The sequence below is a fragment of the Mya arenaria genome, chromosome 3 (assembly GCF_026914265.1).
Source record: "Mya arenaria isolate MELC-2E11 chromosome 3, ASM2691426v1".
Taxonomy (NCBI): Eukaryota; Metazoa; Mollusca; class Bivalvia; order Myida; family Myidae; genus Mya; species Mya arenaria.
Window position 1 is genome coordinate 59,501,333 of NC_069124.1, and position 72,089 is coordinate 59,573,421.

The 72,089-nt window shown below is 34.1% G+C and overlaps 1 protein-coding gene and 1 pseudogene across 1 annotated transcript in view; one reads left to right on the forward strand and one right to left on the reverse strand.

Annotated features, from left to right (window-relative positions):
• Nucleotides 1-8,162, forward strand: part of LOC128226155 (gonadotropin-releasing hormone receptor-like) — a 10,108-nt gene extending 1,946 nt beyond the window's left edge. Inside the window, exons 2-4 of the mRNA XM_052936052.1 lie at nt 5,403-5,607; nt 6,060-6,351; nt 7,886-8,162. Of these exons, the coding sequence (XP_052792012.1) occupies nt 5,403-5,607; nt 6,060-6,351; nt 7,886-8,162 (774 nt within the window). The remainder of the gene's footprint in view (nt 1-5,402; nt 5,608-6,059; nt 6,352-7,885) is intronic.
• Nucleotides 8,163-50,235: 42,073 nt separating this feature from the next.
• LOC128226156 (uncharacterized) lies at nt 50,236-52,984 on the reverse strand (annotated as a pseudogene).
• Nucleotides 52,985-72,089: the final 19,105 nt, after the last annotated feature.

A 72,089-nucleotide genomic window follows, 5' to 3' on the forward strand; every position in this document is an offset into this window, starting at 1 on the left:
ACAGATTAAGTCAAAAAGGTAACTTCTTAAATGGGTTTCTATATACGCTTAAAATGAAGTTGACTCATACGTATTAAAGACGTTTATGATTGCTTGCTGTTCGCCACTATGCGATAATCGCCCTCGAACTCATTATGTCCTTCGGGCCTACGGCCCTCAGGCCATTATGGACATCTTCGGGCGATTATCGCTTAGTCGCGAGCAGCAAGCAATCATTAACCTCTTATTCATGAACAACATGTCGGTTAAACATAAAAAAGCTTTTGACATAATAGCATGCATGTTAGACATAATATACTGTCAATTAGACATAATAGCTGGAGCGGTCACAACGTAAAACAGTTGTGGCGTTCCATAATGGCGTATTAGGATCGGAATCGAAAAACCAGGAGTCCTATTTGAATATAATATATATCATATTCTAGTTTTATATCAGATGCAGTCCAAATTATATCATTTACCAAACAATATCACAGTGTTACGAAACAAGCGGCAGATTTCGGACAGTGTAAGCGTTTATCCTGTCAAAGCCGCGCATCCATAATTACATTTTCTTTGAAAAAAAATGATACCAGTTTTTGCCCTTAGGGCATGAATAATTAATACTCCTAATTTATGTTTAATCTTACCGTCCTTAATCAAGTTGGGTCGTGTTATTGTCTTTGAAGGGAGAAGAAGAGACTCAATAAAAAATAAAGCGCAGGTTTTATTCCAATATGTCCTCTCTAAATATATAGGGTGAACGATCGGATTGTACGGCTGGTTATAGCGATAGAGAATTACATTTCACCATTAAGAAATAAGTATATAGTTGATAAGTCCTTTAAACTACACACTGTGTCATGGCTATTTGTCTTAAAGAAATCATCCATCTTTAACTATTTAAGGTTAAATAATATTCCTGCTAGATTTTTGAAGGCAGCTGCCTTATTAAAATACAAGTCATATTTTCAATCAAAGCCACAAAGTGCAAACCGCTTTTGAAGAAAAATCGTAGATCATAAGTTTCGAATTGTAAGCATTTTATTCAGTTGACCAAAATCTTTTGGTGATTTATATACGCTAAGCTGGAAATATTCTTATAAAAATGGTATGTGGAGTCATTGGGGGTGGTTTCGCTCATACTTAACCGACATGAACCAGTCTGTTCGTGCGTATTATACCAAATCGGATTTTAATCAAATTGTGTGCATCTTGTTTGTATGCTGCATTAATGACATGAATTAAATCATCCGCTCTAAATGCAAATTGATACTTTATGCTGATGACAGCGCGATTTAAATTTCATATAAAATCCCTAATACCATTATACAAATTTTGGAACAAGAATTGCAAAACTACAGCAAGTGGTTAACTGATAACAAATTATCCCTTTATCTAGAATAGACGGAATGCATTCTCATTTTCAGTTCCAAACCTAAACATGAAAAAGTAGGTGTTTTAACATAAATTGCAATGACCATGTAATCAAGTCTCAAGAATCAGTTAAAGGATGTTTTAACAAAATCTCTTTGTAATTTCATAATACGATGCCATCTGGATTATGCTGTGGTCGCACCATGAAGTTAAAAAATAGACTCCATGTGGCACAAAAGTCTTTCATTTGATTTATTAAAAACGTTGATTGTAGAGCCTGGCTCTCAGTGGCAAGCTTTGCCGATCTTAGTTTTTTTAAATAGACATAAGATATAACTTTAAATGTCGTGCAGAGATGTAAACAACTTAGGCTAAATCGTGTTTACATATGTTAATGACTTATGTCAATTTCATGTCGAAGATTAAAAGAGTTTTAAGAATCTAGTGGAAACTTATACTTAAAGGAGGAGAATACTGTCTTTGTGTATTTTTAAAGTTTAGATATTTGTTAAGTATAAGTGTGCTTTTTAAGAACATACCCATATGTTAAATAATTTGTATGAGATGAGCATACGAACAAGGTGATCCGCTATCAATTTTAAATGCGTTCAAGTGTTCAAAAACAGTAATCTAATCGAGGTATATGTTTGTGACGTATATTCCAATTTCCGTATATGATCATGCAATACCTACTATGCATTGGTTTTACACGCAACATCAACAATAAAATCAGGATGTTTATGAAGATATAGGTGTAGTGTATTGCTTTTAAATGAAAATAATATCCACGATGTTAACATAGATTATTGAAATGCAGCTTTATGCTTATTTCATGGTATGAAAAAGCAACAAAAAATAAAGAATAAAGAATTGCTGACTTTTTAGCCAAAAGAGTAACTGATCTCGGTATGTTTGAAACGTTAATCTGCAACCATATTGCTGTTAGAAAATAGTTCAACGTTAAACATTCAAAATGTACCAATCGATGATCAAATTGAACCGATTCATGATGACATCTTCGCTTAGGGCATTGGCTTATCTGGGACAGTCACAAACACTTTAATTGATACCAGAAAACGCTCAAATAATTTGACATGGGTCATATTAAAGACAGAACACACACATAACACTAAACATTTTATAAATAATGAGATATTGTAAATTGCAAGAAATCGTCTATCGACGATTAGTGGGGCTACCAACCCCCACCTATGTAAAATCAGTGGAAAAAACAGAGTTTAAACGAAACAGATCATGAATTTTACCTTTATGATGCTGGCGTATATGTAGTAAATGTCCTACAATAAATATGAGCACCAATTAAGGAATGAATTGTGGGGTTGATGTCATTATCGGGGATATGAACGCAATTGGGTAGGTTAAAGTACGCGTGGAGTTTTTTTTACCTGATGTTTAGATGAATGAATCAGTTGTCTTCATGAGTTAATGGAGTGTGCGGTATACCTTAACAATTTCAAATCAAGTATCAATATTCTGACTTGTTCTTTATGTTCGAATAGACAGAAACATTATCCATCGGCACCAAATACATGATATCAAACTGTGCAACATACTTCTATCAGCATATGCCTTATACATCAATAATCAATTAGCGATCTATAACTTAATAATTTAAATTTATTTTAGGGAGTAGAATGATTTGCAAGAAGATACTACTTTAATATTTAAGGTGTTATTGAATTCAACTTTTTAACATCGAATGTATACAATGCTTTGCATCATTATTTATTCTTCTGTTCATTTCCTTTAAATTATTTACTATTTTCAGTGCTCATTTTGTTTAAAAAGACGCCTACTTATGTGTTATGTTCATACTACTTTAAAGTAGATCATTCAAACAGCGATTGGATTGGGAAAAGTATCATTACATAATCAAAAACGTTTCGATTATGATTTAGTTTAACACAGGATGCAAATGTAAAATAAAGAATCTCTTTCGTCCTTATTGTTGTCTTTATGTAAAGATAAACCCAATCAATAGTCTACAAGACTTCTGTTATTAAGTTCATCGCAGAAAGATCTATAGAAAGAAAAGAAATAATATAAATTGATGGCGATAAATACTCTGTAAATGCAATTAAAACGCCCTTAAACAGTGTTAATTATTTTCTGAGCTTCGATTTTTCCTCTTTGGACATGCGAACGAAAACACATTAGCAAAAATGCGTGTAAAATAACCACAATTTTCATTTTAAAATCAAATACCACCGTTTAAAGTCGGAATACCAGTTAGGATAAAACAATTACAGAAATAAATAAAAGTGAGTATCTAACTATGATAGATTCTCATATAATGTCTGATAAATTTCAAAGGTCCACACGATGCTTTATTAAGAGAAATGTATGAAAAATACCAACGAAATTAAAAACTGGTCCACTGACTTACTATATGCTAATGAGGCAGAAAAGCGGGCGGAGTCTAGCACCAATGTTGTTTAGCGAAAAATCGCAGATATATATAGGTTTGTTTTTTAAAAGCCACTTGTTGTGTTAAATGCCAAATCAAGTGTAGTAAATCATTGGAATGTTAAAACTAAGATACTAAAAGCTTGAACCCTACAGCAAATGTTGATATTTGCCCAAATAACGTCTTTGAAGACAACACTTTCCATGCTGTGTTGTTGCGTGATTGGATAATTTACATTATCACGTTGTCTATTGTGAGGTGTTGGTGTATCTGTTGTTTATAGCCCTTCTAGCAGTCTAGTTTCGCACTTGAATAAAACCTAAATATTTTCAATATCATATTACCTAATAATGATCACATAAGAGTTATTATTATATTACTGGTAAACTGTTTAAACCAAAAGCTTCTTAAGAATGCTAATAATGAGTTTTTTATGCTACGGGTGTTTAGAAAACGACGTAATGAACAAGTTTTGTCATGACGTTGTGCGCGCCAAATTTCAATTTTACTTGGACGATACTTTCGGTTTTGCTGCATTTTGAAGTTGCATTTTTATCATTCTAGGGCTTTAAGGTGTTGAGATACCATTTGGATATACATACAAAAAATAAGTTTACATCACCAAAGCATAGTGGGACTTTAAATAATACATATTATTATTTCAAAAATACTTTCTCTTGAGAAAATTCATGACAGAAATATTTAAGCCACCCCACAGGGACATGTCCTCGTAAAATAAGCCGGGATTGACTCACTTGTATGTTACATCTACACAATCTTCTTTACATCTGCTTCAAATTCTTAACGCTTAATAATTTAAAATGTCGAAAAAATGTGTTTTCTATAGCAGGAAAACATGATAGGCGATTAGTAATTCATTTTCGTTTCTCAGGTGGATACTGGCACCCTGTCACTTAAGATGAAGTGGTTAGAAGCTAACATTTAAGGTCACTTAAAATCTAAAAAGTGTTATTTTTTAAATAAACATTGTAGTTATAAAAGTTTACCATTAAAAACACATGTGCACGTCTGAATTCCTAGCAAAACATAGTATATAGGGAATATAATAATATTTCCCTTCATAAAGCGGAAGGCAAATAAGCATTTTAAACAAGATTGCTTATAAATCAAATGCCATGGTGTATGTGTAAGTAACTAACAATAAAGACAATTTAATTTACAGAGATAAATACTATTTCTGTGTACGGTTCGACTTTGATTTTACATCGATTTGTATGTATGTGTTTAAGGAGAAAATCAATACTTTGCTTGCCCCCAGAACATGTTCCGAATTCTTTGTTGATATTTTTTACTATAATAGGACTTTTTCTCTTTAAATTGTATATTTTTTTACCACGCTTTTCGGAATGCTTCGAAAAGTAAACGGTATCATAAATCTGCGACACCTTCTAAAAACGTCACATGAGTGACGAATTCTCAAACCCGTCACAAAATTGAATTATTCGAATTTGTTTGTTATTTTCTGAAAGTTACATGTATGTTACTTCAGACGACCACTATAGTGATGCTGTTCTTTGAGATGTTGCTGCTTTCCTATTTTCTTTAATACGTGTACTGAATAGAAAATAAACCAAAATGATCGTTTTTACATTTCCAGATATTCATATTCCAAACAGCGAAGGGTCCATTTCGCGAACACTTTGTCCAATGCATAGATATGGGATATCACGACGTTGCTTGGGGGAAACGAGTATACAGTATTGTATCGTTACTTCTTAGTTTCATCGTGCCGCTGCTCATCATGGGGATTGCGTATGGCTTAATATCAGGCACAATTACGAGGAAATCAAAGGATTTTAGAGGTGATATCCATTTCCTAATGCAGTTTTATAATCTACCTTTCTCTGATCAAAACGCAATATCAAGACTACCATCTGGTTAATGATCAAATGAGTTCGTGTGAGGCGTATATTTATATGTTGTGTCTAGCGTCAGTTCTTGAAATTGTTTTATGTCCTGAAGTTCTATTGCACAATTCTCCTCAAATGAAAACTCGTAATTAGAAAACTGATTACGATTTAAACAAAGACTGAATCACGATTTTAATACGGAATGCAGTCGTCTGGAATCCTTAAGAGAGATTTACTGGTAGAGGGTCATTTTGAACAAGCGCTGTCATGATTAAAATACATGTCCATTGAGAAGCTTTATGCGACCTACACATTTTCTGAATTGGCTATCTGAATTTAAATCATCATAGATAATCTAAAAGAAATATAATTTCATCATAAAGAAAGTATTGCTTTTGTTTCAGAACCTGAAGAGAGTTCGATATCATCCGAGTATGGTCAGGGTCGCGGTCAGGTTCGCAATCATCTGTTCCGGAAGGCCAAACGGAAGGCCCTTCGAATGTCCATAGTCATAGTAGCAGCCTTCATATTCTGTTGGACGCCATATTATGTCGTGTTTATGTACTTCACATTCCTCGATTTGAGTGCAATGCCTAGGAAAACCATGTTGCCACTGTTGTTCATCGGCCATTCCAACGCGCTTATCAATCCAATGATATACGGAGCCTTCCAACTTTGTAAGGTGCATAAACCAAGGTCAGTTGACCGCAGCTTTTTTAATTATTCACGCTGCATGCGTCTTTACTGCACATCAAGCGCCAGGCATTTTGATGTATGACAGCTCAAGGTTTGAAAAGATGTATGTTTATAATGCTCATACTCACCAGTACCGAAATATAAAACTTGTTCATATATTCAAGATATTATATTTAAAGAGCATTGCCATGAAAACAGAAACTACATGACCAAATCCATTAAACTAACATCTTGTTTGAAAAGCACAAGGATAAAGACCATTTTCGGAAACAACACGTACAGCGTATAACCAAGCTGAAAATAGCCAAATACTTGGCAGTCTGAGCTGTTTATTAACTTTGTACAGAAATGGAAATGCGTGATTGATACTCTTTGTATATTGATATATTACAGTATGCACTCCAAGAATATTATTAGTGATAATTACAAATTAAAATGCAAACTGACGGATAGGGCATTTTCCAATATATTATTATTATTCTAAAGCACCCGCATAAATACTTTGTGCGTGATACTATTATTCATTTTTTTGTACTGCAGTTGTAGGTCGCAAGAATATTATCATATGCATGTATACATGAATGTTGATGTTAGCTAAAAGATTCGTTCACTTAAACAAGACAGTTGTTTTGGGTGCAAAGAAGTACTTTCTCAGTTGTAGGTGTCGAAGAAGTAATCTATTACTTGCGTGGTACAGTCCATCCAGATACAAAATAACATCTATTACACAAAGTACTCGCTATTCTCATTTCATTGACAATAGTGATAGATTAAAGAAAATATTTCAATGCAATTTATTGTCCCCTGTAGTCGTAGTCCAAATAAGACACGGCATGCTTAAAATATAATTTGGAGCTTCTTAAGCATGTGCGATGTATTTGAAAGAAACACATTGATTAAAAACGATTTTCTGTCAAAAGGTACTAACACAAGTTATATTTTACCTAGCTTTTCGGCGATATTGATTTCATGCTTTTTGTTTATTTATTAACGGGACGATGCATTATATCCTGATAAATGAACCGTTAAAACCAAAGTTTATCGAAACAAAATTTCACTGTTACTGATAGTTTACCGATTTTCACTTTAAAAATGAACATAAACATTGACAAAAAATCAATGATGCCATTTCCGAATTGATGTCATTTTGCAAAACAATCCAACGATTTGCCAATGCGATGCAAATTAAATTTAAATGATTAATACGTGTTGTAGCAATGAATCAACCATAAAAGGAATTGTTTGTTTCAGTTGTTTGTTTTAGTGTAAGAATGCTGAATTTCATCTAGCAAACGCCGAAATCAATTGTAGGAGAGCGGTGAAATCTACACTAAAACAACCAATTATTCTCCATAGAAACAGAGATATCAACTGTATTCCATTGGTTAATTGTTCCATGTTCTTTGATTAATTTATTTTTGCTCAAAAATGTATATTTCTGTCATAAGTTGTTGCAAAAATCACAACTCAGCTTTTCGGTATTTGCTAAGACAAAAATGAAACATAGATAACAACTGACACTTATATTTTTCAGGTTTTGGAGAAGAAACGAATGGCAGAGTTACTCAATGCGCACGAAGCGAACCGTTCCCCACGTGCTAGACCCAAACCGCTACGTGGTTGTCAAGCACAACAACCTTGTCGTTCTATGTCACAACGAGGTCGCTCTCAGCCCTGGTATGAACGACGTGAAGGACAAGTCAAAACAACCGTGCGTCATAGTGTTATATAAAGTCAACAACAGCCAAGACAACGTTAACATCCTTGAGTCAACGTCGAGTGAAATAAATAGTTCCTATCGTGACAATTAGGCGATATTTGTCTTTGGACAAGCGGTGGTTGTATGTGACAGAGTCGTTTCATATTGAAATCGAAAACTAATGTAAAGTATAAAATTGAAAGTATTTTTTAGTATATTTTATGAAGATGAAGGCATCGTAAAGTTTAACCTAAAATTGAATCGTTATAAGAGTGTGCTTTAACAATAAAGTTATAAGCGTCTTAATTTTGAAATTGATGAATTACTACACAGGCTGTTCACAATTATGTCTAATGAGAAACTTATTGAACTCGTGTTTGTAGAACTATTGAATGTTCTAATATTTCGTTTGCGAACAAGTTCAAAAGTCATAGTCATCAATATATTCTTCATGCATGCCTGAATGGGGTTATGTGTACACTAAGGTAACGTTCATCACATTAAGATGTGAAAGAGATGTAAATTGAAACATGAAGGAGGACAAGCCAATTTTATTCCTTGAAAATGAGTATTTAATCTTTTAATTTAATCGTTTTGAATATTAAAGTTATCTGCTTAATGCCTCTTATTGATATCAAACTAGAACAAGTATTAGGTATATCCTTTACCAGTGTTTACGATACCTACAAATGAACAATAAGCGTAAGGGGCTACATTTCTATTATTATGATATTTCTAATGTATCTCGGTCTACTCTCTACCATTAAATACTGGACGAAGATAAATTTAGCAATACTTTTTTCACATGTTGAATTATAATGATAAAACTGCCAAATGTACTTGAAATGATCAAAACCTGATTGAAATTGACATGAGAGCCGTTATTTTTGTCATAAGTATATTTCGGGAACGAAATGATTGTTGCAGTCCACCATTTTGTATACATGCTGATATTAGTCGAATAAATTTGTTTCCATTCGTCAATGATTTACATCCTCGAACGCGCACTCCCAATTACCATTTCTTAGTTAAGTTTGGAGCTGATTATGCCTTTGAGTAGGGCAATGTCTGTGTCCAGAATAAGTGTGGTCCATTAGTCTGTTTTATAATGTTTAACTGGGGAATTAATTAATTTCACCATTAATATCATCACCATCACCATCATGCAGCAGCAGCATGGAAATATAACGAGCTACTAGAAAACCTTAAATGACATGACTCTATTTCACTTTAGCGAATCTATATACAAATTAAGTATAACAGACGTTTTAGAAGTAATTATATGGCTTTAAATCATATCATATAAAAATGTATGCTACTACATGTTAAATGGTTCACGCAGTATACATAGACACAACAATTAACTTCGGACAAAAAAATAAGCAAGGTGTGATTTTATGGTGACTGTCTTTAGACTAAGTATTCTAAATTTCGTGAGTTTATCTAAAGCCATTGAAGTGTTATCAGGTTTTGTTATGAGTCATTATTTTGCATTTAAACAAATTGGAATAATAATAATTTGCATAATTTCACTGTAGTTATATCTCGATAATTGTTTTTTTATGTTACTATGAGTTTGGCATGATGAATAGAACATAATGCCAATCTTATTTAAGAGATGTTTTGTTTTCATGTATCAAAATTTGTTTATTACAAATAACATTTTAACATCTATTAAACTATTGACTAGACTTATAAGCCTTTATGTTAAACTCACCCAAATATGACAGTTGGGACTGAAAATTAACAAAGTAATCAAGTGGAAATGCAAAATCTTTTAACATGACATATAAGACTGATCACTTGATATCTGCATGCAACAGGCATGTATACATTAATTTTGTATCACGTCTTAATCATGAACTTTCTACATGTTTCATGTTCTCCACAATTAAATTTAAATTTTCTTCCCCGCTCAGCAATCAATTCAGGCGTTGTAAAAGTCTCCGGATTTTCTCTTTACTTCCCAGCTGATGTCATCAATGTTCGGCCAAATAAAGAGTCCTAAGTCTGCCAGTAACCGAACGTATACCTCAGTATCATCAATTTCTTATATCTGACAATAACCATTAGCCAGTAAGAGAGGTACACTGCATAAAGGAGAGTGGATATGACAGTAAAATGTTGTATATTTCAGCAGTTAATTATCAATAACATTTTATTTCTTAAATTTCTTAATATTTAAAACCAATGATTGTTCACAAAAAGTTTACACTTAATTCATTTCTGGTGCTAAGCTTAATTAAGTCTTACCAATCATTCGAGGCTTCTTCGCTAAAGGTTCATCATCAACCTGTCCAGTTTGCATGCTGGTTTCAACTTCTGACTGAATCAGATTGTTTTGCACTGGTCTCCACTTGATTCGACTCGACAGTGTCTTGATCACAAGCCCTGTAACATGTACAAAATATTAATGTTAGAATATAGCAATATGTGAGTATGTTAATTTGTTAAAATTATTTTGCATCAATGTAAAATAAGAACAATTTACCATGTATTATTAAAGATTGAAAATCCAGTATTAATAAAATTGAAATTCTGAGCATCAGATGTTGAAATAATTGAAAATTTGGGCAGGGGTTCCCCTGCGAAAAAGCTGGGAGAGTTAGCATTGCTGGGTATCAAACAGCTTTAAGGTTTACATAGATGAAAATCCACTTAACCTGTATCAGTCAGATGTCAGATAAACTAGCTTAAAGCAGTCATTCATTGTAACAAAACGTTGGTATTTCAGAAAAATATCAACACAGTCGAAAATGATCGTATCCGAAATATGTATAGTTCTTGCAATCACATTTTTAAAGTCATAATGTACCAGTCAATTTTTACCACGGCACCCCCCAGGCCCGGGAGTATACCGGGCATAGCCGGGGAAATGGACCGTGTTTTTACCTTTTAGGTGGCCCCGCAATGCCGGGTGAATGCGGTGGTTTTATCTTCGCTTTAAATACAGCGGGGAATGGGCCTTACCTAGGGTCCCTGGGAGGCGGGGGCATTTGGCGGGGATTTTACCACCTGCTCGTCCCCGCAGGCCGAGATTTTAACCGGGGTTGGCTGGACCGAAAGTCAAAGTCCCCGCTATTCCCCGGACCTGGGGGGCCGTGGTTACAGTTGACTGGTGCATAATTGCGCCGTTATTGAGTCGCCATTAATGCAACTGGCATAACATTCATATACCTACTTTAATAGAGACAAAAAAAAAACGATTCAAGTTTTCTTTGTTTACCATTGTCATTTCAGTCTTTTTTGCTTCATGACATTGTTGCATTTTAAATAAGCGTCTTTCGGATTCAGAGCACTCCAATGTTGTATATGCATTATAAGTTCAAATACAGGCGCTGAATACCACGATGCAAATCGGCAATCAAACGTATTATAAAATCAAATAAATTGTACTTTTTCGTTTCAGTTCAAACCTTATTGAACGTTTAGACATTGTATTATTTTTATGTATGACAGGGACATCTTACTAATTTAGAAGGTAGCTGTTTACCTGAGAATAGCAGGGCCATACGGCCATAGTTGCGGAGGTTATCTTATTGAAAGCCCTGATTTTACTAAAACAAAGAAAGCACTACAAATAAACATATTTTTGCTCAAATCTTCTTCCAAATGATAACCCTTAGTAAAATTTTAAAGAACGACACGTCACACGCTGAAACATTCCTAGCGAGCCAAAAACGGCAATCGGAACTCCTCGGCTAGTATCAAGATATGGCCTCGGATATAATACGGGTCGTAAGAAAATAGTCCGTCATGGCCGACCAAGAAGATGTTCAAACAACCAAGAGATATGTTAGTCCAAAGACAGAATGAGGAGCGAACTTTTACCATTAATTTGTGTGTAAGTGTTATTTTTATACTTATTGTATTTTAATAAAATATAAAAATAGTTTTAAAAGAGCCCAAATGAGAAACTAATTGGAAATGTCATTAATTCTTAGTGGGTGGGGTAAAGTCTTCTTTCATTTGACAGATTTTAATATAGTAAATAACAATTTTGAAGCTCCAGTGATCAGTGGCAAAAATTAAGAAAACAAATACTCTATTTGATGTTTTTTTAATAACAAATAAGTCTGAATCTGACTTTACTTAAATCGATTATAGGTTAGACTTTCTTTCTCAGTGTATTTATCTCATACATTTCATATCATTAACTTTATTTTTTATAATTAAAATTTACATTCTTTTAACCATGGATGTATGGTTTATATGTCCGTGAGTGTTGGTAGCGAACAACTTAATGTAATGGCACAATTGAATGCCTCGGCCCTCTTCACTTATATAGTTCTCTAAATAAATTCGATCTTCATTCTATTGGTTTAACAAAATGAGTTTGAACGCATAAACCAGCACACATTTCTTTCAAGACTAAATTCTATGATATCCACCAGTGGTGGTGATGCAGATACATTGAAATATGCTGACATTTTTACTGTGCCAATGAAATGCAGACATTTAAATTTTAATCTTATTGTCATTTTCAGAGGAGAGTATGGTATCAGGGGTGCAGCTGACTCTGATTCCCGGCTTGTTCAAATGAAAAAAAGGCAGATGAGGTAATGGTTGTGCTATTTTCGAAATTCGGACAATAATTTAACAGTCAAGTATCCTATTGGTTTAAGCCCAAAAGTACCTGCATGTTTGTACAATCAACCAACAAGGATTGACAGTATTAAAATATCAACATTGTAGATGAATTTAAACATGATAACAATTTCATTTCACATATTGACAGTTCTTCTTGGTCATTCTTCATAAGCCCAAAGGAGTAATTAAATTAAAGTTACACATATAATTAATTATATGGCTTAAAGCAATAGCAAAATATTTTTTCCAAACAATTGAAATCTGTTTGATATGTGTGACCTTATATGACTAGTTGGAGGAATTTTTACCAAATTTTCAAACTTGTATATGAAAGACTGTGATCTGATATTATGTCAGCAGTCTAATATCACTGGTTTTCATACATTTGCACAATAGTTGCCAATTGGCTTATTTAAAGACAAAAATAAAAAAAAGGTGTCAGAACAGTAAAACTGTGAGGATGCAGCTTTATATTGGTGTTGCACTTCATGTTTTGTGAATACTTTTCTGTTGTTTTACAGGCTTTTAAAATAATTGATCTGAAAATATAATTCCTATTATTGTTGTATTTTCTGTTTTCTATTTCATGCACTGGAATCCGAATGTAATCAAAAATGCCATTGTATGAGGATTGACCTGCAATGCATGGAAATCATCTAACACAACTGCAACGCCTACCTTGGAAATATGAGTGCAAGATGGAAACAAAGCGTTTAGTGGAACATCTTGTTATCTCAAATATTTGATGACTTACATACTGATGTGAAGTTGAAGATAAAAGTCATCTGTTGGTCCGTGATTATTAAATAATCCGAACGTATATTTTAAAAGGGTAATATGGTAAAGGATTTATCTACGCTTAAAGTGGTTTTCCTATATTATGGAGGGAAGATAACTACAAAAACAGAAACAGATGGCATCGGCAGACCAAATAAAGGAGAACTATTTTGTTCAGTTCAATTTTTAAGACTTCAGAAAATCCGTTAATAGGGAACATCCTTGCAAATGCCATATTGTAAACTGGGCTCTTTAAAATGTGAAAAGGTGAAAGTGGTCTAGAGGATGAGCCCCAAATTCAAGGTTGTGAGTTTAAGACATCCAAGATACTTTCTCTTGACCTCAGGAAAAGGATGTCCATACTTCTTTCTACTTAGGCAACAGACTTAAGAGTGATTTTGTTAGCTTCCAGCTTGCATAGCAATCTGATAAGGCATAAAATAAGATACTAGCTGACTTGCAAACAGTTTTTCCATTTGTGTTGATTTATTTTTCAGTCTGTTGGAATGTTTATTAGAAGTGATGCGCATTGCTTACTGCAACCAATATTTATTTTCTTTATTAAGTTGAATTTAACGAACACATAACATGACTTGTGATTTTACAGATGCATGTTTATTTCGTTGATTGTATGAGTTTATTTTCTCAAATGATTTAATAAAAGTTATTCTGAATGATTGTCCTTTTTCGTTTGAAGAAAATGTGTTGAGGTTTTGGCATAGCATAGTGTCAAAACAATGTATTAAAAACCAAACTGTCAAGCCAAGTACTCAAAGAGGCACAAGGATATTGCTAAAGAGACCGGTAATACATTGTGACAAATAAAATGCAAAGAAAGATCTATAATTCTGACACATGGTAATGCTTTAAATAGTCCTCTCATTGTGTGTTTATGGTTAAAGTGGAGACATACAGTATTTTTTGTAATGAAGAGTTAAATTTGTATGGCAACTTAAAGCCATATATGGGGATTAAAAGCCAGAAATATTGTGAAGTCTCCCAAAAGACTCAATGCACTTAAAAGGGCTTGGCACATAAATGAAAGTAAAAATGGGAGCAAAACCTAATTTATCATTAATTTTACATTGGATTGCATACAGATGGCTCTGTTATTACTTGACTAATATTAAAAATAAAATTAAGAGATATGTTGATCCAAACTGTAATTATTCTTGTTTGCATTTTATGGAGTTGGACATAAAAGAATCATTTGGTGAAGAGTGATCTAAAGGCTAATTATTCAAAATAGATTAAGTATTATTGAAAAAAGTCTGGTATACATTGCTGAAAAGCTTATTAACCTGGCTAAATATTTGTTTAAGGCTTTTATTTACAACAAAATAAACCAGTTGAGTATCTTATCAGTTACTCTTTTGGTGTGGTTGTTTTTAATAAAAAATGACAATTTACTCAAAGATATTGAGACTAATAATTATAGATTAAGACAAGTATAATGTGTAAGGAAACTTCTAATGAGTGGGTTTTATCCACAGCAAGGAGGTAAAGTGAAGCATGATCCGCCTTGAACAAATACAATTTTAAGACAAGATCTGTCAACTTAGTGCACCAGTCAATTGTAACCCCCCCCCCAGGTCCGGGGGAATACTGGGGTTAACCAGGGAAAATGGGCCGTGTTTTTACCTACCAGGTGGCACTGCAGTGCTGGGTGAATGCGGTGGTTTTATCTTCGCTTAAAATATAGAGGGGAATGGACCTTACCTAGAGTCCCTGGGGTGTGGGAGATTTGGCAGCGATTTTGCCATTGGATCGTCCGCGCAGGGTGGGGATTTTAGCTGGGGTTGGCTGTACTGAAAGTCAAAGTCCCAACTATTGCCCAGACCTGGGGGGGGGGGCGTGGTTACAATTGTCTGGTGCATATCCACCTGAACGTTGTACTGGTACTCTAACAAATGAGCTTACTGCGTGGATAGTCACCGCCCAACCCCAACCCCACAGAACTGTTTACCCCAAAAAAATCTGCAGCCCAAACCCAATAATGCTGAAGTAAAGGCATGCATAGATTTCAGCTGGTAAAGCTGACTGGGTGCCAAGCTCACACCCATCCTACCACAACCCACAAAACTCTACACAATGCAATCAATGATTTTACAGAATAGTAATGTTGTTTTAATGACAAGGCATGGTGTGAAAAATAACACGGCAAAGTATGACTTAAAACTTGCATTTCATAGGGTATTCCTATAACTGTTGAGAAAATGTTGACATTTAGTCCATGCATGCATATAATCCGATATAATGATTCATGCATGCCATGAACCGTATGATCATTTCAAATGACTGTCAAGTAAATTTTCTGTGTTCTCACGATTTTTCTAGAGGAAATAGAGTGCTTCAATTATAAGAAAACATCTAAATATTCATACAACGAACATTCTTTGAGGTTACAATAAATATTTTCTCTTAAACAAGCACATTTAAATTAACACAATCCATTTCCTTGTTGTTACAATGGGCCTTCTTTACGCGGATTTAAAACGGGGTTAATCGCCGGCAGCCGCATCGCACTTTCGTAGATCCTTACTACTATTTACGAGGTCTATCTCGAAACTTGCCGGAGATGGCCGAGTTGTTACGATTGCAAAAACGGTTTTAAAGATAACACGAATCTGCCAAATTTTAATAAAATTCAAAGGACTGGAAGCTTAGTTATGTAAGGACGCCATGTTAAAATTTATATTACTAATACTAATGAGGAATTCATCATCAAAAATCAGAAGGCAAGTGTTTTTCAAAGTATTGCGCAATATCCACGGTTAAAATGACGTTTTTTATCCCCCTGCCGAATCGAAGATTTCGGGAGGGGGATATTGTTTTGGCGTTGTCCGTCCGTCATTCCGTCCGTCCTTCCGTCCGTCCGTCCGGTACCATATCTTGGTAGGCATTGATCAGAAAATGTTCAAACTTGGTCAGAATGTTCCCCTTTATCATATCTCGACCTATTTTAAAAGTGGGTCACATAGGGTCAAAAACTAGGTCACTAGGTCAAATCTTAGAAAAATGATTTGAACATACTAGTGGCATTATACATGGTCAAATCTTCATGAAACTTAATCAGAATGTTTTCCTTGTTGAACTCTTGGTCGTAAATAAAATTGGGTCACATATGATCGAAAATAAGGTCACTAGGTCAAATCTTAGAAAAGTCTTGTCCAGAACGATATCATGGTAATAATTGGTCAAGTTATGTTCAAAATTAGTCATGATGTACCCCTTGAAGTAATATGGATCATTTAAAAAAGTTGGTCACATGGGGTCAAAAATTAGGTCACTAGGTAAAATCTTAGAACAATCTTTGAAACACATAAGAGGCAATATGTATGGTCTTATTTTTATTAAACTTGATCATAATGTTTTCCTTGATGAACTCTTCGACATATTTTAAACTGGGTCACATGTGATAAGAAATTAGGTCACTAGGCCAAATCTTTCAAAAATCTTGTCCGAAACTATTTTATGGTGGTGATTGGTCTGATTAAGTTCACACATGGTTAGAATGTTTTCTTGGGTTACATTTCGACTGCGTTTTAAAAGTGAGTCATATGGGTAAAACTAGGTCACTAGGTCATACCTAACAAAAATCTAGGGAACACTCTAGAGGCAATACATCTGCCCTAATTTCCATGAAACTTAATCAAAATGCCTCAAAGAAATCTTATAGTTTGAAAATAGTAGGTCATGTGGGGTCAAAAATAAGGTCACTGAGTCAAATCTTAAAAAAAAAACTTGTGGACACTCTAGAGGCTATATTATTTGCAATATATCTGGACCAATCGACATGAAACTTGATCAGAATGTTTGCCTTGATGAAATCTTAGATTAGTTTGGAACTGGGTAACATGGATGCATAAACTAGGTGTCTTGGTCATTTCTAAATGTTACATTATATACAATATTTTTTTTTATTTCAAACAGTTGCAATCAAACTCAAACTCATATATATATTTCATCAACAATTGATTTCCATTCCTTGACTTAGCCCAATCAGGCGGGGGGATATCAATTCAACGAATTTTCTTTTTTTTCTTAATCAATGCTGTCACATTCTTTTCAGTTTGATTTTGTCTATATATTCTGTTGTGTTGCTGCCCTACTGTCTGTGATTTGGTCTGCTTAGCCCTACATCTCATTTGTCTTCCTACAGCCGTCTTGCTTTTAGGTTTACCCTTAGTTTTAGTTCTGCATGTTTATTTCTTGTGCAAGTCTGAAAATTATTTTTCACCTGTAGTTTTTCCATGTTTATACACCAGTCATTGAAGTGGCAAAAGTATCCCAGTAGTCCAACTTTAACAGTTTTACACATTATAAACATTTAGTAACAACTGGTTCGATCCGGATTTCATTCTATTCCTAGAAATTACACGTTAGTTTCTAATTCGTCGAATTGTCTCATGTTTTTGAAAACTAACTTTATTTAAAGTAACTTTGTTAGTAATAGAACATTGTTTTAATATAAGTCATTGTGAAATATAAAATAGTAAATGGGTTGCAACTAAACCGGGTTTATGTTGAAACTTTTTGCTACTGAGCATGTTTCTGTAGCTTTTCGCATATAGATTAAAAACACAATTTGGATTTGAAAAAATGTTTAGAAATAACTATTTGCAGATAGTGTACGTTGCTGTGACTGCTGGGAAAACCTGTGACAGTACGGACTTAAAATCAAGATTATTTTTAAAAATTAACAAACATCACAAAACCTTATATAAATATATTTGAGCAAGGGAAAATGAAGAAGATAAGGCAGATAAGTGGTGAAAATCTAATGTAAGCTGCATGCAGTAAGGGAACGAAAAGGATATCTTTCAAAGCGTGACAATTGGGACAAATTAGGTTTACATCAGGGTACAGGTCACTGATTGGCATGCGGTTTTAAGAAACAGTTCTTTTAAACTGCTGTCTGTTAGCTACTTAAAATGTTTATTTTAGATTTAAATAAGTAATAATACCGTTTATAATTTGCAAATCTGTGATAATGATGAAAACAGGGAGTTTGGCTTCACATGACCATTTTATAAATAAAAAATCGATGTCAAATTTAAATACTCTGTTAAATTGAATGAATTTATAAGATTAACTGATGATTCTTTAAAAAAAATATAAAACGTTAAAAAATTCCCTTGCAAAAGTTATGTTTGTTCTGCAGGTACTTATAAAAATAATTAATGAATTGCATGTCAGATTTAAATGGCCAATTTTAGTGAGTATCTTGAACTTGAAGATGCCGTATCTTCAGAACCACTGTAGCGATTTACATTAAATTTTAAACACCTTGTTATTGAAATGTTTTAGGAAATATTATGCATTGAAAACAGCACAGTTCCCTACACTATCATACCTTGGCTTAATCAAAAACGTTCTTATTTACTTTATGCCTTATAAGATAATTTACAAGACTTTTTGCACCGACATAGTGATGTGTTGCCGGACTTAAGAGTGTCTGCAACTTTGTTTATACCTAAAACTCGGAAGTTAAACCATCTCTCATTATGGCATTGATCGCCTCGCACTCGGTCATCGGAGAATCGGCATTGTCCACATCCAGCATTTAAGAGGCATGTTCTCATTTGAAATGAAATGCACATCTTTTTAAGTCATGAATTAAAAAAAATATGTTGCTATTTTTGAATTGTTTCAAAAATATGATATGGACAGGGTGCGGTCCTAATAACGGTTACATATGCTTATATCGATGCTTTTCAATAGATCTACCAACGTAAAACTATATTTTGCCTAATAACCTATATGCAACATTGGTATTATGATTATCATATAAAATTTATTATTTCTGCTCAAGATTACGTGCTCATATTTAAACTCATATTGATGACTGAAAATCAACAGAGCTTTGTATACATGAAAACAACTTTATGTCTAACTTTATTGCTTGCATATACAGTAGACATTCGAGCAAGTTCTGGCTCCATCTACAATTTGTGTCAGATTCCAAAGTGTCTCCCATCGCATCTGATACTCACTGGACGTCCCCTTGACTTATTTCAACCTCTTCATTGAGCTCATCGATTTGAAGCTCGACGAAGGCTCATGCTGTCATTATTCCCCAGTAACGAATCAGGACTTCTATAGTAGATTTATGCAAAATGTAATTACAATATTGCTATTTCGCCATGATGATGATGGCGAAAAGAAATCCATTTACTTCGGCACTTCCTATTCTAAAAAGGGTAACAATAAGCTGCATCAGTAGCAGTCTTTCGTGGGACTCGTGTGCAGATGTTTCCAGACCTTCGAGAACCAAAAGAGGAATGCCATCTATCATGTATGGCGCCGGAACTTTGTGCATTGACATGACTCTCTTATGACAATCCGTCCCCCAGCAAACAAATTTGTGAACATTGGTTCCAACGGTTGGAACAAAATCCTGTAATTTTTCCACGATGTTGACCATGCCTTGTATGGAAGGATTTTCATCCAGAATGCCGATGTAAAACTAAAATAAAAACCAAAAATATCAGTGTACGCACTGTTTTTTTGGTTTCATAAATACAAATTTATTAATTGATACTTGCACATATAAGCTGTTGTAAATCGCTTAATTTTTCGTCATAACCCTTTGTGGTTAAGTGAGTATAGCTTTACACAGCTATACTTTTGGCAAGCTTACTATTTTGCTCTCATTTACTTTCTGCATACAAGTGGTGCCAAACGGGTTCTTCTATGTTTTTTTGGCCGAGGATATGCAGTTTTTGACAATCCGAACCATGACAACTATTTCTTTCCTGGATTTGCCGATGTTTAACACTGTTAAGGAGGTAAACATCGCTTACTATATTCTCTGCTCTTACTATAGCCTTGTCATCATGATTGGTCGTACATTTACATACTTTACTGCATATACCAGGGCCCATGTCTGATATTTATTGCCATGATTATGGGTCTGTTGCCTAGCTTTCACTGGTCTCCCCATATTGTCTCTGCAGAGAGTGTAACTTGAAATGAATTGAATTGTGGTTGAGGTAAAACATTTTAATCTTTGACAATAATAAACCAATGAATCCCATAATCAGGTGCGGTTCAGGATTCGACACTGTAGATGCCAGTATGTAAGTTTATCGGTGTCTTGTTGTCAAACTCATGCAATTATGTCTTGGTTTTAGGTAAATTCAGTATACAAAAACATTAAAATCTATCATAGTGAAGACTTATCTCACTATTATTACAGGTCAAATCTGATGGTATTAAGACTCTGGTAACGCTACTTAGAAGCCTCCTGTTTGTGTAAATGAACACCACTTCATCGAAAACCAAAACAAATGACCGGATATTGGCGGGAATTTCGAGTCCGGAGAGTGTTACCCTAATTCTGATATCTACAGTGGCGTTTAGTATGGGTGTAAACATTAACAACTTCAAGTTCATCTGATATTGGGGTCCTCCGCCGATATTTCTATCGTACTTGCAAAAGAGGTTGGGCGAGCAGTCGCTGTCATGTTTCCATACATCACTCGTCTCTGATTGCCTATGTCTGCGATAAGGCTTTTCCCGCTTTATTTCAGTCAATCAGTGCATAAGGAAAAATACTTTATCAGCACTAATTACCTTCAATATGAAATAGGATATTCCACCACAAGTGCATCATTTGCGAATGTGAATAGTGTAATCGTTGTTCATTTGTTTCATCAGATGCTTTTGTTCGTGCAATTTGATTGAAGCAATTTATAGAAAGCAGGGGGTCCAAAGTGTTTTGTGTTTGCCGAATTTCAAATGAGAGAATCGTGTGAAGCGGAATAAAATGGCCGTGTTCGGAGATATTTTCGTGTTTTGGGAGGATATTTTCACCTGGTAAGTAAGTGTTACCACTTTTCTCGTAATATAAATACGCCTTCCCGGAGGCCACACGTGTAAGCTTCTCAGTTTTTAGCTCACCTGAGCACAAAGTGCTCAAGGATAGCTTTTGTGATCGGTCTATGTCCGGCGTCTGTCGTCAACAATTGGTTAAAATCATCTTCTTCTCCTAAACCGCTCGGACAGTTTTGATGAAACTTCATAGAAATTATCCTTGGTTGGTGCTGTTTCAAAATTGATTAAAGAAATGAATTCCATGCAGGACTCTGGTTGCCATGGCAACCTAAAGGAAAATTTCAACAATTGGTTATAATTATCTTCTTCTCCTAAACCGCTTGAACAATTTAAATGAAACTTCATAGGAATGATCCTTGGTTGGTTCTCTTATAAAATTGTTCAAAGAAATGAATTCCATGCAGAACTCTGGTTGCCATGGCAACCTCAAGGAAAATGTCAACAATTGGTTATAATCATCATCTCCTCCTAAAGCCCATGGACAATTTTAATGAAACTTCATAGAAATGATCCTTGCTTTGTGCTTTTTCAAAATTGTTCAAAAGAATGAATTTTATGCGGAACTCTGGTTGCCATGGCAACCTAAAGGAAAAACGTCAATAATTGGTTATAATCATCATCTTCTCCGAAACCCCTTGGACAATTTTAATTAAACTTCATAGGAATAATCCTTTATCGGTGCTTTTTCAAAATTATTCAAAGAAATGAATTCCATGCCGAACTCTGGTTGCAATGGCAACCTAAAGAAAAAAAAAAAAACTTTTTTTGGCAAATACTAAGAAGCCTAGTGCTTAAATATTTGGTGTGTTACATTGTCGATTGGTTATCTACCATGTTTATTCAAATTATGCCTCGGGAGAAAAATGTGCCTCAGCCCGTGGGCTACAAGTTCATTAATAATACATTTTGTTAAAATCTTGTTCTTTGTTTAGATTCATAGATTCAAATCATTATTATACACTATATTATATAGAAGAAATTTCATTTTTACTTATAAATAATAATATATTTAATAATCAGACTTTTCCATTGAACTTCATGTAGATTATAGTTCATGCAGATGCTACAATCATATCTTCTGTGTGGATAGTGTTATTCACTTATAACCAAAATAAAGATTTTTTTTGTATTATTAACATTAGAAGGAATGTGATGATGTCCTAGATGGGTAAATGTGATAATATTAGTTGAAGGTGTTGAATGTGAATGAATATTTGATTTTCAGAGCTCAAGGCAGTTTATTTATTTTATTTGAAGGTGCAATGTTTGTTGTTTGTGTATCTTTACTAAAAGTTCTTTCAGTGTGCAAGCAATTGGACAAAGTCCTGTCAGTGTGCAGGCAACTGAAAAAAGTCCTGTCAGTGTGCAGGTATCTGTACCAAGTGTTGTCAGTGTGCTGGAGTGCACAGGCAACTGAACAAAGCCCTGTCAGTGTGCAGGTGAGAATCAAATTATGTCAGTGTGCAGTCAATCATCAAGTCTTGTCAGTGTGCAGGCAACTGAACAAAATCCTGTCAGTGTGCAGTCTATCACCAAGTCCTGTCAGTGTGCAGAAAACTGTGTCAAGTCCTGTCAGTGTGCAGGCAACTGTGACAAGTCCTGCCAGTGATTATCCAGGCAACATGTTTGACCAGTATGTTTTTATGCCCCCGAAGGTGGACATATTAAAATTGCACCGTCCGTGTGTCCGTCCGTCCGTATGTATGTCCGTCCGTCCATCTGTCCGTGTGTCTGGCTCAATAACTCGTGTCCATGCTGTAACTTTCTCTTGTATGGACAGATATTAATATAACTTGACACATGTGTTCGACATACCAAGACGACATGTCATGTGCAAGACACGTGTACTTACCTCTAAGGTCAAGGTCACGTTTAGTGTTTATTCATAATGGAATGCTGCATTTAAGTACATAGAGTATAAGTTGTCATGTCCGGGCTGTAACTTTTTCTTGTATGGACATATTTTAAAATAACTTGCCACGTGTGTTTGACATACTAAGACGACGTGTCGCGTGCAAGACCTGTGTCCCTCCCTCTAAGGTCAAGGTCACACTTAGGTGTTTATTCACAATGGAATGCTGCATATATAAGGATATAGAGTATGGGTTGTCGTGTCTGGGCTGTAACTTTCTCTTGTATGGACATAATTTAAAATGACTTGCCACATGTGTTTTACATATCAAGACGACGTGTCGCTTACAAGACCCGTGTCCCTACCTCTAAGGTCAAGGTCACACTAAGTGTTATTCACAATGGAATGCTGCATATATAAGGACATAGAGTATAGGTTGTCGCGTCCGGGCTATAACTTTCTCTTGTATGCACAGATGTTTAAATGACTTGCCACATGTGTTTTTTTTCAACATACCAAGACGACGTGTCATGTGCAAGACCCGTGTCCTAACCTCTAAGTTGAAGGTCACACTTGGTGTTTATTCACAATGGAATGCTGCATATAAGGACATGGAGTATAGGCTGTCGTGTCTGGGCTGAAACTTTCTCTTGTATGGCCAGATTTTAAAATGACTTGCCACATGTATTCGACATACCAATACGACGTAACGTGTGCAAGACCCATGTCCCTACCTCTAAGAGTTCAATCACAATGAAATGCTGAATATGAGGACATAAGAGTGTAGGCTGTCAAGTATTGGTGGTATCTTTTTTATGTTCAGAGGCAATTTAAATTAACTTGCCATTCTTTAGAACACCGTTTCTAGGAACAAATTTGTACATATATTGTATAAAATAAAGTTTATATGGAACTCACTGAAACACATGATCATAAATCATCTATAAAAACATACTCTAGTGGAAAACGATTTGGCTGCCAAAGCCATCAATTTCTATCATGTTCGTTGTTTTATGCCGGTCGGGACGAGCTTAGTGCGGCTGTCGAGAGTATGTCAAATAGGAGGTCGCGGGAGTTGTCGATTCGTTGAGGAGATTGTTCCCGAAAATGGGAGCTTCACTGACTGAGCTGAATAATGAAGATGAAGTTTATTTGAAAATCAAGTCCTTTTTTTATTTTGAAAGCAAACACACACACACATATATATATATATATATATATATATATATATATATATATATATATATATATATATATATATATATATATATATATATATATATATATATATATATATATATATCAATAAACACAAAGTACAAATAGATGTTACAAATACTTAAACTAATTTGGGGAAATTAGCATACAACTCGCTTTTAAAAATGCATGTGAAAGGTTAACTGGTTGACAACATTTCATATTACAATTAGTTTAATTTAATAATTGTTTGTTTAATAACTTTAATAAAATGAACTTTATAAATACTTGCAAACAGAAATAACATCTGTACATTTCTCAGTGAGTTCATATTTTAAGACAAATAATTGAATAACATAATTTCCACATAATTCAAACTTGTTATTATATGAATATAACTTCTAAATGTTTTAACAATAAATTCACAAAATATTAAAACTATTATATTTAAAAGTACTTTGATAAAATAAATTGAGTTAAACACAAAAAAGTAATATATAAAAATAATGACAACATACCTGAATAATGAAGATGAAGTTTATTTGAAAATCAAGTCCTTTATGATTTTCAGGACACAGGCTTCATCTTAAATACTAAGTTTTTAACAATATGATACAGATCTCAGATTTGATAAGCATCATTAAATCATTAACTTGTCAGTACAAAAATTCTAAAATTGAAGCTGAGTATCCTGAGGGATTGTGCTACTGTTTTGAAGAAAAATATATGATAGGTTGACATCAATTAAGGTAATTAAAGGAAACCACTTAGCCTAAGGTGGCCAAATTATTAAACTTAAAAACAAGTTAAGAATCTAAAAAGATATTTATTAACTGCCAAAAATATTATACAGGCTGCAGGCATTAATATGTTTACATGATGTATAGACATGCAAAGTTCGAAAAGGAGTTTTAGTCATAATAGTTATTCTTAAACTATATCTAAATAAGTAATTCTGAGTTAAACAAAATACACATATTATCCAAATAAAAACAAATATTTGTAATTACAATTATCATTTTTACATAAATTTATATTTAATTTATGTAGCAAAAATGTGGGGCATAATATTCCCCCCTACTACGGAGACTTTGGTCCCCAAAGTTTGAAAAGGGTTGAATATTTAGGTTATAATATTAAACATAAACATAGTCACGCAAAAACAAATCAAATCACCTTAAACAAGTATGCAGTGACATATATGTAGAGAAGCAAAATAATACAAAGTTATGTATATTTCGATGACTATGGCATGTTGTCTTTTTGGTATTATATCATGTCATGAAAATGTCCAACTTTCTTTTATACATTTGTTATAGGCATCATAAAAGTTGAAGAAAACAGGGTATATTGTAGTGTGACCTCAACAATGAGGACATATTGATGTCTGCATTTGATTTCTAAACACAGTTTTGAAATATGTTGGAATCTAAATACCTATTAATATATAATTACTGAAGTGAAGAAATAACAATAGCACAAGAAAAACAATAATGTCAACATGAGAACTGGTAAGGTCCATTTGACACCTGGTATCCCTGAAAGTTAGAAAGGGGTTTTAAACACCAGCAACGATTCTGAGAAAGAAGAGAGGTGTAGAGCACTTATTTATTTCAACAAGCTTGTCAAAAGCACCTATATATAGCAATAGGTTTGTCAAATCAGAATCATTACTGAGTTAAGATAGAAAAAGATAAGACAGAAAAGTGGCCATAAAAAATAAAGGGGTACCTAGTCATTTGAAAACTTACAGAACATCACGGTATATTGAAATCTTAATGCACCATTGTTTTTCTTCTGAGCTTTCCATTCTTATGATACGTTTGAAGAAATTCTTGCTCGTACTTCATCTTCTCTTCAGCCCATTCAGTGCACCACACTTGCCAGTCTTCTGCCCTGTTCCTTGGGTTTCCAGAAAACTTTGGCAATGTTATTGCTCCCATTTCGGTTTCCTCTTCCCTAATAACCTCAAAGACAAGAGTCTCTTCGACGGCCGAGTCACTAATATCACTTAGGTTAAGTGAATCCTCGTAGGCAGTTCCTGTCACAGCGTCTGGTGGCTGTTACTCACTGACTGTACTGCGCAGGTAATACTGTCGATTTGCTGGCGTTGTCATTAATCGCCGGTTTCCCCACCAAATCTTTTATGCCGGTCGGGACGAGCTTAGTGCGGCTGTCGAGAGTATGTCAAATAGGAGGTCGCGGGAGTTGTCGATTCGTTGAGGAGATTGTTCCCGAAAATGGGAGCTTCACTGACTGAGCTGAATAATGAAGATGAAGTTTATTTGAAAATCAAGTCCTTTTTTTATTTTGAAAGCAAACACACACACACACACACACATATATATATATATATATATATATATATATATATATATATATATATATATATATATATATATATATATATATATATATATCAATAAACACAAAGTACAAATAGATGTTACAAATACTTAAACTAATTTGGGGAAATTAGCATACAACTCGCTTTTAAAAATGCATGTGAAAGGTTAACTGGTTGACAACATTTCATATTACAATTAGTTTAATTTAATAATTGTTTGTTTAATAACTTTAATAAAATGAACTTTATAAATACTTGCAAACAGAAATAACATCTGTACATTTCTCAGTGAGTTCATATTTTAAGACAAATAATTGAATAACATAATTTCCACATAATTCAAACTTGTTATTATATGAATATAACTTCTAAATGTTTTAACAATAAATTCACAAAATATTAAAACTATTATATTTAAAAGTACTTTGATAAAATAAATTGAGTTAAACACAAAAAAGTAATATATAAAAATAATGACAACATACCTGAATAATGAAGATGAAGTTTATTTGAAAATCAAGTCCTTTATGATTTTCAGGACACAGGCTTCATCTTAAATACTAAGTTTTTAACAATATGATACAGATCTCAGATTTGATAAGCATCATTAAATCATTAACTTGTCAGTACAAAAATTCTAAAATTGAAGCTGAGTATCCTGAGGGATTGTGCTACTGTTTTGAAGAAAAATATATGATAGGTTGACATCAATTAAGGTAATTAAAGGAAACCACTTAGCCTAAGGTGGCCAAATTATTAAACTTAAAAACAAGCTAAGAATCTAAAAAGATATTTATTAACTGCCAAAAATATTATACAGGCTGCAGGCATTAATATGTTTACATGATGTATAGACATGCAAAGTTCGAAAAGGAGTTTTAGTCATAATAGTTATTCTTAAACTATATCTAAATAAGTAATTCTGAGTTAAACAAAATACACATATTATCCAAATAAAAACAAATATTTGTAATTACAATTATCATTTTTACATAAATTTATATTTAATTTATGTAGCAAAAATGTGGGGCATAATAGTTGCGCTAAACATAGTAATTTCTTCATTTTTGTCAACGTGTAATACATGGTTAAAATACTCATCAGTTGCATTAACTTTTCAGAGTTAAACATGATTACAACAGATATAAACAGTGAAAAGTAAAAAAAAATACATATAAAGAAAACAATCATAACCACGGACAAGTTAAACACAGTCGAATTCTTAAACGGAATTCCTATCCGTATATGTATGTAGCGGTATTCGGTTCAAAAATGAAATTGGCAATTTGTTAACATATGTATATTTTATTAATAATCTCTTACAATACATTATGTTCATGTATTGTTTAAATCGTTGTAATAAAGTGTTAAATCGTAAATTACATTTTGTTTTTCCATCTTTCTTGAATAGGCATTGTCTTACCTGTTAAGCTAATTTCTAGATGTTCCAAACCGCGATGTGACTTACGCCAAACCGCAATACGCTTAACTGGATTTCGATTACGAAACTTCATATATTGCAAATCGGAATGTGTCTATTGCGTAAGTTCAAACCGCGATACGATAAAACTAGAATTTGAGAACGAAACTGAACATGAGCTTGTCAATGCTAGCTCCAACTAATGCCGGTAAAGTTACTTACCCTTACTTTGTAACTGCCATTTGTACTAAGGTGGAAATCACAGGCACATGAATCATTGTGTTAAATCGCATGAATATTTCTGTATGTAGTGTTGTTTACACGGGATCACATTGAAAATTGGAATTTCCTGAACAGTTTCCGACTACGGAAAAAGACTTGAATGGGATGATTGAATTTGGCTTGTTTGTCTAAAGACAATATAGCTATACCAACATATCGCATACCATTTTAAAGCTGCACTCTCACATATTGGACGTTCTGACAACTTTTTTATTGTTTGCCTTGGAACGAGCCAATTTTTGCGAATATCCATGGAAACCAGTTATATAAGACTGCTGACAAAAATCAGATCGCAGAATTTTATATTTAAGTTCAAAAATTAATGTTTTATGCATTTTTCTTAAACCGTTTTTCTTAAATCTACTATCTGTTTTTTTTGTCAGCAGTCTTATATCACTGGTTTGCAGATATTTACGAAAAAATTTGCTCTTTCCAAGACAAAAAATAACAAAGTTGTAAAAATGGTAAATCTGTGAGAGTGCAGCTTTTAAGGGTATTGACTACTCTTTTCATGTCACCTTTGAAAAATGAATATTTCTATGTTGATAAAGCAATTTGAAGAAAACTGGACTCTACCGCGAAATCTGGTAAGTTTGAGTTACATACCTTGTTTCTTTCTTGTATATCAAAGACATTAAATATCTTCAGATGTGTTGTTTATTTCATTATATGTACCCACAATGCTATTAATCAACATTTTAGACACAAACAATTGAGCCAGATGCCTTTGGTGGAAATGAGATTTGGACAACGGGTCGAACTCACGATTAGCTATAACTGGCCAAATGAGCGTATAAGAATAAGAAACTCTAGGATCTGATTTTTGTCAGTAAACTTTATCATTGGTTTGCATATATTTATGCACAAATTTGCTCTTTCCAAGATAAAAAATAAAAAAAAAGTTGTAAAAGTGGTCTATCTGTGAGAGTGCAGCTTTAAGCACTAAGGTCAAGTATTGTTACTATCTTAATGTTGGTAAACAATATAAACTAAATAATGTCCATATAAAGGTTCCACATATAAACAGCCGCTTCAGTCATTTGACGTTGTTTTTTGCTTCCTTATGTTAAGGTGGAACGTGACGCTACCGAATTTTCGAATTAATGTCTTTAAATTTTACATTTTCAATATTCGAAACAGTTTGGAAGCAAGTTTTCTTCAAAATATATATATTACGTCAACATTTAGAAATCTGCATTGTTTAAAAACACAAACAGATCCAGGCGCCCCCCCCCAAAAAAAAAAACAAAAAAAAAAAACAAAAAAAAAAACAAACAAACAAAAAACAAAAGCAACAAACAAACTCAAAGTAAAAAACAATCATCCAAGTTTCCTTTTTCATGTTAGTATTAGAGAAAAGGTTTTAACGTTAATTGATCCGTCATTCGATAAACAGAACAAATGACTCCTGGGGTCAATTTTCAATAGGGTCGAACTCGAATGTTACACCAGCGTTAACACAAAACACACTAAAATATTAAGCATTGCGTATTCTGTTTCATATTATTTTTCTGTTGACGTTTCAACAGCATGATTCAATCAGAATTGCACTGATTGTAAATGAGCACATTGAATCGGTTCTATAATCTCATCTTGTTACGGGTTGTTATAGCTCACACACACGCACACACATGCACGCACGTATACGCCCTCATACTTGTGCGTTTGCCCACACATATGCACACACACGCACACTAAGATAAAATATGTATTAAATGGTTACAATGATAAACTTAAAGGGGTTGCGCGTGCGTGCATGCCTGCCTTTTTTATGTGTTGCTTTATAAACAGTGCAATTCTGATTGAAGCATGTGTACTATTCGGACTTCACCAAAATAAAATATTGTTGAATATTAATTTAATAAAATATAGCTATAACATACAATGCATCAGTGTTTTATACAAAACTTAACTATCTCAAGTTTCTAACGTGAATTAAGACAATGAAATATTTCGATTAACGTCATATTTTAACGTTGTACTAGAATAAGTCTTAAATAAAAAAACTGGTAAAGCGGTTAGATTATTTGATATTGCACACAAATGAAGTCCGTAAGGTTCTCCTGTCTTGATGTCAGATATTTTTGCAATACAATTTTGAATAAATATATTTAAAAAATAATGAGTTAACAGTTTTTTAGGTACGCGCACTTTTTCAGCGAAACACGACGCCATCTTTCCCTCGAAAATTGATATTATATACGCATTTAAAATAAAATACGTAAAATAAGAGAATGAAAAACACATGTCCATGAATGAATAAAAAAACTGGTAAAGCGGTTAGATTATTTGATATTGCACACAAATGAAGTCAGTAAGGTTCTCCTGTCTTGATGTCAGGTTATTTGCAATACAATTTTGAATAAATATATTTAAAAAATAATGAGTTAACAGTTTTTTTCCAAAATTAAAGGTACGCGCACTTTTTCAGCGAAACACGACGCCATCTTTCTCTCGAAAATTGATATTTTATACGCATTTAAAATAAAATACGTAAAAGAAGAGAAAGAAAAACACATGTCCATGAATGTTTTCATAGGACAAATTTGAGGATGATATTTAATAGCGCTACAATCAAGTATGCAAATATCGGTTATTGAAGTTGAAACGCAAACATAAATAAAAGATTACCAAATATTGACGTCAATGGTATATTTTAAAGACTCGTAGCTTCAAAACTGTTTCGAATATTGAAAATGTAGAACAGTCCCTAATTTGACTTATTAAATACTGTTTTGATTGAATACCAATTTTAAGACATTTACTCGAAAATTCGCTCAGGGTCGCGTACAACCTTAACATAAGCAAGCAACAACAACGTCGATTGACTCTGACGCGGTAGTCATTCTAAAATGCCGTCCGAGCTTTTTTAATGATGTTTAGCCTGGACATAAACATCATTAAAAAAGCCTAAACGTCATTTTAGAAAAACTACTGGCGCGGCTGTTTATATGCGGACCCTTTATATGGACTATATAACTATCGTTTGCCAACATTACTTATAGAAACAATACTTGACCTTGGTACGTCAAATATCACTCACATTTGTAAAAAGGTTCATTTTGGCAGTTGTAGATAATAGTTTTATCGGCCCTGTTGTCCAACCTTAGAACAAATGGCAATTTTAAAGTCAGGGGAAGTAACTTGCAGTTTGGCGTTAGACACATAGCGGTTTGGTACATCTTGAAATTTGCGAGCCTGATACAGACAATGCCTATTCAAGAAAGATGGAAAACGAAAAGTAAATTACGATTTAACAATTTATAACAACGAATTAAACAATACATGAATGAAATGTAATGTAAGAGATTATTATTAAAGCATACAAATGTTAACAAATTTCCAATTTCATTTTTGAACCAAATACCGCTCCATATATATGGTTCATATTTAAGCGCCAATAGATTTCGTCATTTAAAGCATGAAAGGTTAAAACGTTAACTCGTATTAGTTCAATCACAAATTTGTTAACTATTAACTTCACATAGAAGCTTATAATGTGTTAAACTACGATTCTTAATAATAGAAAAATACCAATTGAATATATTTTAAAAAAACTTGCACTTTTTACTTACGCGGAATCCAGAACGTTCTGCTTTTGAGTCATTTTCTCTTTCACTACCAAGTAGGTTACATAGTTCACGGGCAGAGTACTCCATTTTCTATGAAAATATTGTTTTTAATATGCGATCTACATTAAATATATTTTTGTAAATCGTGTCGATATTTTTCAGTGGCTGCACAAGCAGTTGGCACGTATACCCCCCCCCCCCCTCCCAAGTTGGCAGGCAAGTTAGTTAAAGCAGTGTCAGTTTATTTTATTAAATACACAGTACTACAATACTCGACAATGAACCATTTTGGACCGACCTCCGGTCCCGAAACACCTCCAACCCGCGCGTACCCACCCGCCCTCAAGTTATAAATTCCTTGATCCACCACTGTTAGTGACATCAATATGCAATACTACACATATGCAATAAACTAATAACAATACTGAAATATTTACACCTCAACTTCCGTTCCTTAAATGAACTGCCTTTCGGCAATTGCGTTCATCAATCGATGAACGCAACATCTTCGGATATGTTCGGATCGTAATTCATTGCATACCAATATACATGAAAGCTATTGATCTTGTTATTGGTTGTATTGTGTCTGCAGGTCCCGTAGAATATAGATCAACATTTTTAAAAGTGTTAGTTTATTATATTTTAAATATATTGGTACCAGAAGTGTTTCAATTTTACGTTTTAAAGTGATTTCAAGTGGTTGATCTTTTCCCGCGTTATTGTGACGTCATTTGAAAAAAATGTTTCCGGTTATAGTCGGGTCGTTCTATTTACAGAATAAGTAAGAACGGATTACTGAAAGGTTTTCTTAACTGAAATGAAGTATTTTTTTAACAATTCTTGAATGAAATAATGAACTATTGGTGTAAATATAAGGAATGAATAGCGGGGTTGATGTCACTATAGGGGATATGAACGCAATTGGGTTGGTCAAAGTACGCGTGGAGTCCTTCGGACTCCACACACATTGACCAATCCAATTGCGTTCATACCCCGATAATGACATCAACCCCGCGATTAATTCCTTAAATGAAGTCATTTAGAACTATTGTTAAAGGAGGTGAATCCTACTTAATATGTCAGCAACTACTTTAGGTCACTTTTTAACGTATGCAATTTCAGGAAAACTTTCACTTTGGCATGCTGACCGGATTACATGTAAACCAATTTGTAAGACATGTATTCCAATGCTCTGTAAATTTTTAACTAACGCAGCAGGAAGTAGAACAATACATTGAATAAAAGTGCTCACTTCAAAAATCAATCTGCGTTAAATTCCCGTTGAAATCTGATAACGCATGAACTGCCGTTTGTGTCGTTTGGTAGACGTAAACATCTTTTGTGATGTCATCAAGTACATGTGCGAGAGAGGGAATTGCATCGCCACTCGCTTTACGTTTTACGTATTGCACTTTGTAAAACCAAAATCGAAAATCGGTAATAATGTTTTCATTTTTTGTTTTGATTTCCGTGAGTAAAATTGAAATCATGGAAATGAAAAAAGCCTATCAATTTGTGTTTGCTTATTTGTCATAAGAAGAACGAGTTTCATATTTCTTATTTCGTTTTTATCCTCAAAAGTGATTAATTTAAAGAGAATATAGCTTTTTTACCAGGTTTTCACATAGTGAAACCTGGTTGTTAGAATGGCGAACGTCGTTGTTCGAGCGGGCGGATGGGCGGGCGGCCGGGCGCATCAAACTCACCTATGAAACTGAATAACATTAGTAAGGGTTGACATATCTTGACCAAACTTGGTCTATAGAAAGAGTTTATGGATACCTTTCATGGGATTGCGTTTGGGGTCCCTACGGTCAACGTCAAGGTCACTGTTACTAAAAATAGAAAAACAGTTGAAACTGAATAACTTTAGTTAGGTATGACATATCTTGACACAACTTGGTCTATAGGAAGAGTTTATGGAGACCATTCATGGGATTGCGTTTGGGGTCCCTAGGTTCAAGGTCAAGGTGACTGTTACTAAAAATAGAAAAACAGTTGAAACTAAATAACTTTAGTTAGGGATGAGATATCTTGACTAAACTTGGTGTGCTTGAAGAGTTTATAGATACCTTTCATGGGATTGCGTATGGGATCCCTAGGGTCACGGTCAAGGCCACTGTTACTAAAAATAGAAAAACAGTTGAAACTAAATTACTTTAGTAAGTGTTGACATATCTTGACCAAACTTGGTCTATAGAAAGCGTTTATGGGTACCTTTCATGGGATTGCGATTGGGGTCCCTAGGTTCAAAGTCAAGGTCACTGTTCCTAAACATAGAAAAACGGTTGAAACTAAATAACTTTAGTTAGGGATGAGATATCTTGACTAAACTTGGTGTGCTTGAAGAGTTTATAGATACCTTTCATGGGATTGCGTATGGGATCCCTAGGGTCACGGTCAAGGTCACTGTTACTAAAAATAGAAAAACAGTTGAACCTGAATAACTTTAGTTAGGGTTGACATATCTTGACCAAACTTGGTCTATAGGAAGAGTTTATGGATACCTTTCATGGAATTGCATCTGGGATCCCTAAGGTCAAGGTCACTGTTACTAAAATAGAAAAACAGTTCAAACTGAATAACTTCATTAAGGATTGACATATCTTTACAAAACTTGGTCTATAGTAAGAGTTTATGGATACTTTCATGGGATTGCGTTTTGGGGTCCCTAGATTCAAGGTAAAGGCCACTGTTACTAAAAATAGAAAAACAGTTGAAACTGAATAATTTTAGACAGGGTCTACATATCTTGACCAAACCAGGTATAAAGGAAGAGTTTATGAATACCTTTTATGGGATTGCGTTTGGGGTCCCTAGATTCAAGGTCAAAGTCACTGTTACTAAAAATAGAAAAATGATTGACACTGAATAACCTAAGTTAGGTCCTGACTCAACTTGGTATAAAGGAAGAGTTTATAGATATTTTTCAATGGATTGCATTTGGGGTCCCTAGGGTCAAGGTCACTGTTACTAAAAATAAAAAAAAAACAGACACAGGCTGAAGTTCTTCTGTCAATCATTAAAAACCTGTTTTCGTCGCATTGCGTCGTTTCTTGTTTGTTTTTGTTTTTCTATTAACACTTTTTTAAAACCCAAAACCGAAACATGTTTTAATGACCATGTTCCTTGTTTTATGTCCTATGTAGTAACCAGTCTTCAACTACATCGGTAACCACTTGATGTATTATATTGAAGCTTTATACAAGTCTCCCAATAAGCAAAACTCTATCATGCATTTCATGCAAACTATGGCCCTTCTTTACTCGGAAATATGGTTAAGAGAGAAGAGTTTCGTGCAGCTACATTGCAGTATATGTGTAAATGTCATATATACAAAGGAAACAAAAAACGTACTTCAATTGCCTAAAGTACCTGACGAACTATCAAAGTCAGCTTGTGAAAATTATTGGCACTTCTTATTGCCTCTGTGATTCTGTGAGGTGATTTAAAAAGGAGAGTATGCAATAAAAATGAGTCCATGCTCTCTAACATATTTTGTTGATTTGTAATAAAGTCCTACAAAATGATGATATGTATTTTGAAGTACGTTTTAAGCGGTATCATATGTATCGAAATCAATTTTTGTCGGGCCTAATATCTAAATTACCACATTTTAATACAATAAGATTAAGAATGATAAACATAATTATACTTAACAGTCTGTAAGTGATGCATTGAACCAGTTTACTGCAACAGAAGAAAGTGTTGCCGACCCTCTATTTCATTTTATTGCATTAATTTTTGTAATAAACCAACATTCGAGACTAAAATAAATAAACAGGCAGACTGGTTTGATACATAATGTATAAATCGTAATATTTATTTAGAAGCTTTACATATTTGAATGGTAATAAAGCAGATGTAAATATTATACTTTTATGTGATTGCAAGATTTACATCAGAATATTGCACGTTAAAAGAAAAGTGCCCTTTACAAACGCAAAATGTCTGAAAATGTAAACCTAAAGAAAAGTAAATTAAACGAGTTCGGAAATACTTAAAGACAAAGAACAAGTCAAATGCACCTAAATAACCTTAGATAATTTTCGTGAATTTTTTGAAATTCTTGGTAGTGATGCGTTTAATTGTACAAATGGAGAACCTGAGGCCTGTTGTAAAAATAATGATTTTTACAAAGCAAATGAATATTTTCCAGATTTTGATAGGCCTATTAGCTAGGGATGCAAACGAATGGCAAACTTGATATTCGAATATTCGGTAATTCTTTCGATCGAATATTCGATTACCGAAATACACATTTTAGAAGATGTAGTAAACTACTATAATAATTATTATTCGCTAAAGTAATAGCCGGGGTATTTTTATCCCGTAATGTGTTGTAGCATGTACGCGCGGCGATCCCTGATTTCCCCAAATGAGTTTTTGAAATTCTCCATTTTCAGGAAGAAATAAGCAATTCATTTTAATCTAACAAACAATAATGTCAAATAATATCAATCATGTTGCCTTATCATTTGTAAACAATGTGAAGTTAGATAAATTCGTAGACAAATAGTTTTGCGCCAATGGAGGGTCTTTCCGTAGGACGTGCAGCCTTGTTCTGTGATTGACCTGTAAATTTACTAAATATAACTATGGAAAACCAAAACCAACTCGGGAACTAGTAAAATAATAAATCGAAAATATATGTGGATTTGACTCATCTATTGTATAACAATAGAGGAAATATATCCTAAAACGCTATACTATGCAATTACATTTCAAAGCACGAACATTGTATCGAAACATGGACAACAGTTTAAAGCACATGTTACAACATTATTGTAGTACATGGCATTCTTATCATCACGGCGATTTGAGTTACGTTGCACAGCTTAATTTGCAGCCAAGACAACACATTGGTGTAAAAGCTGATTCCTAGCCAGATATTGTAAAAGTAGGGGGACTTTTTATAGTACCCGAGGATAAGTCCCTAAATGACATATGACGCGGGTTTAGTGTATTGTCATTAAATTCACACCTCTGGCATTAGGGGCCAATCGTTGTAAAACAAGACACAGTGTTGTAGGCAAAAGGTTTTTTTTTTCTCTTTATTGATTTTTTTCCCAAATATTCTAATACCGATTTTGATATTCGAATACCAAACGTTCGATCGAATATTCGTTTGCATCCCTACTATTAACCAATGACAACGTTAGTGTTAAGCTGGTAAATGTGTTTTAAAGGAAGATTGTGATTGTTTACTAAATACCCTTTTCATCGAAAGTACACATATATTATTAACGCATTAATGATATTTACACAATGTATTTTGAACATTGGGTTTCATCCCAACAAAATAATGTTAGGTACAATAATCCCATTTATAAAAAAAGGTAGTGTCAACGATGTTTATTGATAACATGTACAATTCTTGTCAGTTGTATGCCCAACGTATTCACTACTGTACTCAAAAACGCTTTGAAACATTTTTGTGATGAACGTAACATTGTTTCGGACACAATTCGGATTCCGTTAAGGGAAGTCGCAATATTGATGCTGATGCAATATTAATAATTATGCCAAAAGTTGATTTTTTTAAATAAAAAAAAACGTTTATATGTAATATTTGTATATATGATGAATAAGCTGAAAAATAAGCTGATATATACCAAATTGTCAATTAAAGTGAAAGAAAACATGTTCTGACGGTTCTGAATACTTTTATGTTGCAGTTGGTATATGACAAAGGGGGGGGGGGGGAGGGGTTTACACATTGATTATAATGTATGTGCTTATGGTTTTGTTGCTTGCAGATGATATGGCTATTGTAAGAAAGACACATTTCAAAGTACAGGGCCATTTTAACACTTTAATGATTAATGTTATGCATGGGACCTTAAAGCAAAACCTTAAAGTTATGGTGTTTCGTAAGCGTGTTGGACCTAAAGCCACTGAACGTAGGACCTATTATGGGGGGAGCCATGATCGTAGTCAAATGTAGTTAACTGGTAAAGCCCTCGAGCTATGAAAGTTTTATTTTGCAAATGAAAAGAGTACGACCTTAATCCTACGATGCTGTGTCAATTGCTTGATGCATTCGTATAATCTATGCATGGCAACTTATGGGAAATTCTAAATCATAAGAGATCCAAGGAGTACATCGTAACTGTGAAAGAATGTTAAAGGTAAATCCAAATACATGTAATGCTTGCATTTATGATGAGCTCGGGAAATATCAGTTATAAGTTTTTAGGTATATATGGGTAATGAAATGTTGGTTTAAAGTAATACAAACTAATAAGGTTATTATAATAACTGAGTATGAAGAAGTAATAGAGGTAGGAGATTTTGAGTATCCAAGGTTAATGAACTATTAAATGACTATGGTTTCTCAAATGTCATCGATAGTGTCGACAATTTAGATGATCATGTATTTTCGTATGAATTTAAATGTATTGTGGTTGATACCATACATTGTTGTTAAGGTACCTTAAGGATTAGTTTTGTTTAAAGAAATAAAAAAATAAAAAACTTAAGAATATGAAAAGCTAGAAATTTTGCCTACTTTAAGACTTCAATAGTTTTAGACTATCTGTGCATCTACTTAGAATTCGGTCTAGAAGATATGCCAGAAATCGCATCGCACAAAAAGGTATTGTTTAATTTGTAATACTGTGGATATTGAAGATACATTGCCTTTAATATGTATATGTTCATGTCATGCTGGACTTAGTAAAGATTATTTAAGGTTCTTTGTCAGTGCAAAAGAGGGATGAAAAGGCCAAAAAATAAACTGTTAATGTGTTGCACAGTTTTGAGGAAAAATCTTTTAAAGGAGTAAAAACAAGCATGTGTCATTATTTTGGGTCATAATGAGTTGATAAGAAGTTGACTAAACTTTACGAAAGAAGATTTTATTAGATTAAAATCACGGCTCCAGCTGGGGATGGCCATTGTCGCCATTTGCGACAAAATCGCAAAAGTGGTGACAACTTTTCAAATTTGGCGAATTTATTGCGACAACGATTTTTTTTTGAAAATGTTCTTAAAACTTTTTATAACCCCGAGGGAGCCCTGCAGTTATCAACAACATAAATATATGTTTATATCATTTCTAGATGATATCTTTTTCATACAAGAATAATATGCAATAAGATAATGGATAATAGTGGAATAAATTCATGTCCTCGTTACAAAAAAATAAATATCTTTCTTCGAATATGTTTATGTAGACAGTTTTTACTGTTTTGACACACCTAAGAGTTATGAAATCATTGTGTGTGTTGTTTAGTACTTAATGAACACTTTAATATGACAAATTGTTATACAACATTTTGAAATGTTATATCCCTGAATATACACGTTGACTACAATTTTAAAAAAAACAACAACATGTGTGTAGTATAGATGATGTTTGTTGTACAGATGTAAATAAAATGACTGTTCTGTTCCTATTACCAATCGGTAATAACACTCCAAACCTTAGGTCTGATACCGACTGTCTGCGTAGTGAGTTGATTCATGCTCAAACTGATGATAATGACAAGTCTTGTATTCATCATGTAAGTAAAATCTACATTCAACAAAATGACAACAGACATACTTCAGACAACAATCGATAATTTAAACGTGAATGATTATAATCCCTCCACTTGCACACTCTATTATATATACTCGTGAATTTTAATATGCTCTCCGGTTATGAAGAGAGAATCAAGTTTTTTTATAGCCATCCCCTTCGAACTCCTCCCCTCCCCTCTCTCAAACATTACACCCCACTCACATAGAATACAGTTTCTCTCACAGCGCACACATCACAACCACTTTTCATATTATTTCGTATGTACTCATGAATATTGTTTTCCGGTGACACAAATAGTATTTATGTTCTTTTTATAGCCCCCACCAATCCCGCTTGTCCCCTATCCCCTGCCTCACATTATACCCCCTTACTTACAATGAAGTATGAATCCCAGATAAACAACCCACCTCGCAAATCCTTCTTTATACACGTAAGAATAATATTTTAAAATAAATGTGCGGTAGATCAGCCATATCGAGAGCATTCTTGAGAAGAAATTAAGAAAAAGCTTAAGGCAGGTGCTCGAAGGAGAAAAAAATTAGTTATTCAGCTTACTAAGTGATCATCGCTCAAGTTATTCTATGAAATGTTGGCTAACGTGGATGAAGATTAATGCACCGTGCGTGCCACAAAGCCAAACTGCATAGAAAGGTGACGAGTGACTGGAATTTGTACGTCGTGCAACACAAGGATTCGTTCTCTGAACTGTGTATTGTTTTGGGAATTCTAAAGGAATGTAAAAATGAGAACATAAAATATGGTATCAACGGCTATGTACAGTCAATTACTTACTTTCCCGTGTCATTGGTATGTTCATATATCAGTCGCTTCGAGCAGTGAGGATAAATATTCAGCATGGTTATGGCGATTTACATACTGATGCTTTTATCAGAAGCGTTCTTAGCAAGGAATAAAAGTCAACAATCTGCTTAATTACGCCATGGCTCAGAAGGGTATAGCAAGGTACAGTTGAACTGGTATTGGGATTGAACGTAGATCAGAACACTGAAGCGATCGTTAATTTTATCATGCTGTTCTTAAACTAAGGAAATTCTTCCAGCCTTTGCGCGTGAAGCAGGATTTTAGCTTGTCAATAATTCACAACATACTGCTAATCCCAAACTAAACAGCTATACATATAAGGTATTGCATCAATGTAGCAATGTCTTGCGATTTTCCCATGCGACGCCCCCCCCCCCCCCCCCCCCCCCCCCCCTCCCCCCAACTCACACAAACACTGTTGCCCGAAAATTATAGGTATCTTGAGTTAATTTCTGCGTCAATGTATTTGAAAATAAAAAAAGTACATAATCATGCCACACTTAATCATTAAATAAATTATGCTGCTGAAACTTCCTCCTCCCCCCGTTATGTTCTGACACTGATTATCACTAGTTAAGCAACAATATGACTTACTGCGCTATATCTACAATGAGTTTAAACCGAAGAAGAGTTGTTCTTAATTTTAATTGAAAGGTAAGAAGTCTGTTTACATGATATGAACATATTTTTTTTGTTTAATTTATGCTGATACATGCAAGGCATTTTATGATACTTTGTATTTTTCAATCTTGATATCTTTTTTTTTTTTTGATTTATTAATAATAAAACTAGAAATGTGTCCATAGGACACGGATGCCCCCACTTCGATTTTTTGTCACAGAAAATAAGCCATAATGATTATTCAGGATAATCTGCACATATAGGATAAGTTGAGTTGAGTTGGGTTTTACGGCATCGCAAGACTGTATAGGTTATATGGCGCCATTCAGGCAGGAAAAAACTTGTTGGATCCACATTGGACACATACTTTTCAAGAATTAGATTGGAAACATATATTTTTGAAGTATTTTTGGCAAAAAAGGGCCGTAACTCCTAAATGACTAAAGCGATTTCCATGACTATCGAACTTGATCAAGATATTATGGTCACAAACATGTGTTTAAAGTTTGGTGAGGATTGGACAAACAGTTTTCAAGAATTAGATTGGAAGCATATATTTTTGAAGTATTTTTGGCAAAAAAGGGCCGTAACTCCTAAATGACTAAAGCGATTTCCATGACTATCGAACTTGATCAAGATATCATGGTCACAAACATGTGTTTAAAGTTTGGTGAGGATTGGACAAACGGTTTTCAAGAATTAGATCGGAAACAATCTTCGGGACGTACGTACGTACAGAAAGACAGACGTACGTACGGACAAGGGCAACCCTATATGCCGCCACTTTGTGGGGGCATAAAAATGAGTCCTACCGTGTAGGTATATTCACGGATTAATTGAACAAATTACCTTTAAGTAATCACCTCAGAGACAAAAAGACAAATGTGGGAGGGTGTGGAGAGAAACTTTAATGCCCAGTCTACAGGAATTCATCAAACTGTAGACCTGCTAACCAAGAAGTGGGACAACCTTACTCAAATCCATCGCCCAAAATTTATGGATTACAAAAAACAGCTTCAGCTGACAGCTTCATATTTTTTTTCTCATTTTACATACATTTCTGAAATTAAATAATAAGTAAAATCAATTAATTTTATTTATTATAAAATGAGTAATCAGTTCAAAGGGATTACCATTGTTGTACTTGCAGTTTTAATAGTAATTGTCAATTATAAATGTATACTGATCCCCTTTTTTAGACATATTAATAGATTTTAAAAGTGCATTTTGACCCTATCACATACTTATTATGTATATAAGTGTTTTGTTAATGAACCCTTGATTACATAAAGTATTAATGGAAATGAAAAGTAATGACTCAACTTAACTCAACTTGTTTGTATTTTCACCACACATTGTGATATTCATATCATATACAAATAGTAATTAATAAAATAAATGACAATATTGTACAAAAGTCACAAATAATGTATAAAAAGTTATGGCATTGCATTATTTTCTGCAGGAAATGGCCAAAATAATACAGCCTCCTTGGCAGAGTTGACCAATGCTGTTTTCGACGTAATTGGCAGGGATGGCTGTGCCATGGACGGTATCGGCGGAACAGATCTACTAGATTCAACATGTATACAGGAAAGGTATGTTATTTGTTTTAATTCATTAAAGCGATAATAGACTAAAATTGAAATAATTCATTGTTGACACACAATATTGTGAAGCACAGTTTTGTTCATTTCCTTGGCTAGAAACATGCTGCCTGTTACATAATAACATGTCAAACCCACGATTGTTATCTATATATGGAAAATTTTAAAACCAAATTTGAGATCTTCATTCAAGTTTACAATAATGCGTGTTGCCAAAGAATTTCACCGTGCTTAATTGTCATTGAAATAAATCGCCAAATGGGTCAATAGGTGAACATAAGTTTATTGATTGTATGGTGGAAAATGGTACACATTCACTTTCATATCACTGTCAGATTCACATCAATAACACATCCATGTCACTAACACAATCGTATCACTAACACATTCATGTCACTCAGACAATCATATTAATAAGACAATCATATCACTAAGACAAGTATATCACTAAGACAATCATGTTACTCAGACAATCATATCACTCAGACAATCATATCGCTCAGACAATCATGTCACTCACATAATCATATTACCAAGACAATCATACCACTAAGACATTCATATCACTAAGAGAATCATATCACTAAGACATTCATATCACTAAGACAATCATATCACTCGGACAATCATATCACTCAGACAATCATATCACTCAGACAATCATGTCACTCAGACAATCATATCACTCAGACAATCATGTCACTCAGTCAATCATATCACTCAGACAATCATGTCACTAAGACAATCATATCACTCAGACAATCATGTCACTCAGACAATCATATAACTAAGACAATCATATCACTAAGACATTCATAGCACTAAGAGAATCATATCACTTAGACATTCATATCACTAAGACAATCATACCGCTAAGGAATTCATATCACTAAGACATTCATATCACTAAGACAATTATATCACTAAGACAATCATGTCACTCAGACAATCATATCACTCAGACAATCATGTCACTCAGACAATCATATCACTCAGACAATCATGTCACTCAGACAATCATGTCACTCAGACAATCATATACTAAGACAATCATGTCACTCAGACAATCATGTCACTAAGACAATCATATCACTCAGACAATCATATCGCTCAGACAATCATATTACTAAGACAATCATGTCACTCAGCCAATCATGTCACTAAGACAATCATATCACTCAGACAATCATATTACTCCGACAATCATATCGCTCAGACAATCATATCACTAAGGCAATCATGTCACTCAGATAATCATGTCAAAAAGGCAATCATGTCACTCAGACAATCATGTCACTCAGACAATCATATCACTAAGACAATCATATCACTCAGACAATCATATCGCTCAGACAATCATGTCACTAAGACAATCATATTACTCAGACAATCATATCATTAAGACAATCATGTCACTAAGACAATCATATCATTTATATCATTCATATCTTTAAGACATTCATATCACTAAGACATTCATATCACTAAGACATTTATGTTTAACAGGGAGAGATAACACTGCAATGCACAGTGATATAAAAAACATGTACACAGACATAATTTCCGATGTATACCGACACGTTCATGTAAAAATCTAAGATCTTAAGTCAAACATAGCACACATTCAGTGATTTTTTCATTCAATTTACTGCCTTTTAAGGGCTATTTCCCTTTGCGAAAAAGTGTTCAATTTCCCCATAAAATGATATATTTTCCAAAATAATTAATAATATATTCCGTGGATGCATAAAAAAGCAATGAATTTCTTAAAAAAAATATCAACATCTTGATAAGACTAGCCATTTTACAGCGAATGCATAAAAAAGTAAAAATACGTATTTTGATATTATACTTGCTATTTGAGCATAACTTTGTATCTTTCCCAAATTCGAGAAAATCTTAATTTGGTAGCAGGCGGTGAAAATAATTAAAAAAATATCACTGACATTCTCGTGTATAATTAAGTTTGGAAAAATAAAATTATGTAATAATGACTCATTCATTCTGAACAACATCGTGACATTTTCGCAAAATTTAACATTAACATGATAGCACATTTTAGTATAAGAGTTCGTTATTCCAGGACATATCAGACAGTGTTAGAGGCAGAGGAGGTTCCTGACACGTTTTACCTTTCCAGACCTGAGGCTAGCACGACTTCCAAAGCCTTCGCTACCTCGACATCATGTAATCATTGTTGCTGTCTGGAATTTAAAGCGATCTGGCAGCTGCAAAAAGAAAATTGAAATTAGAAGTGGTTATTTGAATAAAGCAATTTAAAAAAGAAAAAAAAAGTGCAGTATGTACACTAGAATGCTGATGCTTAATTTCATTAAAATTAAATACAAATATTTATTGTTGAATTTTGAGGCATTGACGATTTTAATTTGGAAAAAAATCACATTAAAGGACCTATCTACATTCTAAATATCCGATTTAAGTCCGTTGCCAATTATCAGCACATTTTTAGTGCACTTTTATTATAGAAATTATAAATGTATGTTTGTACTAGTTTATTTCTCTTTAAAGCCTTTAATTAAAACTACTGTAAACTTTCAGGTAATTGGTATTACACCTTCTGCATTGGTGGAATTTCAGAAATTATGCAACTTGTGTTCTGCGCCGCATTTTTTTATCTCATACTTTAGTTCATGTTTCAAGAGTAAAGCTCGCTATTTGATTACATGTAGTCTATGCACATTTTACTTAATGGATATTCCATTTAAAACATATAAGCCCCAAGGGAAAAAGCACTTAACTATTATACCATGCCCTTACAGAATCAAATTTATCCTCTTGGGGTCCAAATTAATCAAAAAAACACCCACCCATAAACTGGAAAAAATACTTGCCGTTCCTCATGTGGGTTATATGTTTAACTGGAATAGCCATAAGAATATAAGTGTTCATGAGCAGAAGTTGTATTTTGTTCAAAAGTATTTTGCGTTGAAAACATCATTGATATTTAATTTGCTATTACTTTTACGAAATAAATAAATTTAACATTCAAAACTTGGTTATTTCCATAAGTTTATGACATAGGGTATGCTGGACCTGTTGAACAGTTGGGAGAAGCTGATCTAAAAGAAAAACAAAAACAAAAGTAGCCCCTGGTGTCATGTACCTAGCTAGAGAAGATCGGAGGAAAAAAAATTGAAATGAAAAGAAAAAAGCCAAAGAAGGCGATAAAATAACCAGCCTTTGATGAAAAAAAAACAACATTAACCAACTGCTCGCAGAAAATCGTCTGAACCAGTGTCCGGTGAAATTTACCTAGTAAATCAACTGCCCACAGAAAATATAATGAATCAGCTCCTGATGAAACAACACCTTAACCAATTCCCCGCAAACAACCATCTTAACAAGCTTCCGGTAGAATAAAATAACATATTTTTTTATTTTGATATGAGCATGTACACAAATCAGTAATTCATATATACATTAATATTGGAACAGAAGTCAGAATTGATGGCACTTGTTATCTTCCTGATGCGTAACATGTCACAAGCTACAATAGAGGAATAACAACTGAACCAGATGGCCTGCGTTAAGTTTCAATATCAGCTTCCCAAATAAGATCATCGAAACCAGCTTCAACTGGAATAACACCTGAGCAAAATGCCTACAGAAAACCTTCTGAACCAGATTCCGGTAGGATAACACCTGAGCCAGCATCCCAGAGAAAATATGCTTAACCAGCTTCCAGTGGCAATACCAACGTACACATATAGTTTTATGTATAGTAATTTCAAACTCATGATTTTTTGATGATATTTTATTTTTTAGAATGAAATGCCATATATTTTGAAGTATGAGCATGAAAAAGTCACACAAAAATAATATTCATATATTGACTGATTGAATGATGCCTTTTCAGAATGCATAGTATATTAAATTTGAAGATTAAAAGAAAAAAAAAAACGACCTTGATTGCGATGGCAATCGTTCACTAAAATGGTAAGAACAAAGCAACGCCTTTTGATAACTAAAAGAAGAAAATTCTGTAAGTATGTTTTGCATTGATTTGCCTGACATTTGTTTAAAAGGTAAAATTATCTATACCAAGCGATTCTGAACATATAGGTATAACATTGTCATAAAATGTTAAGCTAAAATTAAATCTAATTTTATACACAGTATGGCCAAATAAAAACAAAATAGAGATACATTAAGATGTCTGAAACCAACATTCTCAATAAGTATTACATTAAAAATACTAATATGTAAAGACAACAATGACAGTTTTATGAAACTTCTCGGCTTCTGCTTGTTATTTAAGAACATGGTAACTATGAACATTGACACAAACCACTTAACGCATTTCTGTTTCAAATAAAAAAACAACTTTTTTGTAGTTTACTATTGGGAATCAAATTGTGCATATTTGTAATCATTTATATTTTAAACATACAACTTTCAATATAGAAACATATTCACTGATATTCACTAAAAATGCACGAACTGTTCTTGCAATATTTGAAAGTGCAGTTACCTATAATAACACGAAGATTAGTCCTCTTTGCAATAAAGCGTTCTTCGAAAGCTGAAAATTAAAGATAATCTATGAGACGCTTTCTAGTCGGAATGACACTGTCAAATTCTGAGGAATATTGTCAAATAGACCAAGCTGTATTTGTTAGGCGCAACGTTGGATATTTATGGCCTGTTTTATACATAATTAATCTTTTTAACTTCAGACGAGCGAAATACCCATATTCTCCTTCTTGACATCACATCGAAGCGTGTAAGAACGAGATACATCATTGGCCTAAATATCCCCACCACCACATGAAGTACTTATAAAACCGCTGGATTTGATACACTCTATATGTTAAAGAATAAACCCAGAGAGTAACGGAGTAGATCAGCTGCGGGTACCCGACGATTATTTAGTAGATTGAACATGTGAAACAATATTCAACAAAATATGAACAACTGATACTCGCATTTTCGAGTGAGATACAACTATTACCCATTTTCTTACATTTCACTTTGTGTTGTCCTTTGATTGAATTAAGAATGTTATAAGGACAGTTCTATTAGATAAACTAACGAACAGGAGTAAAACACATTAAAGGTTCCAGCAAAAGTACAAATCCAATTTAATTGCCTTATCGTCTAGCCAAAGAATAAAAAAAAACTAACATCAGTCGTACTTAAGGTTTCAAATCATCTGGCCGTTAAGAGACAGATGACATTAACAAGAAACAGCTGATGCTTTATTGAGGAGATTTATAAGAATACAATAAATCCCGAACATTCCATTATTATCATGGTTGAAGGAAACCTTCAATAAGAGGGTATAATTATCAGTTATTTTAAATATAACAAAACTGCTATGTTACCAAATTGAAAACGAAGAAGTATTCGATCATTACCTTAAAGGAAAATTTTCAGTTCGATTGCTGATCTATTTTCAGATCAATTTGAGAGCTATAAAGGAGTCAATCATTTTAAAAACCGTAGGTATTGATTGCACTTTACAGTATCTTGGATTTGAACTAGTTTACGAGTGTAAATATTGTTTGGGGAGGGGTGTACTGTCCGCGACTTCTGTGATGCTAAGAAGGGGTCGCCATCAGCCCCGGAAACGACAACCAGCTAAATGACAGATGTCTTGACAATCGAAAACCTGTCTTCATATGCAGTGAGCCACGAAACCCTCGTCACTGTGACCCGAAATGCCGCTGCCTTAACGCACTTACCCTAGCTCGCAAGCTACCTTATCGCTGCAGTCACCGTCCCTATTTGCGGTATGTCACGTTCCGCAATTCGACTCAACAATGGCGCCCGATCCTACTGCGTTTGTCTCTCGCCGGCATCATACCATTTCACTTTAAGGGCACAGCTTGATCACAATAGTGACCTTTACGTATTGGATTCACAAACCATTACATATTTAGTCATCTATTTAAACATTCTTTAGCATACAGCCAATGAAATTGCAGATAGACAATCATTAAGAAGGAGGCTTAATCATTCATAATTTAAACTTTCGCTGGTTTTTAAAAATACGCCCATTGCCACTCATCCGATACATAATCTTGCGTCCGTCTTTGCATTTGAATTGTGTCAGCCAATGAGGCAATCTAAGTCAGTAAAATGAATAAAGTGAATTTAAATTAATTATTTAGAAGGGCCTATTCGCTACTCTCACTGCGCTTTTCTAAAACATTAAGATTTTAATTCATTGCATCTTAATTACACATCAAATGTCAGTGCGCAACTTGATAGTCGCCGACCGGTTTCACCGAAGGGGACTTTAGGTTCACCCTCCGTCCGTCCTTCCGTCCACAAAAATCTCGTTCCTGGTATAACTCAAAACGTGTCAAAGCTACGTTCATTAAACTCAGTATGTGGATAGAGATTAAAATGGAGATTATGCACATAAGTTTATTTTTTCGTCAGGTAAAGTAATGCAGAGTTATGGCCCTTAACTTATTAAAATACAGCTGTTGACTAAAAACATCTCGGTCCTGGAATAACTCAAACAAATCAAAGCTAGGTTAATGAAACTTGTGCGCGTTAGTTATTTTTTCGTCAGACAAAGTAATGCAGAGTTATGGCCCTTTTTTATTAAAATATAGCTGTTGACGGAAAACAATTCTCGGTCCAGGAATCCAAGCTAGGCTAATGAAAGTTAGTATGTGGAAAGCAGCAATATGGAGAGTATATATGCACGTTCGTTTATTGTTTTCGTCAGACAAGGTCATGCAGAGTTATTGCCCTCGACATGAAATATAGCCAATTTGTTCCTGTGATAACTCAAAAAGTATCAAAGCTAGGTTAATGAAACTGTCAAAAGTAGACAGAGATGATCTCGTAGGTTTTACGGCTCAAACTGTTGCATTTTGATGGATAAAATTTACTGTTAATGCCATAAGTTCACTATCAGATGGGCTGGGTTGTCTTAAACAACCTTGATTTATTGTTAAGATTTGTTTTTCATGAAGATTCTCGCGATACACGCTCATCTTTTTCACAAGACTTTAAACCAATAGGGGACAATGGACAAGCTCGGTAACAAAAAAAATAAACATAAACCCGGTTTAATGGCACTGGGTAAACGCCAACGACATGAACACAAAAACAAAACATCACAAGAAAGAAACATGGAAGAACAGCATAAAACTCCACAAACAGAACAGTGCATACATACTATATATATATATATATATATATATATATATATATATGGGCCGCGTCGCGACAAAACCTGTCTTAATGACCAAAATATCGATTTTGAGTTTTCTACATTTTTATATACGTGTGTTTATATCAATAAAAAATATGTAATTTTATTTTTGATATCTTGTAAACTTTTTGAGATTTTCCACTTTAAGTGGCACAGGGGTAAACGTCGATTTTTTGAAAACGCGTGACGTTATGACGTGAAATACCAACAACTGACGTAAAAAACTTTGTGATAATGAAGCGAACACCTGTCTTCATGAGTAAATATATTTATAAGTATATTACTGACATAGACCGTTTTAATTGTTTTATTTTCAATTTTTATTTCGTTGCTTAGCAACATAAGAACAATTAAGAATAACATGAATCAAAGCATCAGAATGCAAAAAAAACTGCTTTTTAAAAACAAATCAACAACTTCATTTCCTTTCAATATAACTTTATTAGAGTTATTGTCTGAAATATATATGAGTCTACAAAAGATGTCGTGAATTTACATTAACAATAGAACAATCACCGGCGACAAGGCATACACAGCTATAAAGTGTTTGGTACGGGGGATAAAATGTCCTGGTACGGAGGCCGAACGTATGGTCGGACGCATTTATATAATGATTCTTGTCGGGGATGGCTAAATTCTGCAGCTTGAACAACATCCGGTCGGGCTTGGGTCTCGAACCGGAAGGCAGGATCCTTTAGAACGTTCAGCGTGTCCTCCTCTGCATCTCGCGACGTTCTTACTACAACGACACCAGGCTCAGTGGACGTAAATCGAAAGTACTGGTACTTCCTGAAATTTAATCATGCATGACACTTGATTAACAAGCGATTTTCATTAATAAATAAACGGAGATTGGCTACTTATTACATACTGTAACATTTGCGGTTATTATTTATATATGGGTTTTTAGTCAATCGTAAAACCATAATCATTATGTAGAAGGTATGGGCCTTTAATGAGTTATAATTGAACGTGACGTTACCTTATTCCATTGAGTGCTTTGAAATGATCGCCCAGGAAGCCTTTCCAGTTTCTCCAAGATCATGCTGGATAACGAACCGCTGTGTTAGAATATGAGGATTTATTCACAACGTCCTCCAGCTGATCCAGGCTTTCACAGTCCGTTCTCCTGTACAATCGCTTCACATTTCCAAACCCACTATCCACGAGGCATTTTGCATGTCCTGCAAGAGTTTGATAAACGGATTTATTAATTAAGAGCATGTGTATTTTGCACGATGTTAAAGTTCCAGAAACAAAAAGACGATGTTGTAAAAGCAGCAGGAGAATAAAATCTTAATATGAGCAAATGTGAATATACAACTATATATTCGTATTCAAGAAATCGTTATATGTTTATGTATAAAAATATGCATATTATTTTACTATAATGACTTAGAAAGACGAACCTGGTATTTGCATAAGATACTCAATGGTACTGTGCTGTTCGGTCATGACTCTCCACATGAAGTAGCCCACGAGATACTTATTCTTATTCTGACCTGTAATGCGAAAAAATACATGAATGTGTGTAATTAATTTCCTGTACAGAATGTATCGCCCACTTACGCGCAAATTAAAGCAGAAACACACGTAAACGCACACACGCACAAAACTGCAAAGGTGCGACATTGTAAATGTTACGGACAATTACCAATAAAAATAGGAGGGACGGCGCAGAGTTAGAGTGTCTGCTTTCCGAGACAAAGAGGTGCAAAGTCCAATCACCAGTCGGGAAACATTCTTGTGACCACTCATATTGACACACAGTACTGGTGAGTTCAAGCAAGGAAATTGACTCGAGTTACTCTATAAGCTATCAGCTTTCGTCACAATTGAACTAAAATAAATTGGTATGCTAGTAATAAATTGTATATGCTTTGTGAAAGATTTGTTTTGTGTTTAAATTTACCTGGACAATTATCGGCGTGGATGGAGCAAGACGTTGATTGGCCGCCGTAGTTTTGAAGGGCCCAGTCTATCATTGAAATGGCGGCATCTGGTCCGTGTGATTTCGAATCGTCTTTCTCCATGGTCTCGTTCTCGTCGATGAGGAAATTCAGCTGGTGTGGGTCGCCATCTATTCGGAATCCAAATATACTGATCTTCCCAAGGGACAGGAAGAATAAGGGCCCCATTTGTCTGTAGTAATGCGGCAGGCTAACACTTTGGGCAAAGTCAAACGTGAAATGGTGGTACCGCTCACATTCAGCGGTGTGACGCGTCTCCGTACTGCGACGTATACAGTCATTGTACAACTCCCGTTCCTGAAAAAATGTTATAATCGGCTCTTTTATTTACCTTGAATATAACTCACTTTTACCAGAAATTGACATTGTCGTATAATAATAGGTGAGAATAGCAGACTCGTATTTGTGATTTAAGTAAGTATGCACATCATGATTTATGTACATAAATAAAACTATAACGGTGGGGGAGTCTAGTGGATAGTTGTGCACCTCGCACCTTAAAGGTCATGGGTTCGATCCGCTACACGGGTACTTTCTTATTGCCTCTCGAGAACAGGAAATTGATGCGGCAGTTATTCATATTATCATCACAAAATAACTTCTTTGGCATACAAAAAAACTTTGTACTTTACCTGTTGTGCCTTCGTTATATGAGCGCTGTATGCATCCGCCGCTTCTTTTTTGTCGTCTTCCTCGACAGCGTCCATCACGCGTTTCCTATTTTTTCGCATGTAGCACAGACGTCGTCACGCGGAGATGCGATTTTGATATGGGGTACACATGTCGACCAAATTGTCTTGAAGGCGGTCAGCTTCACACATCGAATGGGAACCACCGAATCTACAGCCTGTTTCTCATATTCCTTGAATGTCTTCAGTTTCGTTTCGCTTGCAGGGAGATAAGTTGGTGGAATATTGTCTCGCCCTCTTGGAGCTGCAGGCATTGGTAACCCCTCACGTTCTGCATAGTTCAGGAGAAACTTTTCCACGCGCTGCACATCGTCAAACGTTAGGGCGTGCTTGGGCCGTCTTCCAGTATTTCCATGGGTCCTTGGAACGATCCCATTTGTTGCCATGTGCGCCATTAGACCTTGTAAGGCACTTCTTCCTATGTCATAGCAGAGGTGAAATGTTCTCCTGCAAACAATGGACCCATTAAATTTAAATGTATAACGCATCCGTTGCCTCTTTTTTCCTTTCTTAGTTGTTGCCGTGGCGCGGTCGTCTTGTAAGATGGCCATAATATACATGTCTTTTTCATTTGTGTCCATTTCTCTTAAGTTAAGTATGTGTTCATACACATTTCCTACATTAAGCTGTTGTGAACATTTCCTTTGACACCCACATCCATCTTTACACACTTTCTTTATATCTGTAAGCTCACAATTTTCAGCCACTTCAATATCGCTTTCATCTAATTCAGCCTCTCCATTGCCATCGCTGTCTGTATCTTCATCTACGATTTCTTGCTGCAAAATACAATCCCTCACATGTCCTTCCAATATCCCGCCAATTGTGTCAATATCATCGTTGTCGACTTCATAATCAACTTCACACGACTCGTCTAACTCTTGTGATGCAAATGGTGTGGAAACTGGCGTTCTTCCAAAATGATTTGAGTACACACTCTCTAACTCCTGAAAATATATTATAGGAAAAACCTCATTATATCTGTCATATGAACCGGGTAGTTTTGTATTATTTGAACCATTTTTTTCCAAATTTATCAATGATAAAACAATATATACCAACACAATTTAGTGGAAATGTGATTAAAGCAAAAAAAAGTATAGCACATGTCAGGAATTGAACTTGAGTCTCCCGGGTGCTGCACAATGATCTTTCCACTGCGCCACAATCTCTTCAGTCTAACACTCAATTAACGTTATATATTACATCAACTCTTGGTCATAAAATCGATATAATGACTCGACACTTTTTCCATCTCATTTAAACATATTTCGTTTTATGAACATATTTATTCGTTTAGTGAACATATCTATTGGAATAGCATATTACAGTACTGTACAAAATACTAAACAATATAAATTCAAATACAGTAAAACAAAGAGATTTTCATTTTGAATGTCATTGCATCAAAATACGAATAAAATAATAGTAATTCTCATTTATAAAACGTTACGATGTCCAATTATAAACGTATATATTGACGGGTTGAGTTTAAGACAGGGAATAAGTTAACTTAACCTGTTTTATGGGATGTTATGATGCTGATATAAGGTGATGTATGCATGTAACGTTATTTATTTACATGTTATACCTAAGTGCATATTTATGGTAAAACCTAATTTACGCCCTCCTTTGACAGAACAAAATAATGAAATACATAAAAAGATAACTTACCTCCAACTCTGCATCCATTTTAACACATCTAAGTCAATAACCTGTACAAATATCTATTTTTTCTTCAGTGTTTACAAATCTAACTTCTCACTTCCTGGATAAAATACGTGACGTCATTTAAATCCGGTTTTCCATAAAACGTCATCAATGTCATTAAGACAGGTTTTGTCGCGACGCGGCCAATATATATATATATATATTTATATATAAATATATATATATATATATATATATATATATATATATATATATATATATATATATATATATATATATATATATATATATATATAAACCTAGGTATGCTTATCAAGGATTAGGTACCGCCTTGGAACAGTCAGTCAATTTACTGGGGATTTAAACCAGTTTACGTGCTCAAACCTCACTTATCCCAACAATCCTTATTAAAGAAAAAAACGTAAAAGGTAAATCTATTCAAAGTATGCATTAACTTGAGGGAACTAAATAATAAAACAATTAATAACAAGAGATGTTAGTGAAACATTTATGCCCCCTTGGGAGCCAAATTGTTAGTAGGATTTGGACACTTAAATAAAATATGGACAATCAGAAAACCTTTTTTCAGCTTACAGTCACACTGACCTTGACCTTTGACCCACTGACCTCAAAATCAATAGGGTTCATCTGCTGGTCATGACCAATAAGCCTACCTAGTATGAGGTCCCTGGGTCAAAGCGTTCTCAAGTTATTGATCGGAAACCGTTTTTCATGTTAAGGTCACACTGACCTTGACCTTTGACCCACTGACCTCAAAATCAATAGGGTTCATCTGCTGGTCATGACCAATACACCTACCAAGTATGAGGTTCCTGGGTCAAAGCGTTCTCAAGTTATTGATCGGAAACCGTTTTTCATGTAAAGGTCACACTGACCTTGACCTTTGACCCACTGACCTCAAAATCAATAGGGTTCATCTGCTGGTGATGACCAATACACATACCAAGTATGAGGTCCCTCGGTCAAAGCGTTCTCAAGTTATTGATCGGAAACCATTTGGTATTCCGACCGACCGACAGACAGACCGACCGACCGACATGTGCAAAACAATATACCCCACTTTTTTCAAAAGGGGGCATAATAAACTAATATGTTAACCCTAACCCTGAAGTACTTCAATGATTAGAGATCCCAACTCTATCTGCAGACGGAGGAATACAACTCAGAGCACCTAATGCAAAAACTTTTCAAAGATACGATGCAGTCATTGTTTGAAACTGTGAGCATCACACACAGTCTGCCTTATAAAATAAAAGGTTTAAAACTGTGTGCTCATCGAGTTTCATAATAAACAAGCGACAACGCATTGCGACGAAACCAGATTTTCAATGATTGACAGATGAACTTCAGCCTGTGTCTGTTTTTCTATTTTTAGTAACAGTGACCCTGACCATTGGAACACAAAACGCAATCCCATGAAAGGTATCCATAAACTCTTCCTTTTTACCAAGTCGGATCAAGATGTCAACCCTAACTTAAGTTATTCAGTTTCAACCGTTTTTCTACATTAAGTAACAGTGACCTTGACTCTAGGGACCCCAAAGGCAATCCCATGAAAGGTATCTATAAACTCTTCCTATAGACCAAATTTGGTCAAGATATGTGAACCCTGACCAAAGTTATTCAGTTTCAACCATTTTTATAACAGTGACCTTGACTCTAGGGACCTCAAACACAATCCCATGCAAGGTATTCATGAACTCTTCCTGTAGACCAAGTTTGGTCAGGAAATTCCAACCCTTACTGAAATTATTCAGTTTCATAGGTGAGTTTGACGCCGCCCGCCCGAACAACGTCGTTCGTCATTCTAATAATGAAAATAAATCATTGTACTAAAACTGGTAACAAATAAAGAAAACATTATCAAAAATTGAAGCGAAATATATCAGTGTGTGTGTATACCACGTGATAAATTTCGTCATAAATGCAAAGTCGGGAGGCAATATTTTGCTTCGAATGAAAACTTTAAACAAAGATAACTTCACTATTTCTTCACCGTTTAAAAAGAAGCATAGCGCAGTCTACGCCACTTACGGAGCCCCGCCTTCGGTCTTTTACCAGATTTTGATAGAGTTTAGTTACTTAACACACTTAAAAACACACAAAAACCTTTTCACAATACGGCCGTCTGACGGAGCACTGTCAAAACACTTTTGACACATGTTTTTCAAAGTGTTTGATGAAACTAATCCCAAAGAAACTTTGGAAAAAACCTGAGGTGGGGTTCTTTAGGCGGCATGGACTGCTCTTTGTTTTATTTAAAAAGTTGTTGTAAAAGAAAAGTTATCTTTGATTTAAGTCTTCATTTTATGCAAAATGATGCCATCCTATGGCGTGATTTTTCACGTGGTATACACACACTGTATATTAGCTAATCTTTTCTTCCAAATGATTACCTACGTAAAATATTTAAAGAACATCACATGCCAAAACACTCCTTGTCTGGTTCCCAGCGTACTCTACACAACAAGAGTACGTCTGGCGCGGCCCGAAAATGGCGACCTCCAGTGTAAGCACAGCGGATAGGGTAATGTTATAAATGTTTGAACCATTGGCTGAAATTACGAAATAACATTAAGCTTTTAAGCCTCTTACTGAAGCCCGGCAGAGATTTTGTCATATATTTAAAATTCTTGAGCAATTTCATTTTGTTTTACTGTTATAGTGTTCGGATGATGCGAATGTAATGCCAATTCCGGATACTAAACCAAACTGCAGTATACTAGAAAAATATCGTATTTAAAACTTATCGAAATATTGTGTCCTAAACTCGGCAACGATGAACTGGATGGTATCCAGTGATACCCCTGTTTTATACAGATAATACGTCATACTGGAAACATGACAGTGCATTATCATACAGTCTAATCTAGCAAACACTGTCTGCAAGTGCAACTAATCAGTAAAGTTTACCAGTATGAAGGGGGACCAAGAAGCTTGGGCAGTTGTGTTCATGTATACAAATATTTATGAATGTTATGTTTGAACTTCTGGTAGAATATGTTTCATGTTCCATAACAAGTTGACCTCAAAAAACTTAAGAATGGCAAATAGAGTTACCTGTTTTACCAACCTGACCAAATATTAGACAATAAACCTGTTAGTGAGTTATTTTGTTAAGAGGGTATAAGTGGAAGAGATGAACAAAACAGAACAGAATTTATTCGATTTAAAAAATTACAGTTTCTCATCATAAAGATATACAAAAATAAATACAAATTTAATGTTCAAAAAGCAATACACTAGTATGAGTTGCTACAAAGTGTATTAACAAAGTGATACTTAAATATTAAGGAATGCATGAGTTCCTAAAGATGAAAACAAGGGAATAAATCGTAATATTTCACATCATGGATATGTTATGCATATAAAAAATTATACAGTGTTTAATGTTATTTCCAATTCTATAAGCATCTCTTATGGCAAGATTATTTAGTTTGTTTCTTCTTTTAGACCTAAATAGAAGATATGAGGCACATTGCATACTAGAGTGGGGATAGGAGTTTCGTCCGGACTCCAAAAGAGTTGTTTTTAATTAACAAAACTATTTAAATGCCAAATCCTAATTTTGTCTGCAACAGTAATCAATGCGGGTAAAAAATATATTTGTTCAAGGGTAATCATGGAAAATTTTAAGATATTAAAATAAGTGAAAGTTCAGCCAAGGACAATATCAGTCTTAATTTCTCATGTTTAGTAAAGTTACCAAATATGGATTCCTACTTCTGGCACACTCACAGCCATATGTAATGTTTTAATCTTTATTACAAATAATGTCATTTTTTTATCAATTTACATTAAAACATAAATTAATATAATGGAGTACAATTGTTTGGTTATTAATTTATACGCATATGCCACAAGCAGAAAAGCAATATTACAATACTTTTGTATCAAACATCTCCATTCGTTGCCTTTCATGAAAAGTTGAAGAATGCGTTGGTTTGATAATATGCCTCTTGTAAGTCTAGAAGCACCCTGAAAACCACATGGACCAACATTATCACATAGATAATAGAAATAACCACATTTACATTTATGTCCACATAAACTTGAACAGCTGATTACCTTACAGGTCAACATATGCAATGGTCATGAAGATTTCATTCCCAATAACAATTTTAAATTCTTCTCATCCATTAATAAAACTAAAGCATAAAAAAATACATTTGTCTAAAGTAACCCGACTGTAAAAAGGTGCTGACTCTACTGTTTTTAAAGTCAGAGGGTAAATAAAAAAAGAAATGTTTTTAATGTGGTTTAAAACCTTTACCGCTTTATACAGACATTCTTATATAAAGCGTAATTATTTATTCAAGTGGTAATAAAGAACCTACCTACTCTAACTGTTTTAAAAAAGATGTAACCCTAGCCAAACCATTTTATTGGCCTAAGTGTCTTAACATAAACGGACCATTAACTATTGTGTGGGTGGGCACTTGCCACTTCAAGTGCTAGTAAACATCACGTCAAGTATATGTTTACTTACATGTATTATGGCAATAACTTTTTAATTTGGGAAACAATTAGGAACATGTTTGGAACCAACTTGTGTAAAACTATATCTCATAATTAAAACATACAGTCTGATCAGATCTATATGATACAAGCGATAATGACCCAAAACAGTAATGAAACATAATTAGGTTAATTTCAATCACAAACAGAGGAAAGTTAAATATATTTAATTCGCTCAATCTTAATTTATATAAAAATAAAAACAATTTCAGTCTGATCTTAATTTTACTTGTCTTTAATGCAATAAAGCTGAAGATCAGCTCAATTTCATAAAAATAAATATATATTGATAACCATTCTTTTTTTCAACTTACAAAGCAACTCCACGTAACGTCCCTTTCAAAATCCTTCAGCTCAGCACACAGGGGTTTCTCTCGAAAAAAAAAATCTTATATATATTATATAGACAAGGGGTTGAACTCGAATTTTGCAATCTTGACACAGGTTCGCAAACGGAAACAACGTAGGTAAATGTACCCTTTTCTACGAAATGACGAATATTAAACGCTATAATTCATTAAAATAACAAAAAATAATCATATTAAATGCGCAGTTTTTACCAATGCATTCCGAAGAAGAGCACAAAACACCGAAAATTCCTTCAGCATAGTTAATCTGTCAAACTCGCCATTTTCTGCGCGTGCGTTAAACTTTGTTACGAAATAATTTATTGGCTATTGTAAAAACCACCGCCGTGACATAGCCAGTCATCAGCCAATGAAATCGCTGGATACAACTGGAGTGTTGGAAATCAAAATGGCCGATGAAAGACATAAATAAACTCGATGTTTGTTTTTCGCCAATTATAGTGGTGTAAAGCATTCAATTACAACGAACAAAGTGGTTGGTGTTCAAATTTACGATACTTCATCGAACTGGATACATGTAATCGTACAACATTACACGCATCGTGATATTTACTGAGGTAATTTCATATATTGGATTTTTGCGAACGTGTGTCCAAATGCGATGATATATGGATTTTTATGGATAATTTAATACTCTGTTGATTTCAGTCTTTTAAATGTCATTTGTATATTGACATTAGTCACTTTATTTATAACAAAAACATTAATTTAACTTAATACATTGTTTACTTCATTTTTGGAGGATTGCAAAATTTGAGTTCAACCCCCTGTCCATATAATATATATAAGAATTATTTTTTTCTCGAGAGAAACCCCTGTGGCTCAGCATAGTGTCAAAGTCGTCTTAATGCAGCTTTGTGAACGCGCCTTTGTCCGCTTTTTTTGGAATAATAAAAAAAAATGGATTATTTTGAAAACATGACTTATTGTTACAAGCTGAATACTTTAAGCGGCACTCTCACAGACTGAACCTTTTGTCAACTTCTTTGTCTTGGAACGAGTCATTTAAGCTAAAATGCATGTAAACCAGTCATATAAGACTGCTGACAAAACACTAGATCGCAGATTTTTATATTTAAGTTAAAAAATTGATGTTTAATGCATTTTTTCTTAAACCGTCAGTAACGTTTTTACCCATAAAACATTAATTTTTGAACGGAAATATGAAAATCTGCGATCGGATCTTTTGTCAGCAGTCTTTTATCACTGGTTTGCAGATGCTTACGCAAATATTTGCTCATTCAAAGACAAAAAATAAAGAAGTTATAAAAATAGTAAATCTTTGAGTGCAGCTTTAACGCCAAGCCGCCAATAACTTCTGCATTGGATTAAGAGTAAGGGTTATCATTTGCTGGTCTTACCGTTATCTCGCAATAACATAGCTGACCTTTCCATTCATGCTGTCTTTTGTTTTAGTGATTAATGCACCAGTCAATTGTAACCACGCCCCCCCAGGTCCGGGGAATAGCGGGGACTTTGACTTTCGGTCTAGCCAACCCCGGCTAAAATCCGCGCCCTGCGTAAACGAAGAAATGGTAAAATCCCTGCTAAATGCCCCCGAACCCCAGGGACCTTAGGTAAGGCAAATTCCTCCTCTATTTAAAGCGAAGCCAGTTAACCCCCGCATTCGCCCTGCACTGCGGGACCACCTGAAAGGTAAAAACACGACCCATTTCAACGGCATACCCCCGGACCTGGGGGGGGGGGGGCGTGGTAACAATTGGCTCGTGCATAACATTAAAGACCACTGTCTTAGATTTTAACATAATATATATATATATATATATATATATATATATATATATATATATATATATATATATATATATATATATAGGGCTTATTTACTTGATACATCAGTTCAATTATTGGTTAGCCCATTCACTGGTGTCCAAAACATATATGGTTTCGACATTGTTTAAATATTTCATTACAGCCTATTAACATTCTCAACAACCGTTATTTACCTGGTAGATATATAGGCAAAGTCTTGAGTTCCTTTTCCAATGATTTTGTTATTTCTCCTGAAGAAGGGATGTCCAGTCTCTTGAATGCATTTTTTCAGGAATTTCCAGTTAAAAATGAACTGCCATTTATAGCGATGACAGCAGAGCGCTATTGCGCAATGCGCCTATCTGCCGACGTTGTAATATATATGTCAGTTATGAACTGTTGGTTTTTATTACTTTAAACGAAATGTGTGTCCAAAAATGAAACATAAGATTCAGTATGAATACAACTATATAATGGTAATAAAATGTTTCACCATATTGGAAAATAACATTAAAAACTACCAGGTTTAAAATTCCCTTTTAGCTAGAGTAATCACTGAGTGGTAGCCATTTTTCTTGAATCTAGAGGCTATACACTCCTTTAAAAAATCGCAAAAAAATCGGATAAATGTGTATGCTATCTTTTTTATATATGTTTAAAAAGAGGAGAATTTTATCTAAATGAAGGTATATTATTTGTTATGTTTTATTTAAAATACAACTCAAAATAAACATGCTGAAATCTTGGTATATTAAAAATACTATTTTTAGGAAACGAAAGTTGGTTCAGCTAGTTTTCGATAGGGGAAACCCTGCCTGTGAGGTACCAAACAGGGATATTTTGCTAGAAATAGGCGCTAATTAGCACGGACGTAATAAATTACCCCCTCCATAACCTAGAAATTCGCCGCGAATTTCGTCAAGGGAGAGAACTCTCAAAGATTGTCTGGTTCCCGTTCTTAAAAGCGATTAACGCGCGACGGCCGGAAACTGGGCATACTTCCGCTCGCGAATTGGACTTTGATGATCTAAGAGTGCAAGGTTTTGGTTTTGGCTATATTTTAGTCCGTTAAATCACTCGAAAGGAACAGCAACTCGCCAGGTAAGTAGTTTTAGACTGTTATTGAACAACTGGCTGTGAGATGCATTTATTTTCTTCATATAAACTGAATAATTTGTGCTCAATTTCGTAATTAAATTTTCCCCACCCACCCATGTTGGTGTTAATCGTTTCAACTTCACTTTCACTTCAATTTTGCATTAGTATTATAATATCAGTAAGTTAGAACATGAAATTATTCATCAAAGTTAATTCAGTTTATTTCGTGTACAGTAAGTTTTGATATTATTATTGTTTGAAAAACTATTAATTGTTTAAATTGATAACTTGTATTGAATAATTCCTGGATTGATTTCCATTTACTATCATAGTTATTTGACATTTGTGACACAGTTTGACATGAGCACAAGCCTGTCGCTAGATTCTGGTGATCTTCAATCAGAGACCTTGCCTGGACTTGAGTTTGACGACTCTGAGAGTTCAGTAAGTTTTTAAAAAATCATATGTTACAAACAGTAAAAATAATTTCTTAAGCCATATTTCTGATTATGACACCTATTTTCTAATAGTGCAACAATATAAAATTGAAATGATGACTTTCTTTTAAATTGTCTCTGTGTTGTAAAATATACATGTTACATTGTATAATTAAATTATTGCTTAACCAGGGAAATAACACATACATTTTCTTGTGAGTTAATACTTTTACTTTATTAAATTAAAAAAATAAAATAATTAATGCCAGTTTGAAAAAAATCAATTATCTAAGGCCTTAAGTCAAGTTGTGTTTCTGGAAGGCCAACCAACCCTCCTTTTTTGGGGCTGTATTGCTCAACAATCTTAAAAAATCTTTGTGTAGTTGATTTATTACTAAAAAATATTTAAATATTTATTAACAATTCCAACAAATAATGACAATTATAATAATGGGACGATTTTTCAGATATTCAACAATTCCAACTAACAAAATTGTGTAACTTTTTTTGCTCATTGCATGTCCTTGTCCATCTAGCAGAGGCAGCAGCAGCTGCATTACTTCAATATGAGAAGACCGTATTTGAGGGCTCTCCACCAATCCATGATAAGACCTTCAGAAAAGCGTCAGAATCTGGCACAACTCGACTTATAAGGACAGCGTGCAAAGCTTTTGCAGCTGGGGGTGACGAGAAGAGTGGAGCTCATGGAAACTTCACTACGTACACCAAGGCCTTTCTGAAAGAACACATGCTTAGGAGCCTGCCTCTACAGAGATTTAGAGGGAACAGGTTTAACATCCTCTTCAGCAGTGCAGCGAGTGTTCATTTACTGGCCGAAGAAATGAAAGGCTTTCTAGAGATATCAGCTGATAACCGGCTATTACAATCAGTAAAATTTGATCTAGCATGTGAGGAGTACTTGGCTGGTGTGAAAGCTCTAGGACTGATTTCTGAATTAATCACTGTTCCACTGTGGTCTCAGATTGAGAGAACAGATATGACTATAATTGATGTGGGTGAAGTTTACAGAGAAGTCGTAATCTATTTAGATCATCTAGACCTTCATAAATTTATGAAAGCAACCATGGTGATGAGCTGTGTTAATACTGAAAAACTGAAGACCTCTGTTTTCCAGACTAATTTGCTGAATGAATGTTCCTACGACAACAAGGTGTTAGTTATTTTAGAGCTTCTCATATCAGCATTATGTAATGTCGCAAAACGCCTTTTCAAAGACCATCTGGAAGGGGGTCCATGGGCAGCTCCATCGGAGAACATTAAAATGAAAACCATTGCAACCCCGAACCACAACAAATTCTCAGAAACTGTGTTTGGAGTCCTTGACCGAATACTTCGTGAAAAGCCAAATATTTCGTTAATAGCTGCAGAATCCTATCTTTTATTTTGTCACAACAAAACAATGAAATGGTTGGGGGGGGGGGGGAAATCTGAAAGTGAAAAGGAAAAACTACTGTCAGATGCCAAGAAGGATGTACAGAGCATGCGTCAAAAGTTTGTGAACAGGAAAATTGCAATAGAAAATGCGAGACAAGAACGGCTTAATGCTGCAAGACAGAAAAGTGAAGAAATCCAAAAGCAACGTATGAGAAGAAAAGAACAAATAACTGATGAAATCCTGCTGTGGGGACTATGGCAGTCTGAGGAAGATGTAGAAAGTGCAACTGAACGATTAAGTACAGATAAAGATAAAAAAGCTGCACTTTGTGCACAGCTCCGATTCAGAAAGCATGTTTTGTTACAAAAAGCTGACTGCAGTGAAGTGTATGCTTTTTCCAGAACTGTAAATGGGAAAAATGTTAAGTTGGGTGTACAAGAGTTGATGCAAAATGTAAAGAAACTGGTTAAGGACGCGTTCAACAGCTGTCATCAGAATCAAGAAACTGGTGACTCTGTACCTCTCCTTGTTGAGCAGAACATTAGCCATTGCCAACTGGTCGATGAGGAGCGTGTTTGGTTCAGTGGCAAGATAATTTCCCAAGTTAGTCTTTGTATAAAAATATTGCACCTGGAATAATACTGGTTTATATTAATTAACCACTTGAACATGATTTCTAACAATTTATTTCTTTGCACCCCTTAGTACCCATATTAACCAGCTCATCATAGCTAGTATATCTGTAATGCATATAGTTATAGTATTTAGTTACTTTCTGAATATGTGTTTTATTTTTTTTAACCAGCACACTAACCTATTTTAGAACCTTTTAAAACTCTTGGTGAAAAAAGTTCAATATTATCATCTAAGTATTTTATACCATAAATTAGTTTCAAACTCAAATTTAAAATACATATGTATTTTGTTGTTTCACACTTTACTCTATTAAACTTTATTTACATTATTATTGGAATATGATTGGTAAATGTTTTCAGAATAATAGTATCTTGTCACAATTATAAAAAAAAACATTTAATATGTTTCAGGTACCAGGGTATCCGGTGTGGTACAATGTGAAGTATGTCGGGGACCCAGCCATCTATACCTACAAGTTGTTAGAGGACTATCAACAGGGGGACCTGAAAATCATTGTTTAGATGTATATTTGACTGTAATAAACATTCAAATAACTCTGGATAGAAGGTTTTTTTTCAAAAAAGTAACAAAAAAGGTGCATCACAATATAAGGCAAAAACGCTCAAATTTGGCAGACTGAAGTGTAAAAAATAAAAACTTCAAATCCCTCTATTTTTATATTTTTTCATGAATTTGAAAAAAATAAAAACATTTCTTCATGTTAGGACTATACAAATCAATATATACACAAATATATCACTAAATTTGATTTTTACCAAAAACCACTTTCATCGCTACCATTTACAAATATATACACTTATAATTCTAAAATAATTTGTTTTGCAGATCAGTATTTTTAATTATAAACAAGTATTGTTTCTCTCACATATTATATGGATTGCGTTTATTGGAACTACATGTTCTTGATAAATGAAACGGTACAATAAAGATTAAAACAAACTCGTGCCTTTGTAACATTCCCACTAGAAGTATTTGGTTAGCTGGTAATACTTGCATATTAAATGATACTATATAGACAGTATAACTTAACAGGCATTATTCATTTTTGTTGAACACATTTTTAAAGATAACACTATCAAACACAGTATTCCAACAATTAATATTTAAACTATGCATTCTTTTATGCTATGAACACACTGACAGATCGATTTTTGAGTAATTGATGTGTTTTTGTATTACAAGATTTCAGTATCCGAATTACCCATATTCCATTCATTGTCCGACAACTATACAACTACGTAACAATCCGATTTCCTAACAAACCAAAACTAACCAAAACTACTTAACGATTGTTTTCAATTCATCAATATAAGAGTGAAATACCTACAGTTTTAAAGAGACGGTCCACAAAAATTTATTTTTCCTATACGATAAAGAATACACAGGGGTCAGCCATTTCCAGTTTGTGCCAGGCTCGATAAAGAAATGTTACGGCCAGGTGACCCAGGCTAAAACACTCCGAGCCAGCTAAAGTCAATTTAAAGATATCATGAATCTGCGAAATTTGCATAAAATTGAAGAACTGAAAGCTTAGAAGAGTCAGCCAAAGAAGGTTTTAAAGATAACATAATTTTGCAACATTTTCATATTTAAGAACTGAAAGCTTAGTTATGTAAGAATGCTATATTCAACCCTATATTTTGTATCAGGAAATTCATCTTTAAAAAACTAGAAGGCAAGTACTGTTCAAAGTATTGACTTTATTTCCATGGTTTAAAAATGCACTCTTACTCCCAAATACGATTTACCACAATTAAAAAATTCATATACCAAAAAGGATAAATAGATGTCGAATAAATGGTTCTTATGAAGGATATCGAGTTTAATTTAAAAGAAAATGGCAGAAAACACCGTATTTCTACCTTATGAGATGATAGTAGATCACAGTAAATCTTGAAGCAATCATCGATCATTTATATTTTTTGCGTTTTCAGCTATTAAATACACGGTTTTTATAGTGTTAATAGTAATTACTATTTCCCATCAGGGCATTATTTAATAAATGTTTGGGGTTGTTTCACTCATAATTTATGTTTGTTTTACTTGTGTATGTAGTGATTTTGAATAAGGGTGTCACTTTAAATAAAATTCAAGTAATTCATTGGGTCTATCTGCCCAACTACCTGCTGGAAACATTTTAATTTTGCAAATTTTCTTTAAAATATCACCATCAAAATCGGGATGAGCAATACTATTAGCAATCAGCGATTTAAGACTATTATTGTACTTTGATATAAGATTATAATGACTGTTATCAAATTTTCAATTGGTATTTCTGTTAACTTTATTTCGTTTATGTTTATTCTCACAAAATTTATAAATAAGCTAGCGATGTAAAATTAATTGTGAATGTATATCCATTCTCTTAACCCTTATCGACCTTTTTAACTTCTAGAATGATAAAAATAAAATAAAAAATGCAACAAAATCTTAATTCAGTGCGCACAAGGTCATTATAAAATTTGCATATCACGCGACTTTCTTCATACCTAAAATTCTATGTTGCTTTGTATACTTTAAAAAAAAAAAGTTTTCCTGGTAATGCATCGGAAAACTCTTATTTTGACCTGTATTTTGTATAAAACATATTTTGATTTAAATGGGTTTCAAACCCACGCCGGTAATGTCAACATGCTGACGAACTGACACAAAAAAAAATCAAGTTTACAAAAAGCACGAGCGACTACGTATCTGCAATTTTTCACTAAGCAACATTGATCTGCCTCATTAGTGAGTTAGTGGACGAATTGCGTTGGTATTCCCCATGAATTTCTTTTTAACCGTAAAAACAACGGAGAATGGCTCTTCCGAACAGCAGTTGGTTCCTGAACTATTAAGCATAAAAGTAAAGCAAATATCTATACAAACATCATACTTCAAAGGCATTATTTTAAATCGTAATTTTTTATCAAAGAGTAAAGATATGTACACACACGCCCCATACATTCACTGTCTGAAAGCACAACGTCGCACAAGAAATATTCTTTCTAATTGCCGAAATGAAATGAAAACAGATATATGTTATGGAACAGTAAATTATTGCTTTAAAACAGATATGCGTGTATAAGGTAAAACTTGACATGTTTATTTCGACATCAACAAGCCGCAAATGATTATCACACGGTAGACCAACAATCATTATATTATCACCAACGTTTTTTGGCACAAACGAGTTTAAGTTTGAATTCTTACTCTAGTCAATGTAAAAAGTTTGCCAATCAGTTTGACAGACGCTCAAATGCAAGGTAAATGCGTCTGCACTTTAAATAGTTTGACAGTGCTGCATCAAGCGGAGGTTTGTGAAAAGGTTTGTCGAAGTGTTTGAATAAACTAAACTCTCAATTTAACTCTAGTAAAATACCAAAGGCGGGGCTGTTTAAGCGGCATAGACAGATACAACTGAGTGTGAAAATCATACGTAAACATACATAAAGTACTATTTGGGTTAATATATTGAATTCAAAGTAGAAAAAGACAGCAGTGATACATCATTGTTTCGTTTCTTTTATACATCTAACAGTTTGTACAAGTTAAGCTAAACTATACGGGCATATATATAAAAAAAAACTTGATGTGCTGAAATCAATCCAACGATAACATATATTAGGCCCTCCCTACCTTATTTCTTTTTTTTTTCTTTTTTAGTAATTCCATACAAAGGCATAACTTGTAAATGTCGGTTGCAAAAAAGCATTGTGACATACGCTTCTGCAATTATATGAAGAAGAAAGAAACAGCACGTACTATTCTAGGTACGTAACTGACGTAAGGAAATTTAATATGAAGGAGCTTGTTTATGACTTTCTGTACGCGATAGGCTCAGGTGAACTAGAGTTACATTTTAATGGCATTAACAAGAAAAAAATGTAACCGCGTAAGGCAAAACAACTTTATAGAAATAAATAAAGCGGAATAAATCTATGAGTATCAAATTGGAAACAGTAGTCAACAAAAAAAAGTTACAGCCCGAGCAACAGTTCTAGATTCTTTATTCAGCTTTTCATATTATACACAACAATAAATGACTACTAGGTTTTATTGAGACCTTATACATTGTTTGTCACTCTATGGTATTTTACATGACTGATGATTTCAAGACATTACATTGTGTTTAATGTAAGCAACCGAGGTCGGTCTAACACAAATATCAGGGATGCCGTTCGGTCTTCGGGTGTTTGACAATTTCATATACAGGCGTATACGCCCCAGGTCTAGACTTTGTTTGTCTTAAATGTTGATGGTGACGGGCATCTAGACCCTAGGTGTACAAACCGTGATTAAGCTCCGAGCTTAATACTAGTAACCTTCGGTAGGATAACACATCTTGATTTACTCCATTTACATGCAGCCCATAGAAACATAAATGAATCTGACGCGAGAGGAACTTTTATGTTTATTTTCTCGTTTATGTCTATTTCAACATTCATAAATACGATGTATAAATGACATGCGTGCGCACCAGCTGCGAACAGTTGCTTGCTTTAAAGGTTTATATTTAATAATGTTTATTATTTAATATCAAGTAGACAAATAATTTACTTGATATACCTTAACTATATTAATAATTAATTCTTAATAAATACTTTTAATGACCTTTCGGAATGCGGATGCCAGCACGAGTATTGGTTTAAGAAATAAAGTTCATTATTATGGTTTTGTAGATTTAAAATGGCCCGGTCATTGAACTTAGCAACTGGTATAGAAACAGAAACAGAAAATTTAGTTTTGACTTTAGCATATACAGCTCATCGTCACATTACACAAATATAAACATAAATATAGAATACACACACACATAAACAATCAAAATATATATCGTTTCATGTATCATTGACAGATTTTTCAGAAATTACTCAAAAATGAAAATAACAAAAGAAAAACAGGAAAAACATCAACCAAGTTACACTCAAATCAGCGTGCATGATGGTTGATATGAAAGTGAGAATGTTAAATATATTCTTTAACACAAAAACCTTGAAAATTGCGGAAAGAAATAGAATAAGACATGAAAATAAAAGCAGTATTGTCGTTTATAAAGGAACCTAATACCAATAGATTGGAGATACATCATGTGTGATAAAACAACAACAGGAAACAAAACAAACAAACATGTAAAAAGGAAATACAAAGACATATACAGCTCGTCTTGTTTTTGGTGACATTTATTAATAACACCATTAGGTATTGTTCTTTCTTATTTCAAAGGCTTTTAGACAAAAAATTGCTAATTTAACAACAAGTGATTTACTTTCAGTTTGCAGTAGAGAGATAAACTTAGCCATACTAGGATGTTCTGAATAGTGTCTGAGTATAAAGTTTCTACGAACATCAGCATACATTTTAAGACGAAATGGTACTCGTCTTCCAGATCGTTTAAATTACGAAATGTACACTTTCTTTCATTTCTTACAATGTTATCATGTCTCCAAACTTCAATATTTAATCTATGTGACGATGGTCTTAATTTTGCAAGTACTTGTCTGTACTTAATGTTGTCTAATTTATGAATATAGCTTGAGACTTCGAATGTGTCTTTTAGTTCTTTATATATAAATAGTGAGCTACAACTTTCCATTCTCACTCTCCAGTCTGAAATATAAATATCTCGTACCCTATTTCAAATCAAAGGTACAAAGACAGTCATATTTACTGATTCTGGATAAAGCCACACGTCATGAAATCCTGAATGTTGTACAACATCTCTAACATTTGAGGCCCAATTTCTAACAGCACGGTTTGCATATATCTTTCTTAATTCTTTACCGATAGTTGTCCTTAAAATACAATTATCAGTTTTGCTAGTGAATAGTTTAATAAAATATTTAATAATACGAATTTATCGTTCGATATATAGCGGAAACCGACCTAGCTCACTGTATAAAGACAATGTATTTGTAGACCGTTTTACTTTAAGTATCCATTTACAAAATCGTTTTTGCACTCTTTCCAAGCACTCATATTTCCCAAATCCCCAAACCTCCGATCCATAATTAAGTATAGACACAACATATGAGTCAAACACATTAAACATATTGTATCTTTTACAATAGAAATAAGCCATTCATTGATCGAAGAGCTTTCCCAGCTAAAGTTTTAGCTGCTTGAGCAAAAGAACCACCAGACGTTAGTACTACACCTAGGTAATTAAAAGAGTTAACTATTTCAACATCGACACCGGCATATTTACATTTGTCAGTTCGCGAAAGTCTACCACCTTTTTTGAAGACAACAATTTTAGTTTTCTCAACATTCACTGTGAGTTTCCAACGATTACAATAAGTTTCCAGTTGATCAAGTGATTCCTGTAAGCCTTCTTTTGATTCTGATATTAGAGCGGCATCGTCAGCAAACAACAATAAGTAAATATTACGTTAATCAATAGTGAGCCCGGCGTTGGTTCCTTGTTGCAAATGTAACTCAATGTCATTTAAAAATAGGGAAAAACAGATCGGGGATTTTATCTCCCCTTAAAATAATCCGACATTACTATCAAAGAAATCAGACAATGTACCTACATGTTTAACACAGAGCTTCACTTCTTCGTACATTGAACGTAACAGAGCCAAAAATTTACCATCGATACCTGATTTTATTAATTTATACCACATCCTACTCCTATCAATGCAGTCATATGCTTTTTAAAGTCAACAAAACAACAGTATAACTTCTGCTTAGAATTGAACTGTCTTTGAATCAGCGAGTGTAAAATAAAGATAGGATCAACGGTACTGTAATTATTTTTAAAGCCAAATTGAGCATCAGTGAGAACATCATACTCCTTAGTCCATTCTTTAAGCCTCCCGTTTAAAATAACTGTAAATAATTTCGCAAAGCAACTGATCAACGTAATGCCCCCATAATTTTTGGGATCCGACTGATCGCCTTTTTTATATACAGGGATTATTGCACCGTTAGCCCAGGACTTAGGGAATGTTTTCATATTAAGAATGGCATTGAAAAATAAATGTAAGGGCTTAATCAAAATATTATCAATGTCACATGCCTTGTTATTTCCAAGTTTACTAATCGCCTTCAATATTTCTTCTTCACTTATAGATTTATCCAAACAGTCAAAGGTATCATTGCTATCATTATTTCTATCAAAATCAGATAATAATTCAGAGCTAAAATCCTCGTTATCATTCTGCAAACCAGACATAAGCCCTTCGAAATATACCTTAAAATCCTCATTTGAGATCCCATCGCCGGTCTGACTTTTGGCTTTTAATTTAAAAATTTCCAAAATTCCCTCTACGCATTTCATTCATATGTTTACTACGCTGTGAATGAAATAACATCTTAGACTTTCTACATTGGTATTTATATATCTTTCTTTGCTCGTGAAACCCGCTCCCTTCCCTCCCTTAAACGTATTAATTTTAAAAGAAAATTCCACAGGCGCGTGATTAGAGAAAACGTTTAAATCCCCAACTTGGAAACCGGCCAATATATGAAAATTATCTAATGACGTAAGTAAATGATCCACTAAACTTTGTCCGTTATGTGTCACGCACGTGAAATTCCCGGGGTCATTTAATAGACGACCATTTACAATACGTGTGTTTGTAGCCTTACAAAGGTCAAGCATGCAATCTCCAAAACGATTTGATGTAAAATCTGAATTACGTCATCGTGGTCAATACTACGATCAAGCTCTATGTAATCTCTTTTTTGACCAACTCTACTATTTGTATCGCCAGTAATGAAAACCCTACCAAGTTGGGAGAAATGTGTGATATCTTGCTCTAATTGCATAAATAGATCAATATCATAAATACCATGCACAGGGACT